The sequence below is a fragment of the Notothenia rossii genome (assembly GCF_949606895.1).
Source record: "Notothenia rossii genome assembly, chromosome: 9".
NCBI classification, from domain to species: Eukaryota; Metazoa; Chordata; class Actinopteri; order Perciformes; family Nototheniidae; genus Notothenia; species Notothenia rossii.
The window spans coordinates 16,028,067-16,100,155 of record NC_136907.1 but is presented as its reverse complement, the minus strand read 5'-3'; the positions used below and the strand labels follow the sequence as shown (position 1 = coordinate 16,100,155).

The 72,089-nt window shown below is 41.2% G+C and overlaps 4 protein-coding genes across 9 annotated transcripts in view; 2 read left to right on the top strand and 2 right to left on the bottom strand.

Moving 5' to 3' along the window:
• LOC307020395 (sodium- and chloride-dependent GABA transporter 2-like) overlaps nt 1-133 on the bottom strand; it is a 25,090-nt gene extending 24,957 nt beyond the window's left edge. The window contains exon 1 of the mRNA XM_079651724.1: nt 1-133. This exon is cut by the window's left edge and continues 249 nt beyond it. The gene's annotated coding sequence lies outside the window, so the exon portion shown is untranslated.
• A 2,379-nt stretch (nt 134-2,512) lies between these two features.
• On the bottom strand, nt 2,513-10,298 carry LOC307018712 (uncharacterized protein). 4 transcript variants are annotated; one of them, XM_079649086.1, is made up of 8 exons: nt 9,737-10,298; nt 9,422-9,594; nt 9,198-9,284; nt 4,056-4,213; nt 3,894-3,969; nt 3,633-3,798; nt 3,368-3,495; nt 2,513-3,245 (listed from the first exon to the last, which is right to left on the bottom strand). In XM_079649086.1, the coding sequence occupies exons 5-8, from the start codon at nt 3,918-3,920 to the stop codon at nt 2,994-2,996; spliced, it is 573 nt and encodes a 190-aa protein (XP_079505212.1). In that variant the 5' UTR covers nt 3,921-3,969; nt 4,056-4,213; nt 9,198-9,284; nt 9,422-9,594; nt 9,737-10,298; the 3' UTR covers nt 2,513-2,993. The 4 variants fall into 4 exon arrangements, with proteins under 4 accessions (XP_079505212.1, XP_079505211.1, XP_079505209.1 ...); XM_079649085.1 differs by having other exon boundaries at nt 3,894-4,239; nt 9,737-10,294; XM_079649083.1 differs by having other exon boundaries at nt 3,894-4,213; nt 9,737-10,294.
• A 16,280-nt stretch (nt 10,299-26,578) lies between these two features.
• Nucleotides 26,579-58,089, top strand: jakmip2 (janus kinase and microtubule interacting protein 2). 2 transcript variants are annotated; one of them, XM_079651203.1, is made up of 24 exons: nt 26,579-26,817; nt 36,985-37,232; nt 40,285-40,539; nt 41,329-41,571; nt 42,290-42,499; nt 45,093-45,191; nt 45,354-45,500; nt 46,541-46,681; nt 47,128-47,184; nt 47,665-47,787; nt 47,974-48,102; nt 49,712-49,795; nt 50,208-50,270; nt 50,532-50,630; nt 52,043-52,144; nt 52,381-52,434; nt 52,528-52,593; nt 52,689-52,757; nt 53,021-53,098; nt 53,413-53,463; nt 53,956-54,108; nt 54,277-54,342; nt 54,688-54,764; nt 55,811-55,948. In XM_079651203.1, exons 2-23 carry the CDS (start codon nt 37,104-37,106, stop codon nt 54,736-54,738), a joined length of 2,469 nt encoding a protein of 822 aa, XP_079507329.1. In that variant the 5' UTR covers nt 26,579-26,817; nt 36,985-37,103; the 3' UTR covers nt 54,739-54,764; nt 55,811-55,948. The 2 variants fall into 2 exon arrangements, with proteins under 2 accessions (XP_079507329.1, XP_079507328.1); XM_079651202.1 differs by lacking the exon at nt 54,688-54,764 and having other exon boundaries at nt 55,811-58,089.
• A 12,068-nt stretch (nt 58,090-70,157) lies between these two features.
• Nucleotides 70,158-72,089, top strand: part of dpysl3 (dihydropyrimidinase like 3) — a 28,573-nt gene continuing 26,641 nt past the window's right edge. Inside the window, exon 1 of one of the 2 annotated variants that reach the window (XM_079649767.1) lies at nt 70,158-70,330. In XM_079649767.1, coding sequence (XP_079505893.1) covers nt 70,292-70,330 — 39 coding nt within the window. In that variant the 5' untranslated portion in view covers nt 70,158-70,291. The remainder of the gene's footprint in view (nt 70,331-72,089) is intronic. The other variant, XM_079649768.1, reaches the window with a different exon arrangement.

Here is a 72,089-nt window from a genome sequence, read left to right as displayed (position 1 = left end):
ACACCTAAACCCACATGCGAGTTTGGGCGTAGGCCTACTTGCCAAATGTTTCCGCCTAAACTCCGTGTAGTGATGTAATGCTCATGTAAAGTTGAAGATGTGTTGTGGAACGATCTGTCCTGTTACTGAGAGTGCTGTTGGCTGACACTCAAACTATTTATGCTGCAGATGCGTAGATGTAGATGTAGATGGGAGGGGGGGGGGGGGGGGGGGGGGGGGGGGGTGGGGCAAAGAGAAAAGGAAATAGAAGCCAAACAGTGAAACAATGAGACGGGGGAAAGCAGTCATTCCGGATTATGCATGTGTTCTCATCAATTTCAACAGGTCGATGAGATGGCGAAATTGGTCACATCCCATACTCATTGCAAAGCATCAATTTTGCAAAACTATGGGTTTTGCAATAAAATGTAAGATTAAACGTATTCAGTGTTTTGCCTTACTTTGATCTTCAAGTCAGATACACTGTACTGTATTGTACTGGATACAAATGTGATTAGAATAACCTTGCAGAAAACACTCTTCAAGGCTGAGAAGGAATAATGAAGCCTGAGTCTGCAAGTAGCTATAATATATATTTGCTTCAGACGTTTTATGTACTAGTATTTATGAATGGCTTTCTTATTTGTGTAGAGAACTCAACAAATAAACCAGCAAACAATTCAGTGATCGAACATTAGGGGGCACTATCTCTCACTCAGTGAGACAGTATAGATCAGTGGTTCCCAACCGGTGTGCCGCGGCACACTGGGGTGCCGCGAGCACTGTCCAAGTGTGCCGCAAAAAACCGTATTTTTATGTTCCACATTTTTTTCTCACTTAATAAACTTCACTTCATATACACTTTATTTTATTACATGTACAATGGAGTTCATAAGCTAATAAAACATATATTGCTCAGATTTAGAAATATTAAACAGCTTAAATTCTCATGATTTACGTCAGCCGTCATTGTTTACGGTGTGCAGAGCAGCTTTTTATCCTCGCGCCCAATAATTTCAAGATGGATCGTTACGTAGTGACAATAAATAAAGAAGCACCCCAGCCCTCAACAACACAGGCAGGGATGACAGAACATGATGGAACAGCAGTGCGAAAGAAGTCTAAGATAACATTAATATCAGCCACAAGTTTAAACAGCAGAGCTCAGGATGAACTCGCAGAGCTATCTATGGACCGCTCCCTGAAACTGAAGCACGGGGAACTACGTCTGGATATATTTTGGCTGCTTGTGGGACACGAGTATCCATCCCTCTCAGAGAGTGCCATCAAGGTGCTTTTACAGTTTCCAACCTCCTACTTGTGCGAGCTGGCGTTTTCCTCACTCGCATATGTCAAAAACAAGACCCGGACCCGGCTGTCAGTTGAGCAGGACCTCCGCGTTGCGCTGTCCACTATCCCCCCACGCATCAAGAGACTCTGCTCACAAAAGCAGGCACAAGTGTCGCACTAGCACCGTGTAACGGTCTGAGAAATGTTTATGTTTGGATGTTAATTTGTGTGCCTTTCTTATAAATTTATGATTTATGATTTTGTCAATCAGTATTATCTGGATAGCGAAATGCAGAATGTTTCATATTTGGGATGTGGTTGATGAGTCACATGGCCACAGTCAGGTCAGAGGGCATTGTTTCATCCCTCCAATTCTATTAAGTTATTATTTAATCTAAGTGATCATAGGCCTGCCTCTTTTGAAATCCAAATGTAAAATAATAACTGTATTGATATGTATTCGTGTTTTTACACAGGTAGGCCTACTATTTTCAGCCAAAACAAAAGAGCTTACTTAGTAGGCCTTTTTATAATATTGAATTCATCATAGAAATGGTGTTGACATTTTTAGTCTGGTTCTTGTTATTATGTTTGAATACATTATTTGTTCTATAAAATGTTCTATTCAATTAAATACACATTTGAAAACCAATTTATGGTGTATTTATGGTTTTTAGTTTAAGGTCTGAAGTGGTTTTTAAATCTACAAAAAGTTGGGGTGCCTTGGGGTCGAGAAATATTTTCAGGGGTGCCTTGGTAAAAAAAAGTTTGGGAACATATAGATGATTTAAATGTTTTATTTTATTTTTCAGAATAAGTCTTTGTAAGTGCTAATTTAATTCTTATAGAGTCAAATACAACACTTTTAAAGTGTCTATATTGGTCCACACTGTTTTGAGTTAAAACTACACTTTTGAAAGTGTTAAAAAGTTTACACTAAGACAGAGTTCCAGCAACTCTCTATAGTTAAAATGTAACTCTGGTCAACACCGGTCAGTGTTACATTTACGCAACACTAGCTTGCAGTCAAAAGTTAACACCACAAGTGTATTTTTTTAACACTAAATAGAGTTAAAGTCATATTAACACTATTAAGGATATACAATGTAACTCAATATTTAACTCTTTAGAGTTGATTCATAAACACTGTAGGGTGTCAATTTATAATTTCACCTACACACAATGCAACATTATTAATAAAAACGATATAAAAGAAAGACACAAGTCAAGTTTCAAAGTTTGCAGTTAACATAACTGTATTTTGTGTAAAAACAACACATACAACATAGGCTTACATTAACATTCCACAGTAGTACGTCCATTCAGTCCTTAACAGCACAGGTTACACAATATGACAATGTGGCACTATGTATGTTTTTCCATCCATCTCATTAGAAAACTGTGAAAACCTGTCATAGGGTCTATAATAACGTAAATCATCAATAGAAATAACAGAAAATGAACCAATCGTCTCCTCGATACAGTATGAACTATAGTGTTCATCAAAATACAGTGTGTCCAGTTTGCAAATCAAAATGAAAGCTCGATCTTCATTTAGAATGATATTATTGATTTTTCCAAAAACAGGAGTTTCTTTATCAGTTCTTATTAAAACAAACATTCCAATTTGATAATCAGTTCCATACTTCTTTAGTTGACACGTCGCAGTATGCATTCACCTTAAATGCAGCACTTAAAGCCTCACCACCCTCCCAAACTGTCAATCATTTCTTTCCTGACTCTACCAAACTCGAACCTCTGAAAATTAAAATTCTCCCAGTGAAGAGACTGAAGATGAAGTGAGCTTTGAAGAGTTCATCGAAGGCTGCCATGGATTTCTGCCCCTTGCAAGTGATGGCCTTGTGGTCAACGATGACGTAGAACCGTTTAATGTTGTTCTTCTGTTCACCAACACACAGCAGGAAGGGCTGCCCTGGTTCCAAACTCGAAAGGAAGGTCTCAACACGGGCTCCAATCTGCAAAAACATAGAGACAGAGAAGTTTTAATGGCAGACTAAGCTACTTAAAACAAAATTGTCCCAACTCAAGGAGTGTCAGTGATATAACAACTGCATACAAAAACTAAAATAATGCCTACCTTAAGATATGTCACAACATGGCTGACAGCTTGATACGAGCTAATTTTAGCACTCTTCTTATGGCCTTTTGAGGTTGGGGGGAGTAGATGAACCAAGAGTAGAAGGCTTGACAGGTCACTGTCCCATCCTAGGGGCAAAAAAGATGCAAATATAACAGTCAGTCGTTTAAAGCTGAAAATAGTCTTAAATCAAGGTTATGCAACCGATAACATTGAAAGGTCTCAAGATTTTCAGTAAACAAAATCTGCAAGAGAAAATACTTGCCTGACTCATTTGAGTTTTGTTGTGCAGACAAGAGGTCATCAACATGAACATTAGAGTGTAGATTCTTGCAGTCTGCCAAGATCCTAGGTTTGAAGAAAGTGGGCCATCTCGCCAACATTTTGCCAGAAATCTCTTCTCCAAACATCATTGTGAAATCTTGGTCAACCTACAGGAGAAACCACATGAACCCCTCAGACCATCCAAATAATTTAATTTAATTTTTACAAATAAGAAACTAAATATATGACATGTTGTTCTTACCAAGCCAGGGATGTCGAGGAAACACATCCAGGACTGTTGAAGAGGCTTGCTGGTCCCGAATCATTGCTTGCCGACACTGAAATGTTGCCTTCATCATCTCTTTGACAACTGATTCGTCAGCTCAATGCTTCATGAAGGATATTGCCTCTATGCATTCCTCACCAGTCAGTTGCTCACAAGTCAAGAGAAAATCCCTCTTGCTCTTTGGACCATCTTGTGCTGGGGTAGTACCTCCGGGACTGAACTGCAGTGTTCCGCTGAACCGTCTTTATCCTCCATGCCAAGTAGCCAGATCCACCATCCGCATCATAGTAGTGTTCCTGTAACATCCAAAAAGAAATCAAAACTGAGAACACAGAAGTGATAGCATTACAGGAAGGTTGTTCAAAAAGTTAAGAATGAACACTTCCTTTTCACAAAATCGAATACAGGTCATTCATTCATAGACTTACGTATCCATTCTTTGAGTATGGATCTCTTAGACATGGAAATAGAGTTATGATGCCAAGAGCACACTTTTCTCGCACATACAGTGAGGCAAAAAAGTATTTAGTCAGCCACCGCAAGTTCTCCCACTTAAAAAGAGGAGAGAGGCCTGTAATTTTTATCCTAGGTATACCTAAGCTATGAGAGACAAAAGGAGAAAAAAAAAAAAATCCAGAAAAAATCACATTGTCTAATTTTTAAAGACTTTATTTGCAAATTATGGGGGAAAATAAGTATTTGGACAATCTCATCGGATCCAAATATGGTCATTTCTTTTGTATCAGCAACCAATCGTGAAAGTACAAAAGGGTCTTAAACCAAGAAACGAAATCTCATTGGCTGGTGTCAACTTCTGACAACGTGATTCGTTCAGATGCGTCACGTGGTGTGCTAAAACACTTCCTGGTTAGCTTTCCGCTAGAAATTTAAATCTCCAAATGGCAAAAGAATGGCGAAAAAAACATTCACAGAGAAGACAACAACAATTGTCACTTGCACGAAGCAAGAGTATACAACAAAACAAATGCCCCCGAACATGAAATACCTTCACGGAGTGCGTCGAGGCGAAAGCTGTCATCCAAAGAACAGGAGGGTTTAGTTAGCGCCACACTGCAATCTTTAAAGGTCGTTTTCTCAAAATGGTTTTTTTCTCCTACTCTTGAGTCCGGAATGTCCACTTCAGTTGCACTTACATACACCAAACCTTCCAGTTATATTCCTATCAATATTATGAAGGCAAGAAGGGTTTGTTCATATGTCATTCATAGCCTGAATTATATAAGATTGTATACCTAGAAATAGGCTTGGGCGGTATCATTTTTTTCATACCGTCATACCTTGCTGACATCATACCGTGGTATACGGTATATGACGGTATGACTTGGGTCGACTTGAGCGAGGTGGCGTTCGGCGGCAAATAGATGTTTCGAACGGTATATTATATGTTCGGTGTAAAATGCAGCCCGAGCCGGTAGACGCTCGCAAAGTGCCGCGACATGCGCGCAAGTGCAAAACAAGGGCTGCATACATGACACATTGTGCAAATGGCACATTTTGAGATCGGATACAGGACGCGTTTGTAGATGTCCGACGTTGTTTCCATTGTGAGCTAAGTTAACAATATATCATCATACATAAACATTTTCCGGGAGTAAATACTTGACTTATTGAATAAAGTTTGCTATATTCACTAACTAGTTTGGCAATATTATTCCGTGCATGTGTTAAAAACCTTATTTCCATTTGATTCATTGGATTACTCACGTGAATGTTTAGCACGTTAATGCTTTCGTTTTTAAAACCGTCCGACCTCCACTACAAAACCATCAACAAGTTGCATAGGATTAAAAAATGTCAACACTCACTCACCCCGTCTTAAACATTCCCAAAGAAGTGCGTCTGTCTCTCGTTGTGCTGGATGAAGTCACTGGCGACGAGTAAACCCAAAATAGTCCCAAACAGGCGCAGAGGCATTTTTCTTTTTTACTAGTTGTCCGAGTTCGGGGCCGGCAAATGCTGCCGCCATCTTGCTCAGATCAGCTCTGTGCTGAGCTCTGAGAGCGGGAAAGACGGACTGCCCTCCCCTGCCCTCTGCTGTGCATTACAACCAATGTCGTCCCTATCAAAACTCCGTGTCAGTGTAATAGAATGAAACGCATCTGTGATTTGGCGCACAGTCTGTGACGTCACGGTATTGAAAATCATACCGACGGTATTTCGAAATACCCTGGTATACCGTAATGCCGTCATACCGCCCAAGCCTACCTAGAAACATGGCGAAAATTGATATTTTAGGGCTGTTGACAGTATTTTCTGATTTATGGAGTGATAAAAAAAGATGTCCAAAATCCCTTCTGTAAAAGCCTTGGATGATAATATGACTACAAAATGAAATGAGAATTTTTAACCTAGCTTTACCCAAAGTTCAGATTTCGGTTCCTGAAATGAGTTAAAAATATGCGCAAATGAGATAATGGATCATTTGCATATTCAGAAAACTTGTAATACAAGACACAATTGCCTTATTGTAGGTAATTAACTGGAGAAATTTCTAGCTGATATCTTTAAGTAAAAAAAAATTACCCTATTCACCTGGGGTGTCTCGCCTTAACTGTTAGGCTTAATAAACCATTATAGACCTACATCACTTAGCAACAGCTGCACATGCCCACAAGCTAACTATGGGCCTTACAAACCTACATAACATTACAAATAGTCAGAAAATACTATTTACAATATTAATAAAACTATGAATTCAATTTTAACTGATTGACAAGGCAAAACACTGCACAGCGGCAGCAGCATTAAAGGAAAAATATCGTCTTACCTTGTGTTGGGGCTTCACAAAACTCCAAATGTAGCCTGGGGTGGCACTAATGAAGACCCTCATTAGAGCAGATACATCCACATTGTCCAAAATGTTACTATGGACATGCATCAAAGTCAGAGGGATGGGTATCGTTAGGATTTTATCGATACCGGTACCGGTATTGCTTATCGTTATCGGTATTTTTCGATACTTTTCAATAATTTGGTGTTAATAAACTAAAAAAAGACAAGTAGATGTGCCTGCAAGACTGCATCCAGGTAAACCAAACATATTACCCGTGCGCAGCAGCTAACCTGCCTGCGAGCCTTCGCTCAGGTCACATTTACACACGGCGCGGCTGAAGCCCGCTAGCACTATTAGCACTATTAGCACTAGCAGTATCGCTAGCACCGTTTTAGATTCAATGAGTGTCTCGGTTGCAAATGCTTCATTAAGTTGCTTGTGTCACCCCCTTTACAAGCAACTAATTAAGTACATAGATTGCACCTTGCACTATCGCCACTACATTTTTTTAAAGTGCACCCAGACCTTGGATCGCTTCGCTCTGTCCGCCATGCCTGCGGGAGTCTCACAACAATAATAAGAGCGCTGTTGAGAGAGATGAGGAGTGGCATTTACAGTGGCCAATCAGAGGGGTCTCAAACCGGATACATCATACAGGATGAGGGTTCCCAACCAACCAGAATGGTTTAAAGTTAAACTAAGGAAGTAGACGTAACAGATAGCAGCACCGTTTGTCCAGCGGCTTAACGGTATACCGATACCGTCCAATCAGGTACTGGTATTGACTTAGTACCGGTTCTCGGTACCCATCCTTCTGTGTCATATTACTCTAGTTGCAGAGGTGGTGGGCTAAGGAGTAGCTGGTGGTCCACTCTTTTTATTGGGTTTTTTGTTGGAGAAAAAAAATCCAAAATCCTTTTTTGCGCCATTCTAGAAAGTTGTCACTCTGCAGTGTGTGTCACGTCAATTACGTCACTCTCTCACGACCTACGACCTAGATGACTTGGATTGTATTTATTTGGAAAATAAATTCAAGCCAACTGACTGATACAAATATGTACTATGACTATTATATGCTACTGTACACCAGTGACGTGCAGTGAGGTTCATGGCTGGTGAGGCACTGACTCTTTCAGAGTCAGATTTACAAATATTATATTTTGACCTTAATCAAAATATTCAGCTATTTTCAAAAGCTTTTTTAGTCTGATGCTTCAATTCATTTTAAACAGACCGTTCAACAAAAGGATACCCAACATCTAAATATTGGATTGTTCTTTCTTAGTAAGATCCCATTTTCATTACAATTGTGGTCTTACCTTGAATTGAAGATGAAGTCCATGCTATCCTTCTGGACAACAATCTCTATTACTTTTTTGTAAAAGTCCTCCTTATCTTCCTGTAATTTGAAAAGTCTAGCTTGTTGTTTGTGTCTACCGTCTCTGCGTAGAATAACAGTAGCAACAAGAACCTGTGGGCTCATGTGCGCCCCCTTCAGTGCGGCAGAGGTTATGGCTGCCTCCCCTGGTGCTTTTTTCATTGCCGTTGTATGATGAGACCAGCGAGCCTAAATATCATATACGTGAAATAAGTTATTTAGAGACTATGGATGGCGGGGATAAATGTAATAAAGGGATCGACAAACATTACATTGGTGACATACAGTGAGATGGTAACAGGCATGCGCTTAGTGCCCGCGCTCCAGCCAGTTTCTGTGGGGTGACGCATTCTGAGGTGAGGCAGAGCTCATCTGTGCCTCACCTCACCCCACAGTAACTGGCTTGAGCGCGCTCACAAAATAAGTGCCCGCGTTAAAGTAGTGCTCGCGCTCCAGCAAATTACTATGGGCTTACGAGAGGCAGAGCTCGTCCCTGCCTCACTTCTCATCGCTACCCGTAGTTATAGCGGAGCTCGGCAAATTTGCTGATTTTGACTTTAAAAAGCGATTGGAATCATACATAAAGCACATTTACAACACAGATCAGTGGAGACATTTTATTATTATTACTATTTAGTTTTTCTTTATTTGTTTTTCCGTTACATTGGAGTATGACAGGTGAGGCTCTGCCTCCCCTGCCTCCCCTGACCGCACATTGCTGCTGTATACAGCACATTTTATTTTAAGTAAAATCATAACTATTTTATGTAGTTTAATCATTGTTATTTAGGTGGTAACTCAGTTTTTCAAATGTACACCACTCGCCAACAGGGGGTGCTGCAGCACCCCCAGCACCCCTACTTCCCGCGGCTATGGCTGACTAAATACTTTTTTGCCCCACTGTATGTTGGCGGGATCCTCCTTTAAAAAAAATATATATATTTTATCTTAAAAGTATAAATGCCTTACAGCTTTAGATTGTATTAACATGTGAGCAGCTGTTTCCAAAATGTACATTACTTAGCACTATCTGTGAAAACATGATCAACACCAAAGGGAATATGCAGTCCTTATGAACTTTGATCATGTCAGCCACCAGTAGGTTTACCATCTGTCGTTGTGTAACATCCGTTGTTGCATACTCTTGCAAGATGTTTTCTCCCCCTAGCTTAGACTGGAGAACATCTCTGACCATCTAGGATAAAGAAGAATCATATGGGAAGTCATTATCTTGGGCATTCCTGCATACAAATCATAGCTTATCTGCACAATATATCCATGTTTAATGATTAATAAAGAACTGAGTAAATTGCAAAGTGTAGGCCCCTGTACCTCTTTGGCTGATTCCCGATCAGCGTGGACTCTTTTCACTCCACTGTCTCTCTCAAGAACTATTCTTGTATCTGATGAATCAGACACCGCAGAGGATGAAGCATTGGTCACGGAGAATGAGGTGTCTGAAACGTCCGACTCCAGCAAAGTGTGCGATAGATTTTGAAGCACAACTGCAAGATAGATAAAATAATGACATACTCAATGAAAAAAAAAACCAACATACTTTCAGCCCTCCAAACGATGTTACAGGGTCATCTCAACAGCAACAACTCAGTATGATCCCTGATTTTTCATTGCAAGTCTGAATCTTACCTGAAGACTCTCCTGTGGACACTTTGACCGTAAGGTTGTCCCTGCTTGTAAAAGCTCCTCAAAGACATCTGCATCCACCTCTGTCCCTGATTCATCATTCAAGTGCAGCTCACTCTGTAGTGGTAAACCTCACTTTTTCTATGACTGAGAAAGAATATTAAAGGTGGGGTAGGTAAGTTTGAGAAACCGGCTCGAGATATACTTTTTGTTGTATTCCATGGAATGCTCTTAACATCCCGATAGCAATGAATATCTTAAGTGCTTTGACAAATAATCCATAAAAAAATTTCATCTGTGGAAACCGTAGTACTGTAAAAAGCACGACCAATAATTTTAGCCGGCCCGGCTAAAATAACTGGATGGCCTACCTGCCTGTCAGCCTTCCATCTGTGCACAAGACATTTAAGTGTTGTTGAAATAATTTAGCAAAAATGCTAACAGTGGAGCTCAACACCAGTGGCTAACAATAGCAGCTAGCATTACTGACATGTGGAGTTAAACACGTGGCAACCAATAACAGCTAGTATTGCTGTGGAGCTAAAAAACCTTTGGCTAACGATAGCAGCTAATATGACTGAGAAGTTTAGCTATTAGCTGCTATCGTTAGCCTCGGGTGTTTAGTTTCACATGTTAGTAATATATTGTAACATCTATAAGCCTCACATCTTATTAATATTACAGGAGAGCTATCGTTGGTCACGGGTGTTTACCTCCACGTGTTAGTAATATTAGCTAAGTATGTTTAGCTCCGCCTGGTAATATTAGCTGCTATCGTTAGCCGCAGGTGTTTAGCTTTAATTATAGCAGCTAAACTTACTAACACTTGAAGCTTAACACCCGCGGCTAACAATATCAGCTAATATTACTAACACATGGAGCTAAACGCCCCAATGACAGACTTTGTAATGATATTACAACAGGGCTGCTAACATTTGAGTTCAGCTTAGAGTGAGATTTTTTTTTTTGGTGATCCGAAAAAAGAAACGTTCATGTGTACAGTGTTACAGATGTATTGAACATGTACAAACTAGGGCTTCCCATTAATGTACTGGGCGCTCCAGTGGAATACACACACATACACCAACCCAGTCTCATGGCATTTCGTGTTCACCAACACGATTTTTAATCTATTGATTCGTGTTCACCAACACGATTTTCCCCTTTTTTTCGTGTTGCACAGCACGATTTTAAAAGCAATTTATTTCTACTGGTAATGTGTTTCGTGCCTGCAGCACGTCTTTTTCTCCGGTCGGGTCATGGAAGACCGGAAGCTGTTTGTCACGGTTTGTGAAAAAAGCAGGACCCAAATGCAGATATAAACTGAAACTTCCTTTATTTCAAGGCTATGATATATATAGACAATGACAAAACAGAACACTCACCGCAGAACTAGTCAGGGAACAAGACGAACCGACCAAGACAGACAGACAACCCAGAACTTAAATACACACAAGACTCAATCACACAACAAGACACAGGGGCCCAGGTGAACATAATCAGACAATTAGACACACCAGAGAAACTAATGACAAGAGGAAAACACAGGGAAAAGGACCAGACAATAACCCAAAGGAAAACATGACATGGAAAACAGCAAAAACACCCAAACCTACAAAACTATAAACGTGACATAACATGAGAATCGTGACATAACCCCCCCCTCAAGGGACGGATTCCAGACGTCCCAAAAAAACAAAAATCCAGCAGGGTGGGTGGAGGGGGTCTGGAGGACGGGTCTCGGGCGGACGGCCCGGGGGCAAGGCAGAGTTCAAAAAGGGGAATTCGGGCGGACGGCCCGGAGGCAAGGCAGAGTTCAAAAAGGGGAATTCGGGCGAACGGCCAGGGGGCAAGGCAGAGTTCGAGGAGGGGTGAAGACCAGACAGCTCCGGAGGCCGGTCAGGAGCCGGTGTCGGCAAGATCCCCCATGGAAGAGGACACAGGACCGGCAGGACCCCCGGCAGGAGAACAGTCGGCGGAATCCCCAACGCGACAGGACATGGAGTTGGCAGGACCCCCAGCGGAAGAGCAGTCGGCGGGACCTCCAACGTGACAAGACATGGAGTTGGCAGGACCCCTGGCAGAAAAGCAGTCTGCGGGACCTCCAACGGGACACGACATGGAGTTGGCAGGCCCCCCGGCAGAAGAGTAGTCTGCGGGACCTCCAACGGCTCAGGACATGGGGTTGGCAGGACCCCCGGCAGAAGAGTAGTCTGCGGGACCTCCAACGGGACCAGACATGGAATTGGCAGGACCCCCGGCAGAAGAGTAGTCTGCGGGACCTCCAACGGGACCAGACATGGAGTTGGCAGGACCCCCGGCAGAAAAGCAGTCTGCGGGACCTCCAACGGGACACGACATGGAGTTGGCAGGCCCCCCGGCAGAAGAGTAGTCTGCGGGACCTCCAACGGCTCAGGACATGGGGTTGGCAGGACCCCCGGCAGAAGAGTAGTCTGCGGGACCTCCAACGGGACCAGACATGGAGTTGGCAGGACCCCCGGCAGAAGAGTAGTCTGCGGGACCTCCAACGTGACAAGACATGGAGTTGGCAGGACCCCCGGCAGAAGAGTAGTCTGCGGGACCTCCAACGGCACAGGACATGGGGTTGGCAGGACCCCCGGCAGAAGAGTAGTCTGCGGGACCTCCAACGGGACCAGACATGGAGTTGGCAGGACCCCCGGCAGAAGAGTAGTCTGCGGGACCTCCAACGGCACAGGACATGGGGTTGGCAGGACCCCCGGCAGAAGAGCAGTCTGCGGGACCTCCAACGGCACAGGACATGGGGTTGGCAGGACCCCCGGCAGAAGAGCAGTCTGCGGGACCTCCAACGACACTTGAGTGGGTTGGTTCGCCAACAGAACCCGGGGAGCTGGCGTCGGACGGACAGCCAACAGGAGACGAGGTGCTGGAGTCGGCCGGTATGCCGACAAGACACGGGGAGCTGGCGTCGGACGGACAGCCATCAGGACACGGGGCGCTGGTGTCGGACGGACAGCCAACCGGAGACGAGGTGCTGGAGTCGGCTGGTATGCCGAAAAGACACGGGGAGCTGGTGCCGGACGGACAGCCATCAGGACACGGGGAGCTGGAGTCGGCCGGTACGCCGACAGGACTCGAGGAGCTGGCGTCGGCCGATGAGTCAGCAGATGACGAGGAGCCGGAGTCGGGACCATGGTTACTGGAGCCGGCACTGAAGCCGGGACCATGGCTGTAAGGTCCGGTTCTGGAGCCGGAAACATGGCTGTAAGGTCCGGTTCTGGAGCCGGAAACATGGCTGTAAGGTCCGGTTCTGGGGGCGGAACCATGGCTCTTGGGGCTTGAGCTGCTAGCTTGGCCTTGCGACTCCTCCTCTTAGCAGCCGCCCGAATACTCCGTGGACCTCCATAAGCCAGACGAGTTCCAGAATATGACTCCTCGACAGGAGCAGGAACTGGGGCAGAAGCACGGGTTGACTTCAGACGGAACCCACCAAGGCGTATGGTGCCAGGTTGGGAATTGGGAGACATGGAGCTAGCATGCCTGGGGCTAGCAGGCCGGGAATCACACACTGAGAGGAAGTCCAAAATCCAGCCAGGTAAGAATTTAACTAAACCTGGTTTCTCCATTGCCCTCTGGTGTGCCTCAGCCCGAACAGCCTCTCGCTGCTGACCCCTGGACGCTCCCAACCATCGACTAGAGCAGACAGCCAAAGCAACGGTTAACTCCAATATCTCCTGCTCGAAAGGATCTGCTGGGCCCATATTTCAGGTCGGTTCGTACTGTCACGGTTTGTGAAACAAGCAGGACCCAAATGCAGATATAAACTGAAACTTCCTTTATTTCAAGGCTATGATATATATGTACAATGACAAAACAGAACACTCACCGCAGAACTAGTCAGGGAACAAGACGAACCGACCAAGACAGACAGACAACCCAGAACTTAAATACACACAAGACTCAATCACACAACAAGACACAGGTGAGGAGGGAGGAGAAAACACAGGGGCCCAGGTGAACATAATCAGACAATTAGACACACCAGGGAAACTAATGACAAGAGGAAAACACAGGGAAAAGGACCAGACAATAACCCAAAGGAAAACATGACATGGAAAACAGCAAAAACACCCAAACCTACAAAACTATAAACGTGACATAACATGAGAATCGTGACACTGGTTGGTTCATAAAAACATGTTCTTACCCAATATCAAGCCACAATTATTGCTTTTATTTTAAATCGTATAATTTCGGACTTTTATATAAATAAATGGGGCTCAGAGCCTCAGAACACTGAAATCTGTAATTTTTAAATCTTTTTTTCTTCTAATTTGTTATTCTTTTCAAAATAACACACTGTTATTTACTCACCAATAACACACAATTATCCTTGCTTTTATTTATTGGTTTAATTCCATAATCTCGGGCTTTTTTGGCGTCCTTCAGGAACTGAATTTCAAAATAAAAATAACCGGAAACAGACGTAGGCATTTCGAGCGATTACCCAAGATCCTCAGCTATGGTTTAAGCTCGCTATTTGGATGGTTTAGCCGCAATGCATGCTGGGATTTGGTGTTTATATCATATGAAATCCGGAAAACATTTTAAAAGAATAAAATAATACTTAATTCCGAGTATTCTTGCTTTTCTCTTTGAAAGTCATCACATAACGGCATTGTAATACACGGTTCGGCTGCATTACATATTACAGATCTGCTGTAGTTCTTTATTTATAGAGCCCTGATGAGAAGACCTTTGCAAAAACTGGATGAAATGCCGCCGAAACTGAATACTTAACGTGGATCATAAATATATCAACATCTTTAATTTCTCTTCAAACAATACGTCTCCTTGCAGTATCAACCTTAATTCGGCTGACTTTTATATTTGATCTAATTCGTAGATAGGTTATATTTACACCATAACGGTGCACAGCTGATATAAAAGGACTTTGATTTTCTTTGAATATAAGAATGTAAATACTGAGTCTGAAATAGTATAGCAATATGCTATAAAATTATGTGAAAACATGAATAAAACTACACATCTTCAGATGTTGTACATACATAAGTGTCCTACACTAATAATACAAAGTTATTATAGCTGTGTGTACCTTGTGTGCACCGCCTAGTGGTTAAAGCACGTTATTTAATTATTGTTTTTATGTGTTATATTTGATTACAAAAATATTAAGAGTACATACTTTCATCGGGGGAAAGTAGAAGGTCTGTGATAGAAACATAGAATATAAAAAATCAAGAAGATACTGTAAGTGATCTCTACAATAAAACAGTTTAGAGCAGGATGTACAAAGATATTAATAGGAGGAGGTGCAAAACAGAAATACGAATTAACCTTTATTTAAACATTAAATAATACTTTAGATTAACGTCCTCTTTTAAATAAGAAAAAAGCTTTGGGGGTATCTACAGATAAATATTAAGCATGACAAAGTACTTAACGTCTAATATATTGCTTTCCTGCAATGTTAACTATGTTGAAGCACTTATTTTATCTGATATTATACATATGAATTATACTCTTATGTATGTAGATAGTATAAGAAATGTGCAGAATATGACAGTTTAATGGTGGAGGTACAAACACATATTGATAGATGTCTTGTAATGTGCTGTTGAGGAACCTGTGACCCAAGATTTTCATTCATTGCATACACCGTAGTTGTGTATATGATAAGTCAATAACCTTTGAAAATCTTGAAATCTTGAAAGGGATGTGCAAAATAGCCATTATACAGTCTTTAATTAACTATTAGTAGAGAGTAACGAGTAATGAATATACTTTATTACTCGTTTCCATTCAATTGCAGATAAATGTTTAGTCTTCTCAAGCACCAACTATCAAATATCTCTCCTGATTGTTGGCACTTGGCAATCAGGTTAACCTCTGTATTGTGGAGTAGAATTACAAAGTAACAATGATCTGTCACGTGGGTATATATTAATGCTGCGCATTATGGACACAAGCGATTTTCACCCATTTATTAATTATATGTTTTACTTTTGATAACACCAATGTGTTTAATACTGGCAACTTCTAATTGTGGGAAAAATGAAAACGTTCAGTAGAGACGTCCCATGGAAAATTTTGCAAAACACAATAGCCAGCATGTGTAGTTCTGGGGGGGGGGGGCGTTCGATTCCAGTTTTGGATAGTCTGGCGTGGTTTTGTTCCATTTCAAACAGCTGTTTGACGCTCGGCGTAACCTTGGCGCACTGCCACTCCAACATCCAATCCCAGCGCTTGAAGATTAATCACGAGGACTGTAGTCCTAAACGATAGCTGGGGATTATGGGTAGTGTAGTGTCTTCGGCCATCCTAAACTCCTAGAGGCCTACGTCTGTTTCCGGTTATTTTTATTTTGAAATTCAGTTCCTGACGGACGCCAAAAAAGCCAGAGATTATGGAATTAAACCAATAAATAAAAGCAAGGATAATTGTGTGTTATTGGCAAGTAAATAACAGTGTGTTATTTTGAAAAGAATAACAAATTAGAAGGAAAGATTTAAAAATACAGATTTCAGTATTCTGAGGCTCTGAGCCCCATTTATTTTCCTCACAGACGGCAACAAGGGGTCCTCAACTCCGGGGGGTCCTTGGGCATGCTCCGCCAGGAAGATCTTTTTTTTTTTAAATATTGAAGTTAAATGCATCAACCTGGTGCACTTTGAGAGCAAAATGAATTTAAGGATACAGCTCTCAACATATGAAACAGAACTGTAAACAGATTTTCTTTTTCTTTCTGGATGTTTTAAAAATAACTCATTTAAACTTTATTCTTGTTTTACTGTCATAGTATTTCATAACTGTTTTTCATTTATTCTCATAAATGGTGACCAAAACGTTTGAGAACCACTGAGATAACTAGACTAAAGTTAACTATCTAAACAGAGTCCCTGACCTCACTGAGCTCTCCCTCTCATTGTTTGAGAAACAGCTTCTAATATCCGTTAGCGCAGCTAGCTACCCAGATGCTAACAACAACAATGCAAATAGTGAGTTTGGTAGAAATATACTGTATAATAGTAAAGTTATTTAAGATGATGCCATATTTATTGAAGATTTACATCATAAATATTCCCCAAAATTATTCAAAAGCATATTCTTCAAAACTCTCTGCTGTAGTATGACCAACAGAAGATTATTGATGTGTGTGTAGTGAGTTTGGCAGTAATAAGCTGTATAATAGTGATTGAATATTATTGTATTCTCTTTTCTCGGAATTGCACTTTGCAGACGGTCCCTGAGCACTCGTTTCTTCTCTGGCTGCAGATAGAGACCAATTTAATGTGTCCAGCTCGGAGGGCGGCGCGTATTGGCTTTTTTTTTGATCAAAATGTGATTGTAGTTCGTTTTCAACCTCACCACGGTACTTAGGAGACGTCATTTGTGTCTGAATAACGTTTTGTTAATGAGTTATTGATCCGTGAAATCAGAATCTCCCAATATCGTTCCAACTTTACTGAAGCCAAAAGGAGAGACAGCAAGCGCATTTCGTGGCATCTGCGGGCAGTGCCAAGTACTTCCGGCATCTGCCACGGAGGCCGCTACTCCGTGGTATCTGTGGCAAGTATATGCCACAGATGCCACAACTTGCCGTGGCAAGTATATGCCACAACTTATATATGCCACAACTTGCCGTGACAAGTATATGCCACAACTTGCCGTGGCAAGTAAATGCCACAAGTTAAGAGTTAAGAGAAGGTTTACGGTAGCTGCCACTCGCCTTCCGTGGCAAATGCTGATATTTAAACCCGTATTTATCGCGTAAAATGTCGCTGTTTTGGCATGACTTTATCGGACTGATCTGTACACAAGACTGATGATCTGTTACTGATGGTCCGATCATATTTTTCAAAAAGATTAAACATTATATGTTCTATAGATTTTACTTGGAGAACGTGGTTTGTTAAAAATAAATAAACGTGCTATTTTTATGATAATACTCAAGATATATTATTAGTAAGTTGACATAAAGACCTAACATTGTTGACCAGAGGTGGGAAATAGGCCAACTTGTATACTCTAGGACTGTACTTGTGATTTAGAAATAGCCTACTTGTACTTTAGTTGAGTATGTAAATGGTATATTACGTAGTAGGTTACTTACCCCACTACAATTCAGAGGTAAATTGTGTAATTGTAGCCTACTCCCCTACATTTATTTAATACGCTACCTTTAGTTACTTACTACAGATTCTGATTAATGATGATACATATAATCAAGTCTTAAATCAGACTTTATAGTTTCTCCTGGAGTAAATTCACAAGATACCCTACTACAGTATACAAAGTCATTAAAACTAGCTGCACCTTTACCAGCTTTGAGAACACTTTCATGATCAATCATTATAATGAAAACATGTAATATGCACTTTAAGTATATTGTTATGCTAATCATTTTGCGCTTTTACTTTAGTAACATTTTAATGCATGACTTTTACTTGTAACAGAGTATTCCAACATTTAGGTTGGCTACTTCTACTTTTACTTCACACTAGAACCGCCAGGGGTCGCTGTATAGCCTACCTAAAACCACCAACGTGTCAAATGAACGAATGCATTGGTTTTCAAGGTACAATATTATTTTATTTATCATACTAGAACACAATGAGTGTTGCCACTACTCGCCGTGGCAAGCATATGCCACAACTTGCCGTGGCAAGTATATGCCACAACTTGCCGTGGCATTTGCGCATGCTGAATGGGAGTTGCCACAAGATGCCAGAGTTAAGAGAAGTTTTACGGTAGCTGCCACTCGCCTTCCGTGGCAAATGCTGATATTTAAACTCGTATTTATTGTGTAAAATGTCGCTGGACTATCACAGGACTGATGTGCGATCTCTATTTTTCAAAAAGAAAATAAATTATCATTTATATTCAATTTTACTTGGAATAGCCTACTTGGTTTGCTAAAATAAACAAACGTGCTATATCTATGATAGTAGGCTAAACATAGGCCTATATTGTAATAAAAAAAGAAATATTGGCAAGTGAGCGTTGCAACGCAAGCCCTTGGCAATTGTCGCTTCTTGAGGGGAGTTTCCACTGCTTGCTACGATAACCAGGTGTATTGTTACTAGTAAAGACAAATAATTAAAAAATAAATATCTGTATTGACACAGCAACGTGTACAATGGTGTTATTAGACTTGGCTACAGACTTAGGGCAGCTGTAACTGATTGGATTTGCCACTTCTAGTGAGATGCTAAGATTTATATTTTATAAATGAGGCAAAGGACAGTTATATTTGATTGTACACATGTATAAATGTGTTATTTTAAATCCAGGCATATGTACTTAATTTGTATTATTTTCGTTGTTAATAAACAGATTAATGTCATTGTATCTGTTTTGTTGTTTAATATTTTAATTCTGGTTGAACATTTTTATTTAAATGCTTCAGATTATTCTTATTAGATATTGATATCAGTGAATCTAAACAAACCATGTTATTCCGTTAAGACAATCATGACAGTATATTAAAAATCGAGACACAATGCATGCTTTTTTATCCACCCTTTTATTGCGTTTTGAAACTGGCGAACAATTTATATTGTTCGAGTTCTTGACAGAATGCTGAGTCATGCTCATCCGTCTCCCCTTGCCAGCTTTTTAGTGCTTGTAGGCTTTGCGCTTGGTTGTCCTTATCCTTATAGCACAAGTAGGCTATTTCTAAATCACAAGTACAGTAGGCTACTTGAGTATACAAGTTAGCCTATTTCCCACCTCTGGTCAAAAATGTTAGATCTTTATGTCAATTTACTAATAATATATCTTGAGTATTATCATAAAAATAGCACGTTTATTTATTTTAACAAACCACGTTCTCCAAGTAAAATCTATAAAACATATAATGTTTAATCTTTTTGAAAAATAGAGATCGGACCATCAGTAACAGATCATCAGTCTTGTGTACAGATCAGTCCGATAAAGTCATGCCAAAACAGCGACATTTTACGCGGTAAATACGGGTTTAAATATCAGCATTTGCCCCGGAAGGCGAGTGGCAGCTACCATAAACCTTCTCTTAACTTGTGGCATTTACTTGCCACGGCAAGTTGTGGCATATACTTGCCACGGCAAGTTGTGGCATGGTTGTGGCATATAGTTGCCACGGCAAGTTGTGGCATATACTTGCCACAGATACCACATCTGTGGCATATACTTGCCACAGATACCACGGAGTAGCGGCCTCTGTGGCAGATGCCGGAAGTACTTGCCACTGCCTGCAGATGCCACGAAATGAGCCAGGCCCTACTGGCCAAAAGACCGTCTCATTTCGTAGACCGCTCGGTTTGCTGTTCCTTCACTTTATTTTTATATTTATATACATTTATTTTGGACGAAAACTTAGCGTGAGAAAAGGCAAGTGTGGCGTGAGTGCGTGAGATATGGGTTAATAGCGTGACTCTCACGCTCAATGCGTGAGTGTTGGCACTGGCAGCCCTGATTACAAAGAGGTTAGGCTAAAAAACCCTGGCTAATGATATCAGCAAATATTACTAGCACGTGGAGCGAAGACAGCAGCCGTAAAAGCATTAGTATTTATGTAGCTGGAGGTAAGCTCTGGTTTATTAATCAGCTAAATAAATAAATAAATACCTGTACTAGGCTACTGGTTCGAAACATTGACTGAAGTACTTTCTCAGTACATTTTTTCAGTTTATCCTCCACAGAATGTGGTGGTATGCCTCCGACTTGGTCTCCCGCCTCGATTGCGCACAGTCAAAGCCACACCCAACTGAGCAACAGCCAGTGAGTGATCCACAGAAAGAGAGATTGTAACACTGGCTTTGTAATTAAATCAACACTCTAGAGTTGTCTGGAGAATTCAACAATTGACTCCCTGTTTCAACACCAACTGTTTTTGAATAATAACTATCTTGGAGTTAAATTACACTTACAATTAGTTGAAACAACTCTATATTTAAATTCCCAACTCCCAACACTGAAAATATAACACTTTTGATTTTGCTGTGGGTTAACCTTGATAATGGGAAACAAGATGATCCATTATTTTTGAAGAGTACACTTTATTTAATTAATTATTAATAAATCCTTACTGAGATAGACATACCATATATAGGATGTTATTTCGGATTTACAGTAACTTCCATACTGTTAAAAGTTTGCAATTGCCTGCCTTAAAAGGACGATTCACCATCAAAAGAGTCAGATGCTTGAGAGTACTGGTCTTTATTTTTTAATTGTCTTTCATACATTCAGTGCAAAGTTTTCTTTGCAGATAATATTGTAACGTTCACAGATGGAGTCGGAAACAGGCTTCTAGTTATTAGGCTTTAATAACTTTTCTTAGGATCACAGATTCAGGAACAGCTTGTGGATTCAATCTCACACACTCTGACGCTAACTCCCACACATACCCATATATATATATATAACAGTGTCTATGTCACAACTTCCCCGCCCTCCCCCGTCTGCTCCCCCAACCACAGGACCGTACCTAGACCAGCATCACTGTGCAGCTATGTGATTGGCAGAGAGACGGGGGATGCCTGAGTGACACCCTCAGCATCCTATCAGGGTCGCTACAATACCCCCCCCACTACAAAGTTCCTCGCCCACGAGGAACAAACAAAACTCAGCACAAACACCACTACCCCCACCCTCTCCAGTACTCTGCAGGGACCAACACACTGGCTCTCCAGTTTTGGGCACCGGCCTTCCTTCCGTTGTGGACTGTAGACCCAGACCAGTTCCCCGGCCCGGAAATGCTGCCCTCTTGTCCTGGTGTCATAGTTCCGCTTCTGTCCACCTCGTCCAGTCTCAGCTCCATCTCCTTCAGTTCGCCTCCGCGTCTGAACCTCATAGAGTCCCGGGTCTGCTCTGCCTCTGCCTTCCTCGAGGCCTCTCTGTGTTGGGCGTTCTGCTCCATGGTACTCATCTCCGCTATAGCTACACTTGCCTGCTTATGGGCCTCCTCCAGCTGAGATTTACCGGTATCCAACTCTGCTTCTGTCCTTTTCAGGTCTTCTAAAGTTTTTGAAGTCTCCAGTTGGGATTGTTCCAGCTTATTCTGGAGCTCGTTGTAACCTTGCTGCAGCGCCTTAGCATCTCTCCCATCTCGCTGATCCTCTCCTGGTACTTGATGCAGTCCCTCTGCAGCTGCCGGACCTCCAGCTGCTTCTCCATCGGCAGCTCCTCCAGCTGCCGCTCTCTGCTCTGACTGCTCTCCCTGACCTTCTGAGCGGACCTCAGCTGCTGCTCCAGCTCCCTCTGCTTACCAGACTCTGCTTCAGCTCTCTCTCTCTCTCTGTTCTTGCCTCATGTCCTCCTCCAGCCTGGCGGCCCGGTCGCTCTCGCTCTGCGCCTCGGCCTCCAACTCGGCCCGCTCCCTCGCCAACTGCTCCACCTCCCGCTGCAGCTCGGTCAAATGCTCCCGGTTGTCCTCTGCCTCCTGCTGGTAGTCTGCGATGATGCCGTTGATGATGCCAGCTGGTTCATCGGACGCTCCTCCAGGTGGTCCTTCTCGGCTTCCAGGCTCCTGAGCAGCTCTTTGGACTGCGCCTCCCTCTTGGCACCCTCCTCCACCAGGCTCCTTTCTCTCTCTTTACCCTCTTGGAGGCACTTCTCCAGAGAGGCCACAAGGTTCTCCTTCTCTTTACTCTCCTGGAGATCTCGCTCAAGAGAGGCCATCTCCGCTTTGAGTCTAGCCTCCTTTTGCTGTCACAGTTCCCTCTCTGCATTGACAGCTGCTTCCATCTCCCTCATTTTCTCCTCTAATAAAACTGGAACACTTTCAGTCACCTTGGTAACCCATACAGGCTTCTCCTCCTCTCTGCAGCTCCTCACAGCCGGTGTTACCGGCCCTCCGCTGCTCCTCGCTGCCACACTCCACACAATCTCTCTCTCCACAGCCATCTCCAAGGCCGCCTGCAAGGACTGTGGATGCTGCAGCTGTACCCCAACCCTCAAGTCCGCAGGGAGGAGAGCCCTGATGAACTGATCACGTGCCAGCTCACTCTGCACTCCGGGTGGCATGTGTGCATATGCCCGCCGCGTGAGGCTCTCCACGTCGTTAGCCAACGCCCGCAGCGTCTCTCCAGACTTCCGACAGCGGTTACTCAATTTGTTCCGGAGCAGCTCTGGTGGGAAACACTGTCTAAACCGCCTCTTCAAAGCCCCCGCTAAGGCCTCATAGCTGTGTCTATCCTCAGGGCTAAGCAGCAGCAGACATGACAGAGCCTCGTCCGTGAGGCACAAAGCTAGCTGTAGTGCTTTAGTCTCTACTGACCACCCCCCGGCATGTGCAAGCAGTTCAAATTGGGCATGGGAAGCCTCCCAGTCAGCCTTACCCGAGTACTTGGGTGTCTTCACGGACGCGGCGGCTGCTACCGGTTGATGGGCGCTGCCATTGTTGTTTACATCCCGCTTGGTTTTGGCGCGAAACACAGCTGAAGATGGCAACATTCCCGCGTCTCTAGCCATCATCACCCCCGACTCCCTCAGGCGCTCTCTCGCCTCCCGTGCCTTCACAAACTCCCCACTCATGTCCTTCGACCACCCGCATGCTACTTCTTCCTCTCCATCACTACTTTCCTGCTTCACTCCCATCTTGCTGAACTTTTCCATCTCCGCTAGCTTACCTGCTAGCTCCGTGACGCAGTTACGAATACCCGTCAGGATAGACATCCTCCGTTCGAAAAGTCACTTCTGACACCAATGTAACGTTCACAGATGGAGTCGGAAACAGGCTTCTAGTTATTAGGCTTTAATAACTCTTATTTTCTTAGGATCACAGATTCGGGAACAACTTGTGGATTCAACCTCACACACTCTGACGCTAATAATAATAATAATAATAATACATTTTATTTGTATTGCACTTTACATTTGAAACAAACCTCAAAGTGCTACAGTACATAATAAAAAAAGATAAAGAAAACCATTTGCAAGAGTCAAAATGTATAAACAGGTTAAAAAACAAGTTTAAAAACACGTTTTAAAAAGGAGAGGCAGGGTTATTAAAACCGGCTTAAAAAGCTAACCAAATGCTTTGTTAAAATGGTAGGTTTTTAGTGCTCTCTTAAAAGTGTTCACAGGTTGAGGAGATCTGAGATGGTCTGGGAGTGAGTTCCACAGCCGGGGGGCAGCTGCACAGAAAGCTCGATCTCCCATAGTGCGGAGGTTGGTGTGTCGTTCCTTCAGCTTGTTAGTATTTCCCGAGCGGAGGCTGCGGGTGGCGGTTTGTGGTTCAATCAATTCCTTGAGGTAGGGGGGGGCATTTCCGTGGATACACTGGTGTGTTAACAGGGTGATTTTGAATTCTGTCCGGGAGGTGATGGGAAGCCAGTGCAGTGATGTGAGAATGGGGGTGATGTGCTCGTATTTGCGCACTCTCGTCAGGATCCTAGCAGCGCTGTTCTGTATGTATTGGAGATTTTGAAGGCTCTTGCTAGGGATCCCGACGAGAAGTGCATTACAGTAGTCCAACCTGGAGGAGACAAAGGCGTGGACCAACTTTTCGGCGTCAGGAAGAGTGAGGGTGGGGCGGAGTTTAGCTATATTTCTAAGGTGGAAGAAGGATGTTTTGCAGAGGTGTTTGATGTGGGTCTCATAGTTGAGGCAGGGGTCCATTTTGACGCCCAGGTTGGTGACAACTGATGAGAGGGGAAGGTCCTGGTCGGAGAAGGTGATGCTTGTTATGGGGGATGATTTAACTTGGTGTGGGGTGCCGATGAGAATGGCCAAGGTTTTGGAGCTGTTGAGTTGTAGAAAGTTTTGTTTCATCCACGCCTTTATCTCCTCCAGGCAGATGGTGATTGTGGATGAAGGTGATGGTGACGGGGATTGCAGTGGGATTGCAGAGCGGGGGGGACAGGGGGGGTCCATTTTTATGTAGAGCTGTGTGTCATCAGCATAGCAATGGAATGATAGTCCATGCCTGCTGATGACACGGCCGAGGGGGAGCATATACAGGGTGAATAGGGTGGGGCCAAGCACGGATCCTTGGGGTACACCACAAGTGACGGGTTGGGTGGGGGAATGAGCACCTCCCATGGAGACACACTCAATCCTTCCGGTGAGGTAGGACCGGAACCAGTCCAGGGAGGTGTCACAGAGTCCGATGGTGGAGTGGAGACGATTGAGGAGGATGGTGTGATCAACAGTGTCAAAAGCTGCAGTGAGGTCCAGGAGGATGAGGAGGGAGGGGGAGCCATTGTCAGAAGCAGTGAGGATGTCGTTGGTGACCCTGACCAGTGCTGTTTCAGTACTGTGAGCGGAGCGGAAACCAGACTGGAATTTTTCGGAGATGTTGTTGTTGTTGAGGTGGTGTTGCAGTTGGGTGGCGACTATTTTTTCCAACACTTTGGAGAGGAATGGTAGGTTAGAGATGGGCCTGTAATTTGCGAGAACGTCCGGGTTTAAGGTAGGTTTTTTGAGGAGGGGAGTGATAATGGCCGTTTTTAGAGCTGATGGAACGTGACCGGACTGTAGAGAATAACTAATATAATAACTAACTCCCACACATACCCATATATATAACAGTGTCTACGTCACAACTTCCCCGCCCTCCCCCGTCTGCTCCCCCAACCACAGGACCGCACCTAGACCAGCATCACTGTGCAGCTCTGTGATTGACAGAGAGATGGGGGATGCCTGAGTGACACCCTCAGCATCCTATCAGGGTCGCTACAATATGTTGTATGGATTAAAAAAAAAATGTCATGTTTTGTACATGGAAAACAATACACTGCACACTGGGTCAACCATGTTGAAAATTGAAAAGGCAGAAACCAACAGAGATACCTCTGAGAAACAGTTAAATAACAATAGAAGAAATCACCAGTCATTTGTTTAAAAAACTTAAAGCTTAGCATCAACATGAATGCAGATTTTAAGGTTCCCCTCCTCGTGTTTTGTGCAGATGTAAACATTGACAATGAGAAAGGAACAGTTACGGTTTCAGTGTCAATGATATAATGCCAATAACAACCTGAAACAAACAGGCATATTGCTTCAGCAAAGTCCTTCTTCAAACTTCACAGTATAAATAGGTTAGTAGAGGGTGAGCATTGTTAGAATAATATAACGAAATATCCGTTGATTATAAGATTGATTGACAAATGACTGTTTAAACATATTCAATCCAACCACTGATTAACAATTATATTAGCATTTATACGCTCCTTTTACAGAACAAGATGAGATTAATACAAACTAAAATAAAACAGATAGTTTGTTCACAATACATTAAAACATGTTTTACAATTCCAAGAGAGCTTGCTGTTCTTAGATCCAAGGGGAGAATGTTTCATATTTAAGGGCCATAAAAAACAGGGTCAGAAATAGGCCCATGATAAGTAAGGTCACCGATGTTCGATTATTAAAATAATCGAACATCGGTGACCTTACTTACTTACTTATGTTGTTGCTATTATTATTATTTGTATTGTATTTCCAGTTTATGCTACTTTATAGCCTACTTCTTCTCCATTTAACATAGCCTAACTGAAGCTGTCAGACGAATGTAGTGCACTACATTCGTCTGACAGGCTATGTTAAAGATTCAGATGATCAGCTATTAAAAACTATGAATAAACTAATACACTATGACATAATATAGGTTAAGATATTCAGCAGCAGTATACAAAGTAATCAAAATAGCTCCACATTCACCAGCTGTTATGAAAACATTCATGCATCAATACTCATAATCCAGTAATGTATACTGTATATTAGTGAAATTAGCTACTGCACAATAAGTAGGCTACTTATGTTACGTGGGAAGTAAGATGCCAATCTAGCAATGATACTTTTACGCAAGTATAAAGTCGTCTACTTCTTCCACCACAGGGTGTGTTTGTGGGTCTACTCTGTGCGGCGGCACTGGAGCCTGCGGAGCTGGAAACAAGTGAGCTCATCGCGGCTGCATGGAGAGGAGGGCGGGGCTCCCAGCATCATCACCACCGGCCATCGCTGCTTCATTGTGGGGCTGCTGCTGATGCTGAGACTTTAGCGCACTCGATAGCGATTTTTCCCCCCTAAAAACAAAATGCCATGGACACGGTTTCACGCAGATTAGGACTCCTCACATGATGAAAATCGATTGCGAGGTAAGGTATGGAAAGCTGTCTGTAAATACTGCCGTTGTTGGGTTTAAAACCGTCGGAACTGGGAGCTACTGGGACTAGCAGGCCTGTTGGATCGAGTCAGGTTGATCATCTCAGCAGCGGTGTAAATAGTATACGTTATTTTAATTTCACGCAGCCAAAAATGGACCACAGTGCACCAATAAATACCAGAATCGGGTAAAAAATATAAATGTCTTATTCGTGCATGTAGCTTCAGCTCAGCCTGCATGTCGGAAGTGGCATAGCTTGGCCTACACTAAGCAAACCCTCGAAGATGACGAGGATGGAGCTTGTGTGGGATTTTCACCGCCATGTAGGGCCATCTAGCATACACACGACGGATGCCTTATCTCTGTTTGTGTGTGGAGCCCATTTCCGCGGCCGTTAGTCTTCTGGTAGCCGTACTTGTTGTGCACTAAAGCCCCCAGCTGATGGGAATTTTGCCTCAGGTTAAGCCAGATGCGCATTGGCTCTTATGGTTTGCATGATGTGCATTTCTATGCTTGACAGGCCATCACACATTACTGGCCATGATTTGAAAGGATGCTGCAGTGATTTTGTAAGAGGATGCTATAGTCCAGAGTGGGCTGGCAGGGCCTCCAGACTGAGGGACCGGGTCTGCAGCCTGCAACTGCCTGAGGGTGTCACACTGGCCTGATTTAATACACACATCACCCCTGCTGGGAATTTGCATTTGTCACACTATTTATTTTGGGTCAGCACAGATGGAGGCTGGTGACTGCCCACATGCTAATAGTTTATAGATTGACTTGCAAAAGGGGGTCGTTCAATAGTACACATTGATGGAGCAAAATAAAGCGAGAAGATACAATAAACATAACCAGAACAAAGTTAGATGAATCTCTTATTAAAGGGTCGCAATGTTTGGTACGAAAATGAACCTTACGGACAGGAAGTATGATTCATATGTGGCGATGATCTCTCTGCCAATTGGTCAGAGCTGTCGTAGTAACTTTGCCCTATTAATGTGCACCCACACTGGCTTTAGATTTTGGAATTTGACATTCAACTTCAAGTGGTTCTCTGTGATGCTCAGGGCCAGACGAGGAATTTCTTTATTCCTGAAAATGAATATATTCACATAGTGTAACTGCTCATCTTCCATCAGTGGATAATCGCATCCATGTCAAGATGTTACATGACAGACATTTGCTCTTTCCTGCTCTTTTTCCTGTATGAGTACAGCTCTGTTCGTACTTGGTGTTGATATGTTGACCTCATGCAGTCAAACATAATCCAAAAACAAGCAGATATCTGCTGCTTTGATACTTTGAACCAACGTATGTCACTACCGGAATCCAGACACATTACACTTGAGTTGCTCATTGACAATGTACATAAACACAAATGGTGTCAAATAGAACATCCCAGTTGTTCTGTGAGGTCAAAACAATATAAAGCTTGTGGTTATACAAAGTATATTCAACTTTCATACCATTTATTGTGACCTATCAAGCACATGTATGTAGACTATTTTTCGGAAATAGGAGAGCTCTGTTCATGTACTGTATTGCGATTTTGACTTCAGTAACATGGATTAGATTAGAGAACATTTTTGGTTGAACTAAGAAGCAGACAAACATTATCCAGAAACGAACAGGAAAGTGATGATTGAGCTGTGTGTCACTTTGTCAGACTCCTGGCTAAATCGTTTTACATTTACATTGGAGCATTGGCACTTTGGCCTCTCGACCTGAATATTTTAGATTTCTGCCCCACTTGCAAATAATCTATAGTGTGCTCCTTCTTTACGATCATAAACCCAAATGTTAACTGCATTATGTATTGTCCTTTATCAAATACTGTAAGATTGAAGTATCTATCTAACCATCATCTATTGATGTTGTCTGTCAGAGTTTTTAATTTTAATGTAATAAATCAAATGCATCAATACCAACCCTCACCCAAGGCTAATTATGGCTTGTACAATAGCATGAGTGGGTAGTGGATGACATATGGTAGGTCCTGATTTAAAATACATTTGGTTATATAAAAACTACACAACCCAACAGCCTTTGTTTATGATCAGAACAGAGGACATCCACTTATGTCCAGTCTAGTAAGTTAAACATGTTTTTCTACATTTCAATACCCTACTATTAATGAAAATTGATACTTGGTGGAATACAGAAGCCAGCTCTTTAATTGTTTTAATGAAATGTGTAAATGGAATATTAGTGAGCAAGCCAAACCTAACAAAAATTATATGATGTTATGTTAGCATTGTAGCAGACCAACTTTTCATGAACAATTTAAATCTTTAAAAAAGAATTCATTTTTTTATTTTTTAAAACCCAACAAAAAAGTCTTAATGGCTTTTACCCTAAGACCCCGGAGGGCCATTAGACTTTAGCTGACAGTCAACAGCAGCAGCGTTTGAATTTCTGCGATCCATTCCTGGTACTCTGTGTCTGGAAAATCCAGCGCCTACCCCCAAAATTGACGTCTGAGGAGTCAAAAGTGGGTCATGGTGCCAGTGTGCTGCATGAGAGAGAGAATTATCATTCAACTCTGCAGCTCCTTCGTGCTTTTCCATTTCTTTTTCAGTAGCTAATGGATTTGATTTTACAGACTGGAATTACACTGTATGTATCAGTCTCACTGCACTTATCAACCTCCTCTGAAGCAGCAGCAGGCATTTGTTTTCAGTTAGAAGTTCTAATGTACCACCCTGCTCAGCACCAAATGGCAGACAGAGTGTTTCTGACTAGCTGGCAAGGAATGTCAAATATCTAAACAGCTAAAGACACAAATATTTATTTATTATGTTAATGGAGAATCAAACAAAGCAATGAGTATTTGACTTGCATTTTTCAGTTGGCCATAATTTAAAGCAATAAAGAGTATTCGTCAAAAATAGGTTTACACAAATACACAGTGTGTATGTTGTGTGCCATCCTGCCATCTTACTATATGCACCAATTGTATCAACTTTCAATCTTTTCAATTAATTCTCATAATGTTGGATTTAATTAATGTATTATTTTGCACGTTTCCTTTTAGGGTAATTTGAGTTATACTTCAATAAATGACATTGTGATGCATTATTGAGTTGACTTACACTCTTTTTCTCAGAAAAATATTATAATCAGCTTTAGCAAGATTCAGCTTTTTAAAACCTTTCTGGCATGGCGCTAGCAATTTATTTGACTCGTGTCCATATTTATTGGTCTTCAGTTCTGTCAGATGGTGCCATTCCTTGTGGGATAAGCTAGTACTGCACTCTTTAGCTGCTGGGTGTTTAGACATCTACAGGGCGTGTTGTGTAAGGGAACACAAATCTTCTTTTTTATATAGTTTGTCATTTCGTGATGTTCACAGATTATGTTAGTTTTGGAAAGGTGCTGTATATGGTGATGGTTTTCTATGAAATACTGTATGTTGAGTACTGTAATGCCAGTCTGTTTCCCATAATGAAATCAGTGCAATCAACAGTTCACAATAACACATTTATAAATAGAAATGAAAATGAAAATTGGTTAGACAGTTGAGGCAACATCCGGTGCATGACCCTGTATTTCCCATGATGCCTGTCTGCGGCTCTGTTATGCTCATTTGACCAGCCAGCGGATTATTTCTCTGTGTAGTCTGAAAATGAAATATGACAGTAATCAGATTGGCTCACAGCAGATTCATATTTAGTCTTCCCCTTCAGGACAAACCACGCTGCTGTGGATGGTTTCTAGGTTAATACTGTCTTAGTGTTCATGCTGAGTTGTGATTGGCTTCACATGGTGGTGGTGTATTAATGGCTAGTCCAAGGTGGTTGAAGATGAATCAGTGAATCAAAACTTTTACACCATACTCTTAAAACAATTTGCTGTAAATATTGTTGCATGACCAGCAGAATGAAAATACAATACATACAACAAAATATAATAATTTAGGAAAACGGAAACAAAATTGTAAGGATAAATATCAACAAAAGAGATTTTAAACATCCTGGCAACCTAAATGTTTATCTATAAAGCATAGCTAAATGAATAATCAACCATTAAGAAACCATTAGTTATATCTTTAATTCGCCTTACATTATTAGGAAGTGGCAACAAAAGTCTGGGCTTCTTCAAAAACAACTACAATATTAATTGAAGTTACTACGAAAAAGAAACAGATCTGTTCAATGGCGACTGTTTGCCTATGCCAGTTATTATTATCCTTTATGCAAATGTAAACATAATTTCTGCGGAATAGGGAGAATAATTAATGTTGAAGTCTTTGAGTCCGATGGTTTAATGCGGACAAACTGTACCTGTTATGTTATTTCAAAAGTTAATTAAAACTATTTTCTAGGCTAAATCATAGTACATTTGAATCCCAAACTATAATCCTATACTGTACAGCAGGCCTATTCAACTGGCGGCCCGCGGGCCAGATGCGGCCCAGAACCAACTCCCGAGTGGCCCAGCCTCCCGTAGCCAAATTCCTACACTAGTAAAGACCTTGAACGCAACACTCCGCGTTTCATAGAAACCACCAAACCACAACGTAGCACGTTTTTTGAAAGTGCATCTAGTGGTGCTAGTAACGGTGGTACTATGATAGCAACTCAAAAACATGTCTGTCTCAACTCTGAAGCGTAAACAGAGACAAAACGGTCATTGATCTTGTGGAGCACATCCAAGTCAAGCTGGACCTTTTCGCGACCGACTTGAGCACGGGTCGGATCCTGCATTTTCCGACGCTCCCCAAACACATCACATCTCCGGCACAAATCACGGATGTGATGAAAGATTTCATTGCGAGGTTGAAAGAGAACTTTGCCGGTCGATTGGATGGACTTGCTCTGCCCACAGAGGTGATGATGGGCTTTGCCAGAGACCCCTTCACTGTTGCAATAGAGGGGGACGTATCAACCCGAGCAAAGGAAGTGGTCCCCTGCATCGACAAGGGGAAATATACACTGGAATTTATTGACATGCAGCGCACTAACGGGCCAGCGAAGTTTTGGAGTGATGTCAAAAAACAGCAGTTCCCTAACGTTCAGAAAGTAGCGATCTGTGTGCTCAGTATGTTTGGATCAACATACACATGTGAATCAAGCTTTTCACACATGAACTCAATCAAAAGTAGCGCTCGCTGCTCCCTGACTGACAGCACTCTTCACCAATGTCTTAGGATTGCATTGACATCCTATGAGCCAAAAATCACTGCTCTTGTTCAAAACAAAAAATGTCCCTTCTCCCATTGAGAAAGTCAGCGATGACAAATCACAAATGAGGTGATAGTAAGCACCTAGTTTACTATAGTAGGCGTGTTGTGTAGTATTAATTCATATAGTTACCCGTATCCCTTGTTATGGGTTTGTGCACTGAAGGGTTTGACAGTTCTTTCTGTATTCATTTAAATGCACTTTGTAATGTGTCTGGGTCAAATGTGACCAAAACGTATGATTTTTTTGCTATTACTTGAAAAGTAAAAAAAAAAGTATTGCTACCTCTTTGTGTTGCATTGGAGCTCTTTAGCTGTGTTTTTTGTATGTGAGGACATTTATTAAGACTGCTATTATTGTATTCAGTAAATGCACTTTGGGATGTGCCTGGTTCAAAAAACATAACCTGAATATTTGACTTCTAAAGCAAACAAATGTAATGCTACAACTGTGCACTTTTTTTCAGATTCTGTTAAATTAATGCTAATTTGTTAAGTTTTTATGCACTTTTTGACCTACCTTTTGTTAGATGAACAATGAATAAAAATTGCATGTTTTTCATCGCAGTAATATTTGTTGGTTTAAAATGTGTCACTACCCGCTTTTTACAGGCCGCTGAATATCTGGCCCAGCCGAATTTTGTAGTTATAAAATCTGGCCCAACTGAATATTTAGTTGAATAGCCCTGCTGTACAGGATATGATCTTAGAGCGACACACTTTCAAAAACTGACCTTTTAATTAATAAACAGTAGGCTAAATTACTAATTAAATAATTTGGAAAAGTAGATACGAAATGCTTGGAAAAAATTATTGGTATTATAGCTATACTGTGCCCAAATGTTACGCCTACGTTTGAAAAAGAAACATTCAAGGTATAAGAAAGACAACACTGTAGGTGAAGTTAACCTGAAGCTTTATTTGGTTATTTATGTCATTAGTGTTATCCTGTCACATTGCCAAAGTGTTTGAACTGTCTTAACATTGTAAATCATTTCAAATGTTAAGAATACATATTATACCAACAAACAAATGAGCAACTGAGCACACACTGGTCTGTAAATACTTCAAACAAATGTCATGAACCCTGATAAATGACTGTTTTTACAGCATTAAAGCTTCAAAGTCATTGAGATACTGTAAAACTCTCCGAAAGCCTTCAAGCAGCACTCATAGCATCACTGTCTATAATGTGAATTAAATCAATTGAAATACACTTAAGCTCAATGCATCTCATTATGTGCAACGTGCCATATCGACAGTCTTAAAGTATTTATCTTAAGAAATATAGCGTATAAAGATAATATTTTAACTATGGAACTTTATTGTAGGGAAAATATGACACATTTAGGCAGTTCACATAGTAAGGATACGCTCACTAAGCTAGGTGTTTAGGAAGAACCGGGAAATCGTGCTATTTCTATAGCTGGGTGGAGTTTATAGAGTACGTGTTGATCACAAGATGAATTCCTTTGAAATAAATCTAAATTCAAACACTTTTTCCACAATAATTACTCAAAAAGTAAATGACACATTCCTGTCTAGGAACCCTCTTCTTTTGACTACAGTAACATATCACTTCCTTTCTTGGAAATGATTAGTAAACAATGGTGGATTCAAAATAAAATGATACCATGACATCTTATTTAGTCTAACTATTGGTAAGTTGTGCAGTGTTTGTTCTCTAAATCTGATTGCAGATCACAAAGGGAGTCACATCTTATAAGTCAGAGTTTCTTAATGATAATATACGCTAAATTGTACCCTACTGTAGGTATGGTAAAGCAGCAGTTACAGGAATAGTTTGTTTTGCCGTTTGGTAATTAATCAATAATACAGTCACACTGTGCCCAACCTCCTTATTGTAGCCAACCAGTAAGCACAGCGTTTGTGGTTCGATCCGTGACACTGATAGCAAATGAAAGTGCCTCTGCATGTATCTGTGCCAAGTGCCATTGATTGCTTCTATGTTATTTATGTGCTGGACACACACTGCTCTTTAAAAATAACATTACAAAATAAGCACTGAGGACAAATTGAAGCACTCTGTAGTCTAAACCTCGCCAAAAAGATCTAGAGTGACCTCCCTCTGTAGTCACACTCACTGCTGAATCTCCTTTAACGTTTAGTTTGTAAATACAGCAGCAATCTTCCGCTTGTCTAGTGAATGAGCGTCTAGGTATTTGTACAAATATTGTAAATATACAACACTGTACAATCACACGTCTACCGTTTTCTAGACTAGACACGGCTATAGTGGATCGTAAGTAAACAATTAAAAATACAATGTTAATCTTTAATTTCTTAACATCTGTGTAAGACAGTTTAACTTATTCTTGGTTTGCACAGTTTAGTAATAAATGGTGCTAAGGAACTATTTGTATACACAGCTCGTTTCATGACGTACACATGCAGCGTGACACGTTGTCAGAAACTGCATCTGGTTGAGAGGTGACCGATGCTGACTCTCTGTTGTAAGGTTTTATAACCTACTTCCACTCCCAGATAATTGATTTGGAACAGTGCTCAATGTTGAGGACCCTCCATGCGAAATTTGTAAACGGAGTAGAAGTGGGTAAGAAAAGGGTGAAGAGGCCGGATTGGAATTGGGTTTATGTGTAGGTCGGGGAGAGCTATGCTAAAAAGGCACCTACTTTTGAAGCATGTAAACGGCTCTTCCCTTGTGGGCCATGCCATAATGGCTCAAATACTGTATACAATGAGAGATATTACAACTCCCTCTCATATTAAGTATCAGCAGCAAGTTGAAGCTATGCACACTCCAACACTGTGGAAATGCAGGCTGATTTTTAAATGATGAGAGGCAATCTATGGATAATTGCAAGTGGTTCCCATACGAAGAACCTCCTTCCCATGACAACCAAAATGGTAACGGTCTAATACATTGTTTAAGGGTTTTATCCCCGAATCCTTAATTGTCAATCACAGTAGGTCCTTGGCTTTCAGCTGACCGCAAGCAGTGCAGGTAGAAAAGGCAAATACTAGGGAATGAAGGATTACCTCTAATTACATACCCAGACAACCATTTGTTTAAAAAAACATTCTCTTGGTATGTCACACATTCTGACCAAGTCCAAATGTTTAAAGTGTTTGGTTGGTTTATTCTGAGCTACGGTATGAACAAGGCATTGCAACATAGCAGAGTAGATTATTTGGTTCTTAACATTACCCTAATGGCCCTTCTTTAACTTTAAGCTAATTTATCCAAGGATTTTACTTTTGCCTTTGGATGTTTTCTCATACACAATTTGGTCTGCTACTATGTTTATAAGTGTTTATAGAAGTGCTAATCAAAGTTTATGTGTTATCTTTGTGTGTCTCTCCGAGATAATTCTTGCATACGGAAAATACATTTATCAGAATAAGACACATTCATATACTATTGACCTCATCTTTGTGGTGCCATGTAATGGCAGGATGTTGTGATATTGCTTAATGCTGTTGGAGAGAATTTATTTGAGGTCGCTTTTTAATATGCTTTTGTAATAATTTCTTGAAATTTTAAAGACGCCATGCTACTGTATAACAGATTAATAGAAACCGAATGATTTGACAATAATTTATAGAATTTAATCTAGGAAACTAGGTGATGCTGTTTGTGCCAACCTTTCCCTTGATTACCGTTCAGCTGAGCATTTTGAGCCTAAGGTGTTTTTTTGGGCTGTCAGTCGATTAAAATATTGAATTGCGATTAATCGCATGATGTCCATAGTTAATCGCGATTAATCGCAAATGAATCGCACATTTTTTATCTGTTCCAAATGTACCTTAGAGGAATACTTTTCAAGTTTTTAATACTCTTATCAACATATGAGTGGACAAATATGCTTTATGCAAATGTTTGTTTATTATCATTGGAACAATGACAAATATTCTCCTGAAAATGTTCAACACAACAACCTGGAACCTCTCTCTCTCTCTCTGTTACAGTCTCTCCCAACCCTGTGTACTTCTTTGCACTGAGCCAGTTGCTCAAACAGACAAGCCTGTTTACAGTTGTCGGCAAAATGCCGCTCTTCTGTCTTCTTCTTCAGTCAAAGCATGAGACGTTCCCACTGTGGGTCAAAATAATGCGCTGTGATGTGCAGTCGACACATTGGATGCGATCCATACTCCACAATGTTAAGCTGTAGCCACCCATTTAGCTATCGCTGTTAAAAGCTTGCTGCTCATAGAAGTGTCCAGGCATCTCCCCGACAAACTTTCAAGCGTGGTCTGCCACAAGCGAGCGGCAGGAGCGGGGCTGTCAGCATCAGCTGTGTGCTTGGCTTGCTGTTTAAAACACCTTTCTTTGTATCCATATCTCTCGCTAGAATCTCCCACCATTCAACTAACAACAACAACAACAACAACAACAACAACAACAACGTCAAGCCTTTGGGCTCTGAAACTACGGGGCGGGCCGAAGACAAATACACATGCGTTAATCGCACGTTAAAATAATTAGTGGCTTTAAAAAAAAAAACTTGACAGCCTTAGTTTTTTTGTTTATACATTGACGAGGTTTCCTTCATCTGATCAAATCTTGTGATCCCCTGACATTCATTTTCCCCACAGGATAAATTCTTATTACGTTGATGATCCCTTCAAAAAAATGTGCATTGTACTTATATAACAGATCTAAGAGGGAGATTGTATTTTGTATTACATGCATTTTTCTTCCTCAAAAAAACTTGCACCTACAATACCCAAAATGCAACTAGTCTGCCAACAGTTCAGTCAGAGGTTTGGATGGCCAATGTTGCCTTAAATTGCTGGCCTTTAGCAGAAATTAGAAGCATGCTAAGTAGGTGATCATATTGAATATTATACCATCTAAAAACCTAACAGAAAACATCCAAATACTATCAATTTCAGCATGTTAGCATGCTGTTATCCGCATATAGCTCAAAGCAACACTGTGCCAAGTAAATCTGTCTCATTCTGTCTCTCCTTGTGTCTCCTCCAACCCCCAAGCCTTTTTTTCTCATAGGAGAATGAGGAAGAGGAGGAACTGGAAACCATTGGAGCGCCTTGGAAAGTTTCTGTGAAGTCTCAATGAAAGCTTTAGAAGAGCCCCTCTAGTATTTGACTCAATGGCCAAGAAAGGGCGTACGAAGAGCGAGAAGCCTGAAGCGCTCATCTCTGCTCTACAGGCAGCCAATGAAGACCTCAGGTCCAAGCTGACTGACATTCAGATAGAACTACACCAAGAAAAATGCAAGGTACTGTTAATCATCTAAATACATACATTTCCTCTGAATGTTTCAACGATTGTAGATTTGAAACCTTAACTTTTTTTTGAAAGCCAGACAATAACTTCAGGTCCAAAAAAAGCTAAGATTTAGGTTTAAGGTAAAGTAAATGTTGTGACTGGCATGCCTATGTCTCGACATCCTGCATGTATGGTACTGCATGCATGTTATGTTGAGTTAATGCACAGCCTCTCTAAATAACATGCTTGAAATGTAATGTCCCTCTTTAGCCCTTTACAGTAGGCAGATCAGGTTGAATAAGGTTGAATATTGACGTTATACAAAATGGTAATTTTGTACTCGATGTACTGTGTTTTGCATGTAGAAAACTAGTAACACATAAATGAGGACAAGTGGATGATTTACCTTAAGTTAGAACAAGACACTCTTACATTTGGTACATTGAAACCATCTTAACAATCATTATGTTGTCCTTAAGAATAAGAAAGAAGAAGACGATATACTTTATTCATTCCTTACAGGGACATTTCAGGAGGACAAAGTGCAGGAGGAACATCCCTCCTCTTCATGATTTATGGCCTTTTTTCCCCTTGTTTATATATTAAGCTGAATATATATTTGCCTCATCGGTGCTCTCAGCCCTCCCTTCCTCTGACTCGTTCCAACTCCTGCCTCCAAACACTGCTGCAAAAACTCTCCTCTCGACTCTCTCATCCTCTCTGGACTTTCTCTGTCCTCTCACATCGCGGCCGGCTCGTCAGTCCCCTCCTGCTCCCTGGCTAAATGATGCACGCTAATAGAACCATCCTTCGGGCAGCAGAGCGGAAATGGTGGAAATCCAAACACCATGACGACCTCCTAACCTATCAGGCTCTCCTCTCCTCTTTCTCTGCTTCCATCTCTCAGGCAAAAAGCACTTTCTTTCAAGATAAGATCCAATCTTCCTATTCCAATCCCAAAAAACTATTTTCTATCTTCTCCACCCTCTTGGACCCCCCCAAAGCACCTCCCCCCTCCTCCCTTCTGTCAAGCGACTTTGTTAACCATTTTGAAAAAAAGGTTGATGATATTCGCTCTTCTTTTTCTGACTCACCTTTACTCACCGCTGGGTCACCAGACCCTCCCTTCACCCACACACTGACCTCCTTCTCCCCTCTCTCTCCAAGTGAGGTTCTTACCCTCGTTACCTCTGCCCGTCCTACCACCTGTTCTCTGGACCCTATCCCCTCAAACCTCCTTCAGACTATCGCTCCTGATATTCTACCATTTCTCACCCATTTCATCAACACTTCTCTAACTTCTGGTCACTTTCCAAACAGTCTCAAGGAGGCAAGAGTAAACCCTCTCCTAAAGAAACCCACTCTCAACCCGTCTGATGTTATTAACTACAGACCCGTCTCTCTCCTCCCGTTCCTGTCTAAAACACTTGAACGCGCTGTCTTTAAACAACTCTCCTTTTATCTCCATCAGAACAACCTTCTGGATCCGCACCAGTCTGGTTTCAAGGCAGGTCACTCAACAGAAACTGCTCTCCTTGCTGTCTCTGACAAACTGCACACTGCTAAAGCAGCCTCCCTCTCCTCTGTCATCATCCTTCTGGACCTGTCTGCTGCATTCGACACGGTGAACCATCGGATCCTCCTTCGCACTGTCCAAGAACTTGGAGTTTCAGGCACTGCACTTTCCCTCCTCACCTCATACCTCAACGACCGCACCTACAGGGTTACTTGGAGAGGGTCCGAGTCCGACCCTTGTCAATTAACTACAGGGGTCCCTCAGGGCTCGGTTCTTGGTCCCCTCCTCTTCTCCCTGTACACAAACTCGCTCGGGTCTGTCATTAGCCCGCATGGTTTTTCATACCACTGCTACGCTGACGACACCCAACTAATTCTGTCCTTTCCCCGCTCAGAGACCCAGGTCGTCGCACGCATCTCTGCTTGCCTAGCAGACATCTCTCGGTGGATGTCTGCTCATCACCTCAAGCTCAACCTTGACAAGACTGAACTGCTCTTCCTTCCGGGAAAAGATTGTCCCACTCTTGACCTAACAATCAACATCGGCACCTCTGTTGTTTCCCCGACTCAGACTGCAAGGAATCTGGGTGTGGTCCTAGATAACAAACTGTCCTTCACTGCAAACATCGCTGCTACAACCCGCTGCTGCAGATACACGCTTTACAACATCAGGAGGATACGTCCCCAGCTGACCCAGACATCAGCGCAGATTCTGGTCCAGGCTCTCGTCATCTCACGCCTAGACTACTGCAACTCCCTCCTGGCTGGTCTACCTGCATGTGCCATCCGACCTCTGCAGCTCATCCAGAATGCAGCGGCTCGTCTGGTCTTCAACCTTCCCAAATTCTCCCACACCACACCGCTCCTCCGCTCCCTTCACTGGCTTCCAGTAACTGCTAGAATCCACTTCAAGACACTGGTACTTGCGTACCATGCTGCGAATGGATCTGGCCCTTCCTACATCCAGGACATGGTTAAACCGTACACCCCAGCACGTGCACTCCGCTCTGCATCAGCCAAACAGCTCGCTGCACCCGCACTGCGAGGGGGACCCAAGTTCCCGTCAGCAAAAACACGTGGGTTTGCTATCCTGGCTCCAAAATGGTGGAATGAGCTCCCCATTGAAATCAGGACAGCAGATAGCTTACACATCTTCCGACGCAAACTGAAAACTCATCTCTTTAGACTCCACTTCGAGCGATAGAATTACTAACAAAGCACTTATATACTAATAAAGGGCTGGCTTTCTAAATGCCAGTTGAGTAGCACTTGAAATGTTTGGCTCTATGAAACCTGATGTACTTATATGATTCTGTTTTCTTAAAGGTTGTATCTTCCTGGTCGAATGCACTTATTGTAAGTCGCTTTGGATAAAAGCGTCAGCTAAATGCAATGTAATGTAATGTAATGTAATGTAAAAATATTGCTGAGGGCAGTCAAAATGCACAAGTCATCAAGTCCACAACGGGTAAATCACAGAGCGTGATTTCTACTATAAAACAGAAACCTAATTCCTCTCTTCTCTTCCTCTGTTGCTCCTCTCAAAGGTAAGCAAACTAGAGCGCGACAAGCTCCAGGAGGTGAAGCGGGTGCGGGAGCAGGAGCAGCACCGGCACACTGCCATGATGACGGAGCAGCGGGCCAAGTGGCACGAAGAGAAGTTAAAAGAGCTCCAGGCTCTCAGGGAAAACCTGACACGGCAACATGAGCTGGAGCTGGCCCGCCACGCCAAAATCAAAGATCAGGAGAACCAGAGGCTCAAAGCAGCTCTGAACGCCATGCGCGATGGCAGCGGAGAGAAGGTGAGACTATGAAAAGGGAGTGAAGATAGTGATTGATTTTGCCGTTGTGAAACATATGTGGGTCTAAACCAGAGGTGGGAAGCAGTGAAGTACAAATACTTTGTTACTGTACTTAGCTAAATGTTACTTTACTCCACTACTTATTTTTCTGACGACTTTTAACTTTTACTTCTTACATTTTGAACACAAATACCTGTACTTTCTACTTCTTACATTTTCAAAACAGGTTTGTTACTTTAGTTTTAATCTGTGTTTGGTGGCGTGATCATAATTATTTAGAGTCATTGCGTGCCTATTGATTTGAACACGATCCGTGTATCCATCATTTCCTGGTCTTCTCTAAAGAAGAGGGACCAATGAAAACGTTGTCATTTTGCCGTTGTTCAGCATCGACACATTCATCAGCTAACAATGACATTATTGTTCTATTAATATAAAGGGTGGTTAGTTACTCTTTAAAACAGTTGGTAGTTATGGGTACTTTTTACTTAAGTACATTTCAAAGTCTATACTTCTTTACTTTTACTTGAGTAAAGAAGTTTAGTCAGTACTTCTACCTTTACCAGAGTATTTTTAAAAAGCGTGTTTCTGTACTTCTACTTGAGTAAAGGATGTGTGTACTTTTGCCATCTCTGGGCTAAACCCAGGAAAGATGGGATTGGCTCAGGATAACCAGCCTCCCTTCTGAAGAACAGTTCCGCTATAAATAAATAACCATTACTCATATTTCCTTTCTGTGGAAATCCCCGCACATGGAAACCTTTCTTTTTGCCCCCCTACTTCTTCCAGGTGCGGACAGCCCTGACTATGGAAGCCAAGGAGGATGCTCGCCGCTTCTTCGACGTGGAGAGGGTGAAGCTCCTGCAGGAGATATTGGAGCTGAAGTCTCTGAAGAAGCAGACGGACGAGGCTCTCAGCAACATGATCCAGTCCGACAAGATGAAGGCTGGCGACCTGCGGGTGGAGCACCAGCAGCACCAGGAGCAGATCTCTAAGATCAAGTGGGACTCTGAGAAGGACATCCGCAGACTGGTAGGCACTGTCACCGCGACCAAATGATTAAATACTGAACCGATATGTGTCCATTGGCCAAAATATGAATTAGGACCACTGTGCTTGTTGAATATTCATGCAGGGATTGAGCATAGTGTAGTAGATTTTATTTTCTGCTTCATTTCTATTTCATGTGTACTGAGGTATAATCTTAAAGCTTGTCTATTTTCATTCAGTCAGTATTATTTATTTATTATTTAAATGTATTCTGCAAATAATTTTCTAGTAAATCCTAAAATCACAAATGTACGAGAAAGCAATTTGATACATATTATGTAATATTTATTTATTTGGAAGGACATTGATTACTTTTGGATTAAATTCATCACACCACAGTCTCTGTATATTGTGCCTGTAGTGTCTACCTACTAGTCATACATACTGCTGTCCTAATATGGTGTTGCAAAACATTTTGAATAATGTTTAATTTGCTTATTTTGTCTCACTTTAAGTAGAAAAACTATCCTGATAATAAACATTTGTCAGCTTGTACTTACAATTACCAATAACAAGAAACTGACAACTTTACATATTTATATTCTTTTGAGTACTTTCATTGTCAACATATTCACTGTCTTTTTTTAAATGTTTAAATGATAACATTTAGCTATAGCAGCGTAACACCGGAAATAAGAAACACTGTTCAACAGAACCAATTTACGTCAGAACTTAATGATGTCCTTCTTCCTCACTATAGGTGGATGAAATCAAATCTAAAGATCGCTGTATCTTTGCTTTGGAGAAGGAACTGGATTCAACGGCGGGTTTCTTGCAGAAGCTGCAGCTCCAGAAGGAAGCTCTGGACGACCAGCTGTTCCTGGTGAAGGAGGCTGAGTGCGGCCTGGGAAGCCCCAAAAGAGAGATTCCCGGCAGAGCTGGAGACGGAGCTGAGCACTGTGGTAGCCCAGTAAGTAGAGAGGAAGAGCAGGGAGAAGTTCCATGCTCCACGTAATCATATCAAATATTTAGATAATATGAGAGAACTGGAAGCCTTCCTACTTTTTAAACCCTATTCTTTCCCCTTTGTTTTAGCTCTTGAATATCAATTTGTAGCTAAGTTGCAATGTGCCGTGGTTTTGTAACAAATTATTTGAGCATGCATGACATTTTGTGTAACTCCATTTGACAAAGAAATGCTATAAGCTCAATCTTGGGCTCAAACTGAAAGCTCTTTGCCCTTTAAAGGGGCCCTATTATTCTTTTTGGGGTTTACGCTTTCCTTTAGTGTGTTATACAGGTTTTTGTGCATGTAAATGGTCTGCAAAGGCTAAAATCCCAGTTCATGCCAGAGGGAGTTTCTCTCACAAACAATGCCGTAACACAGTGACATCACTATTGAACACTTGCGCTTCTATTGGTTAGTGCTCCAACACATTGGACGTGATAGGCTAAGGGGCATAACATCTCCAGGCGGTTGACCAATCATAATAAACTGGGCTCTGGTTTCAGACAAAGGCTAAAAAGAGGTGCTGCAGCACAGCAATATGGGGAAAAAATTGCGCTTTTTGAATATTGAAGCATGGAAGCATGTCACAGTAAAGCACAAAATACAAATATGAAACCTGAAAATGAGCATAATAGGGCGCCTTTAAAAGTGATATTGTTGCCAATTGGACCCGAAAGAGATATATATTATAATCCGACATCTTTGCCATATGGGATTTTGACATTAGAAAAGATGCTTTGACATCAGGATGTGGCTGCGTCCTTTCTTAGCTTAGGTTATACAGTAAAGTCAGACAGTTATGATGATATAAGTGCTCAGAAGATGCAAGTTAAGAGAGCAGTGCTCACATGATAGAGTGGAAAGGTTCACGTACAGACTGAGTGGCGCACAGGATTAGTTTTGATCACCCTCAAATTTGCCAGAAGCATGAGATACGTGAGCAGCGTTTAATCAATGATTTGTCGAAGTCCCATGATCACCTCAGTATCAAAATAATGTTTCAGTCAATTGCCACATTGAAAGCGTGTCAACTCATGACTGTTAGTGTGAACATTCATCTAGAATAGAATAGAATAGAATAGAATAGTTTAATGTCATTATACATGTACAATGAGATAAATGCTTCTCCCTTTCAAGGGTGCCATCAAAACAAAAACAAAACAACACAACATAAGACAACAAAATACACGCAGCATACATACTTAGGAATAAGGGATAAAGGAATAAAGAATAAAGTGCTGTAACTATTTCCAGGAGTATACAAATAAAATCTGTAATGTAATAAATAATAATAATAATAGTGTGTATTTATAATAATAATAATAATAGTAATGATATATATGTATATGTACAGAGTCACATTGATTCACATGATTTCAGGTGTTAAGAGCAATGATGGCTCTTGGGAAAAAACTGTCTATGAGTCAGTTTGTTTTGGATGTGATACACCTGTAGCGCCTGCCGGAGGGCAGCAGGTTGAACAGGTGAAAGCCGGGGTGTGAGCTGTCCTTGATAATGTTTTTGGCTCTACTGAGGCAGCGGGAGGTGTAAATGTCCATCAGGGAGGGGAGAGGGCAGCCGATGATCCTCTGTGCTGCTTTTACGACTCTCTGGAGCCTCATCCTGTCGGCCTCAGTGCAGCTGGCGTACCACACTGTGATGCAGTATGTCAGTAGGCTCTCGATGGTCGAGCGGTAGAAGATCACCAGCAACTTAGTGGCCAAGTTGTTCTTCCTGAGCACCCTCAGGAAGTGCAGATGCTGCTGGGCCTTCTTGATGACAGCTGTGGTGTTGTCCTTCCAGGAAAGGTTGTTGGTGATGAGGACGCCAAGGAACTTGAAGGTGAGGACCCTCCCCACACACTCGCCTTTAATGTCGAGGGGAGCGAGGTCGGTAGTATTCCTCCTGAAGTCTACGATGATCTCTTTGGTTTTCGTGGGGTTCAGTGCCAGGTTGTTCACTGAACACCACGCTGAGAGTTTCAGTACCTCACTCCTGTAGGCCGGCTCGTCTCCTCCTGAGATGAGCCCCACCACAGTGGTGTCGTCAGCAAACTTGACGATGATGTTCTCTGGGTGGGCTGGACTGCAGTCGTGGGTGTAGAGCGAGTACAGGAGAGGGCTCAGCACACAGCCCTGAGGAGAGCCGGTGCTGAGATTGCGGGTGGAGGAGTGATGGGGGCCAAGTCTCACACGCTGGGGGCGGTTAGTGAGGAAATCTTTGATCCAGAAACAGGTGGGTGGGGGAAAGCCTAGGTTTGACATTTTGCAAACTAGAATGTCCGGGATGATTGTGTTGAACGCTGAGCTGTAGTCAATGAAGAGCAATCTGACATAGCTCCCACGATGCTCCAGGTGGCTCAGTGCAGAGTGGAGAGCTATGGCTATGGCGTCTTCAGTGGATCTATTTGCTCTGTAGGCAAACTGGTGTGGGTCGAGGGTGGGGGGAAGGCATCTGATTTCGATGTAATATTCATGAGATTTAAGCAATTAAAAGTTTACAGATATGGCAATTTTCCAGATAAGTAAAATAATAAATGGTTTGTTTGTTTCAGGACTTAAGGAGAAACCAAAGGCGTCTTGCTGATCTCAACTCGACAGTACGCAAATTAGAGGACCGCAACTCACTGCTGGTGGATGAGAGGAATGAGCTGGTATGACCAGATGATTCACTTAAAGAATATGAACCTTATGCATTCTCTTTCTTCCCTCGTTTATCTTCATATTTCTGCATTTCCTTCAAATCTCCAAGCTTTTACCTTTCACATGTCAGTCCAGATTTACTGTATATTCATAAGCCCCTTTCTCACCACCAGCTGAAGCGAGTTCGAGAGTCAGAGAAACAGTCCAAGCCACTGCTGGAGAGGAACAAGCTGATGAGTAAGAGGAACGATGATTTGACTCTGACAATCCAGAAGCTAGAGGACAAACACAAGATCCTGTCCAGGGAGAACAATGAGATGGTCAGCACAAAGTAACATCTGCATCACATATAGGGATGGGTATCGTTAAGGTTTTAACGGGACTACTACTTTTATCGATACCGCTTATCGATCCGGTCTTTTAACGGCACTTTTATCGGTTCTTTTGGAGAAAAAAACGAGGTAAACTAACTAAACAAATTGTGAACAAAACGAACATTGCTTTTTATTTAAATGAAATACATATACATATAGAAACAACAATGTTTTAACAAATCGTATATCTGATGACAGAACTGTAAACAGAATAGCTGAAACTTTGACAAAATAAATAACTCAGTTACCTCTAATCACTAACCCATGTTTGTATAATGTAGTTAACTCCGTGTGTTGCTGCTAGCATACCTAACACCTGACGTGGAAACGTTACTCGTGGATGGGGCTACAGAGCTACTAGAAAGACAGTCGAACCCGGTGCATTCCTCCGTCTGTATGTGGTGCACTTTTGCTAAATGTTTAAACAAATTGCTCGTGTTACCGCCCTTATATGCTAAACTCTTTTTGCACTTTTGGTAACGAGCATTGTCCACATCGAGACGGGTAAAGTTTAACCACACCTCGGAGCGCGTTCTCTCCGCCATCTCCTCCATGTTTGTCTGTTGCTGCATGTAGCAGATGCGTGTGTGTAAACTGCCCCGCCCCCTCGCACACAGACGGGAGAGAGAGATCTCTCTTCTGGATTGGAAAGATCGAAAATACTAAAAATAATCATAGACGCATTTTGCAGTCTTTTTGCATATTACAAACGGAGTTGGCGACACTAAAACTGCAATATTATTTTGTTTGTTTTTTTGTGTAGCAATAATACATATGACATATATTTTTAAATGTCTCCAGTGCCGATAAAAAGACCGATAACGTCGGAGCTTAACGGTACCACGGTCTTTAATAATTCAGCCCCGGGGCCGTTTAATACGGTACCCATCCCTAATCACATATGTACTTATAAGTATTTGGTTTGTCAGCATGGACAGTCTGATTTAGACAGGGTTATGGTAAATATGCGTGCTGTGTGTCTGCAGAAGGAGAAGATCAGCTCCCATCCTCCACTGAAGAAGCTAAAGTCTCTGAATGACCTGGACCAAGCACACGATGACCAGGAAATAGCCTTCTTCAAGCTCCAAGTCCTGGAGCAACAAAACATAATTGATGATCTGACAAGAGTAAGTTTACACTGATTTAATGAGGACGGCGTTTAGCAGGGTCCCACAGTATTTGTATAGTTGGCAGTTAGGGTCAAGGGGGTTAATCCTGAGCTTCTGTTGAAATGTGATGCTACTTTACCCTTATGTTTAAAAAAAAACTCAAAAAGTAGAATGAATAATTCACAGTATAGTGAGACACCTTGTTTTCTTCTCGTATGTTTTGCATAAATTAATATGTCTAAAAGTGTGAGAATCTAAGATTTCTGTGTCATCAATAATTCAAATAATTACGTGTAAGGATGTTTCTGCATAAAATCCATGTTTTATTCAGCAGAAATGAACAGATTCTGGAGTATATTGAGTCATTGGTGTCATTGAGTTGGTTTTCTTTGTATTTATTTTTGAAAGAGAAGAGAGAAAAACTCTTCTTACAGTGTTGTTTTATCCTGTTTCTTTTTTCCCAGGACCGGGAAAAACTACTAAGAAAGAAAAGGCATAAAAGAAGTTCAAGGCCAATAAAGGTAGAACCATTTGTCGTGTCTTGCTTTTAATCTTAAAATGTAATTATTTTGGTTAAAACTTTCGTGAAAGAGTATTTTTTGGAAGCAGAATGAATGTTATCATCACTTAAGGAGCATTTCAGTCATGATTATTTGTGGTATAAGCGTATATTATTTGTCCGGCTTTTTAATTGTCAATCTCATGTCTCGGCTCTACATGTATTAAAGTGAGTCTTGTATAACATGTAGGACCTATGTGTATGAGTCATGTATTAACAGTTACACAAAACTCAAAATGTAAACTTCTTCCTCTGACACTTAAGTAAAACCTGCATTGATATGTTTTGATTCAGTAAGGGATAGTCCCATAGGGGTGTTGTTGAATTCAGTTGAATACCACATTGAAAAAGGAAAAGAAAAAGACTTCTGGGATACCCAAGAGTGAGGACTTTGGTCAGAGATGGTTTAGATCTGTAAATATCTCAACTTCCTTCTCTGCAGAGGCACATCGTAGTAGACACCTTCTTCGGGTATGATGAAGAGTCGATGGACTCAGAGACGTCCTCAGTGGCTTCCTTCAGGATGGACAGAACTCCTGCGACTCCCGATGAAGACCTGGAGGAGGTGAGATTTAGCCTAATGTTCGCCAAGTCACCAAGATAAAACGTACTTAAGTGACTTAATACTCAAAATCCTGAATTTACTCCGATATCATTCACGATCATGTCCATTCAGACACATTCGAATAGGCATATGCTGTATCCAAATTCGCTTATACACTTTGACCTCTTGCCTGGTGTGTCACAAAAGGGTCTCGCCAATGAGGAGTCGGAGCTGCGTTTCCGTCAGCTCACCAGAGAGTATCAGGCCTTACAGCGAGCCTACGCCCTGCTGCAGGAACAGAAAGGAGGCATTCTGGATGCTGAGATGGAAGCCAAGGTAAAACACAGTCAGAAAATCACTGTTTTTCACTCCCATCTACGTATGCTACTTACTTACTGTAATAATTTCCCTTTTTTTAATTCATTCTATCTAAATATCACTATTCACCCACAGGCAATGTTTTGTTTATTTGCTTATTTTTAACAAAAAGCTCTTTACACAGATTTCCTTATATAGGACAGGCATATTATCATTATTATGCAGAAGGCCTTTTTCTGTTGTAAAGGCACAGGTGTGATTTGATTGATATTCATTTTGTGTTTCTCTAGGTAAATGTTTTTAAATTGTTTTGTGGTTGAGAAATGGTTCTTAGTGTTCTTCACCACCAGCTGAAACTGAGGGAATCGCCACAAATAGAGTTGCTAACAGTTTGAAACTGTAAACATACCATTGTTGTATGATCAATTCCTCTCAGTTTAGCAATCTAGTGAAAGGAAAAAACTCTTGTGTTTCGGGGTAGGTTGGTGATAAAGTTGAGGAATTTAAGGATTCTTTGGAGATTAAGACGTAGAGAAGTAGTACACTTTTGGGTGGTGGAGATGCCGTAAGTAGTATAGGATCCCCTGATGGAGTCCAGAACATTTAGCAGGGTTGCATACATTTCACACTGAACTGGAATGTGATTGGCTCACAGAGAAAATATTGGTTTAATTAGAAGTAAATGGCCACAGTCAGCTGAATAAGTTGTAGGATAGAAAGAGAGAGAGAGAATCAATGAGAATCATAAAAGGCTTCTTAAATTATTTTGCTTTGCTTTATTTTTCTCATGGCTTCTAAAAGACTGTGGGAGTTTCACACCATTGTAATATATTTACTGGCCAACATACCTTACTGTGGGTTAGTAGTATAAGTTGTGCAGTGGCACGTACTGTAGCCTTTTTATTGAGTACTGAAGCCTGTAAGCCTGTTGTACATTTGTGACTGCACATTTACATAAAACAGCACAATACAAAGCTAAGCCCGTTTTGGTTCTTCCTGTAACAGAGTGCTGAGAGGGTAGAGGAGTTAATGATTTATCTGATGTGAAGGAGAGAAGTGGCGATGTAGTTCAGTAATAAGTGGTATTTGCCACAAAAAATAACAAAGAGATACCACAAGAGCTTCCCGTTTACTTTACGGAGACTTAACAGAGACAATGCACAGCCCAAACACAATAAGGCTGCTTATACAAAGGTCAGGTAATGGCCCCCCCTTTACTAAGCATCCTCTTAGGCTTTCTAACAATGCATCTGATGTTATCTGCACGTACCAAATTGAATGGGCCCTGCATCACCAATCTGTCGATCGAGAATAGATTTCATTCATATAGCGCCTTTCAAGAAACCCAATGCCGATTTACATAAGGTAAATCCTTAGAGGGTGTCTCGTAATATTAATTCAAATGTGAATGCAATAAATCTTCTTAAAGGCTATCTTCATTGATATGAGGGAAGAAAAGGAATATGTTGTCATGTGGGAATGGTTCTTTTAAAAATAACTATATAAGTGTGTGTCTGGTTTTGATGAGCATTATAATAATAAATAAATAATCCCTTTCCTGCATGGACCCACACTTGAGAAACAGTGATTTTGTTACTAATGAAAGTCTGTTTTGCTGATGTTTCAGGCTCAGGAGCAGATCCAGGCAGAGGTTCTCAGGTATAAAGCCAAAATAGAGGACTTGGAGAAGGAACTGAACCTAAAGGGACAGGTAGGAGACACAAGCACACACATGGATACCTGTGGATCATTGTGTTGATGTACGGTGAAGGAAAAATAAATCCTGAAAACAGATATTTGAAGGCAGCTTACTGTGTAAACACACATGCATGCAAGGTCTGTGTGATGTTTACTCCCTGGTGCAATACCACACCGAAGGCTGTAATAACAATGTCGTTTTTTAAATTGATACATAGCAAATGGTATAAGATATATATTGCTAATGCTTTATTTTATTTCAAGAAGTCTTATGTATATCTCTTTAAGAGACAAATATACAGCAAAATATATTGAATCAAATGTAACGAATACAAATTTAGTTAATAAAGTTAGTTATTTAATGATATTTCGACTGTCTTTAAATAGCTTGGATGTAATGCATCAAGTGTTTCTGTCCTCAACAGGACTCCAAATGGGTGGAGGAGAAGCAGCTCTTCTTACGAAGGAATCAGGAGCTATATGACAAGGTTGGACTTCAATGTAGTTTTCCTGATAAATACACATCTTTAGTGTTTCTCAGTGTTTGTGATTGTGTGAATTGCAGTTTAAAAGGTATCTGATATGTCAAAGGAGTATTTTATGTTGGGGCATTAGTCATTTTTGTCTTGTGTGCACAGCACTATTATTCTTCAATACCATTATAAATGCCTGAAATATTACGATTATCAGTTTAGAGTTGTGGACAACTGCCTTTTCCTGTCTGGTAATTCTACCTTTATGGTGTCCAGCTGGAAAAGGTGGATTCAGAGAGCAGCCGGGCGCAGCAGGAACTACAAGACTCCAGAGATCAGAACGAACTGTTGGAGTTTAGGATCCTGGAGCTAGAGGTGAGTCTCCTGTCATGAATAACGTGGCAATCTTTTATTTCAATCATGGTTAAAATAGTGACACCATATTCACTGGTGGTAACAGAAACTGTGGTTTAATACTGTACAGTAGGTATATACGGGGACAGCAAAACAAACCATTTTATTAAAGGAATCAGTAAGGAGGAGTTCAGCTATTTATCTATCATATCACTATAGCTTCCCCTTCCATTATTCCTGTAATATCTCAAACTCATCCAATGACAAAAACGGCCCAAAATCCATTGTTGTCTCGTTTTGTTGGCACATTTTTAAATAAACGATGGCGCTCATTGTCACATTGCATTGACTGTGACTACTTCATAAAATAAAACTTATTTGGCCTTTTAATGTCAAGCTGCAGTATTAAAACAAAGGTTTGGTTTGCAATGTTATTGTTATTGTTTTCGAGGTGCATTGCCACAGACAGTCAGAAGTTCCTTCTCAATGAGGCTTCAGGAAAACACATTTGAAGAAATATGGAAAAAGTTGAGAATTTACATATCCCAAAGACATATCTACACCGATTGAATGTACTGTATATGTATAGATGTGTATGTATGGTCACATGTATGTGTATTGAATGTATATATGTTGATATGTATGCATATGTACATGTGTAAACATTAGCTATTTCAAACAACTCCTGTGTACTTTTTCGTTTTTATTTTATTTTGACTAATTTTGTTTGCTATTTCATTTGTCACTTTCGGGTCTCTAAAAATATATGATTTGAAAAACTGTACTTGTATTATAATGTGACCCCAAATATAAAGAATAAAAAATAAAATTAAAAAAAGTTCCTAATCCTACACATATTAATATTGCAATACTTCTATCAATGATCCATTGGCTCAATCAAAATTGTTTTACCATGCTTGGCGACATAGTGACTAACTCACTAATTTGTACATAAAAACGTAAAAAAGGACTACAAAAAGTAGCTATGTTAATATCCTATCAAGTTAGACACTCATGTAATCAGACGACCCAACAGTCTATCAGTGTGTGGTTTTTGTGTTACATTGTGTGCTGCAGTGCAGATACCGGCGGGAGCTTTTGAGGGCCTCATCTGCCACCTAGTGAGCAGAGAGGGGAAGAGCTCAGTACAGTGTGAGAATACGATGATCACACCTTAACAGTAATTAAAGGCTTTCTCCATAAGGTGTTTTTCTAATGCTTCTAAAGATGGAAGAAGGGGTAGCAATTTTACTTGAATAAGTTACATTTTCATGACTAAACAAGGCCAATTTCCCCACCTGCTGTTCTGAAACTTTAATATCAGTACCGAAAAATGGAAACAAGGATTGATTCAGGGACTTTAGTTCAGCTCTGAATGACCACATTGATTTGGATCTATTTGAAAAATGCTGTCTGTTCTGCTGTTTTCATAGGAGCGTGAGAGGAAGTCCCCTCCATTCAACCACCTGAGGATGCATCCCTTCTCTGAGGGTGTCAGCGCTCTGCAGATCTACTGTATGAAGGAGGGGGTCAAGGTACAAAGGAGAAGGACTCCTCTGCATTATCTATAGTAACTGATTACAAAGTATAAGAGCAAGAGAGCCCATGAATGTTATGGCTGTACAAACCACAAGCTGTTTGGTGCCATATTTGTAACCCTATAAACATCAATAGAAATGTTTTGTGGAAAGAAGTTTGGATTAAAAGTCTAAATGAATGGTTAATGCCTTTTTTGTGTATAATTCTGATCTTTATTCTGTTTTCATTACAGGACGTGTGCATACCAGATCTCATCAAACTTCTTGATATCCTGGGAGACAACGGGGTAATCATTATGTAATTTAACTTTTCATAATGTATGACACTATATACTGTAGGTAGATTATTAACAGAATTCTTCATTTCTCCTGTTTTGTAGAACTTAAGAAATGAGGAGCAAGTGGCCATTATTCAGGCTAGCACTGTTTTGTCACTTGCAGAAAAGGTACGTTTTGAAACTATAATGGTTCTATTAAATAATGAAAAAATAAATCACAGAATAGTTGTGCTAACTCATTTTTGCCATTTGTTGCCCTCTAGTGGATTCAACAGATTGAGGGGACGGAGGCATCGCTGCACCAGAAGATGATGGACCTGGAGATAGAGATGGTCGGTTCAAACAACCCAGAACAATTTAATAATTTATTTAATATGACTTTTCCTTTCATATACATGTTTTCTTACTTGCAATGGATCATAGCAGCTTTAGTTCAGTGTGATATGAAGTTGGTTATCCTCCATAACGCCTCATACACAGCACACATGGAGGATTGGTTTATATAAAGTCACGGTACAAATGAGTTGCAAAAAGGAAACAAATAATACTTTGATGCCCCCCTAACACTGTGTCTGATTGACTTTCTACTGCACAGGAGATGTTCTGTAAACAGAAGGGATATCTAGAAGAGGAGCTGGACTACAGAAAGCAGGCCCTGGACCAGGCCTACATGGTACGTGTGGGTTTGAGTGTGATGTATCACTTTGTGGGGCCCAAATATGTTTAGTCACTGGGACTCATTCATTATATGGGGAAGAATATTCAGGCCCCTTAATGTACTTAATTTACTTAAATGTTTGTTCCTGGTGTAAGAGTTATGGTTAGATTCATGAAAAGTATAGGTGAAGGATTTATGGTTATGTATACAGTATATGTGGTTAACAGTAGGACTGCAGGTAATATACATTAGGTAGGTTAATACAAAGTTTAATTCTTGCACCTTTGACATCAAAAGTAACAAACACCTTGTTTTTCTTTTCCCGACAGCAAATCCAGGAGTTGGAAGCAACGTTATACAACGCCCTGCAGCAGGACAAGGTGCTTCATGTCTCAATTTGCAGCTGAATTGAAATGAAAACTACTCTACATATTTGATATAATCAGTATATATCTGGAAACCTCTTGTTAACCTGAAGTAATGCTGACATTCAGGTCTTTTAATATACTCAATTATGTGATGTTTGTCGAATGAAGACATCAGTTTTAATGTCAAGAATGGTGTCGCAACATTATAGGTTTTCTTATAGCACACATTCTGACATCTGCGCTATCTACGGTACGTCCTCATGATCGACGTACAACGTTACTGCAAAGGGATACATTTGTGACTATGGAGACTTTGCAATTAGCAACACACGTCAAGAAAACGTGGGTTTCCTACAGTTTTGAGATTACTTTTACGTCTTAGCTACTGCCGACACGAGAAGTGTTCGAGAAAGAACAGCTGGACCAAAGTGTTGAGAAGTGTCTTTAAGAAATACAACTCCATTATGGTATCCACTGTGCCTGATGCCCGTTTTGCTCCTGCAGGTGATAAAGTACGGCGAGCCTCTGGACGAGCTTCAGAAGGACGAGCTGCGGACAGCGGTGGAGAAGCTGAGGAGGCAGATGCTGAGGAAAAGTCGAGAGTATGACTGCCAGATCCTCCAGGAGAGGATGGAGCTGCTGCACCAGGCACACCAGGTCTGTAGACGTCTGTGTGATGAAGAGGGATTTGTGTGTGTGATGATAACGCTGTGTGGAAATAGCTTTGTACGTTTTATTTGTTTGTGGGAAATCTCACTTGGCTAGCCTTCCCTTTTCCCCTTGAAGAAACGCATTCCTTACAGTTTTCTCTCTGAATATTTGCAGAGAATTCGTGACCTTGAAGACAAGACGGAAATCCAGAGGAGGCAGATTAAAGACCTGGAGGAAAAGGTAACATATGTTTCATTTTCACACGCAAAAATTTGACTTTGATGAAAACAAAGAAGCAATAGCTTAAATATCTCTGCTCTCAAGCCTGTGAAATCAATTAAAAATTACGCCTTGAGTGTATTCATTTTTCTACATTGTTTGTAGTGAAAACAATCCTTTTTAAAAAGCTCAAAAACACGTCACATTACATTCTTACATACATATTATTAAGACAAATATTTCATATATATCAGTGTCAAGTTTCCCTGTACATTAAACCTTTGTGTCTGTCTCTTCTGATACTAATATAACTTACCTATGTGTTCTCCTTTTAACTTCTTTGTCTCTTCTTTTTCTCTTCTCCAGTTTTTGTTTCTGTTCTTGTTCTTTTCTCTTGCCTTTATCCTATGGCCTTGAAGTCTTTGGCGTGTCCTGTAGCAGAGGTGAGTCCTGAGGGCTTTGAGTAGAAACTACAGACTTCCGCCGCCTCTTCTTTGGACCTCGGTCAAATAATTTTCCGTTCAAGCAGAACCTGCACAGCAAGTGTTTGGCTCTGCGCAGCCTCCAAAGTAAACGCTGGGAATGATCTGACTACGGAGCCTAAATTGTCTTTGACAAGCGCTTAGCAAGTTGCATTTCTGTAGTAATATAAGTACTTCCTATATAGGCTCCTGACCTTCAGAATAAAAGCACAGGAGTGATTCATCTATGGAATTTACTCATCATACCCAAATGTAAACAACAAAGGGTCCTATTTGAACTGTAGATGGTGCTCATGGTTAAATGAAAATAAGATAGTAAGAGCACAGAAATGTTATGCAATCAACACAAATGATGCATCAACACTTATTTTATTATGTAATTAATCATTTTATCAACAATTAATCGTTGTTTTAAAAAAGGAAATAACAAACTGAACAATAGTAATATTTTGTACATGGGGATCTTTTTGTTAGCGCACTGTGACCATTGGGTGGCTCAGTGCTTTAAAGAAACAAAAACGATTTGACCCTGGCCGGCTCACTTTCCCTCCTACACACGTACCTGCTACACCTTGCCTTCAACATTCATCCGTCATTTCTTCTTCATCTTTGCACCTTTAATGTCTTTGAATTTAACAGTTACATTTTATTTTCTTCCATTTGACATCAGCATAAGATATTTACTTCACATCAACATCACCATATCTTGTGTTTGTTTGTTTGTTGTGTCCTCTTTGATTTCAACCCGTGTTTCTACGTGATCTTTTCTCATTACCCAGACTTTGGGGTTTCTTAAATGGTTGAACAGGAACATTTATTTGCACTTTTAGGTTCATTTATTTTCAAGTGTGGATGGCTGACGGATTTGCTGAAACATGGCTTAACCCCAAAAAGAAGTAGAATATATACTGTCGTCTAAACATAATGAAATGTGCAGTTTATGTTCAATTTGCACATTACTTTTGACTCCTCTAATTCTTTGTGACTCCTCTCTCTTTGTCTCTCAGGTGGTGTGTCAGCTTGGGGATCTTGTTTGTGACTGCAGTGTTATTTATTTTCTGGACGACTGTGGAACAATGTGCGTAGCAGTGGCTGCTCGTGTCATAACATCAGTGACTGCTGTCAGTGTAGGTGGATGTGTCGTGTGTTGGCCATGGACGTTCGCAATTCAGATTTTATCCTTACATTTTTTTAAATGGGGGTGGGGCTCTCAGGATACTGCCCAGGGGGGACTTTTTTTTAGATCGGCATTGGACAATAAACTTCTGTAAATGCAGCTAGGAGTGCTGCAGCAGGCTGCAAGAATGACACACGTACAGTAGATACACTTGTTCAGACACACACACCTACATACACACAGTTAACGGACACGCATGCATATACAGACGCATGCAGATGCAAAAACACACTTACACACACACACACACATGCTTTGACAATTCCAAACCAAAGCCTGGGAAATGTTTTCTCTGCCATGCAGGGTCATATAGTGTCATTCATCACCATTTAGTCCCAGTATAATCAGACAGAAAAAACTCATAGACGAGGCAAACAAACCTCCGGACCACAACATATCTTCTTTCCTTTCAAAACCCAAAAGGATGTTCTTCACAAATGCAACTTCTTGGTGAATAAAAGCGAGCCAACTCAGGTCCCAGGAGTGTAGAGGCCAGTACTGGTGTCAGGTCAGGTTATAGTAAGGATCACTAAGGAATATGGTGTGTCATGGCTGATCCCAGAGTGGCACGAACACAGACTGCTTGGACTCTCCTGAGGTCAAAGACACTGCAGAGTGGTGTGCAAAGACACTAACATGGGGATACAGGACGCTCAGGTCGACACGTCTTCACGACTTTAAGCGATGAGAGTTAAAAAGAGAAAGACAAGATCACGAGGGAAACGACACTCTTCGATCCAGCTCCACTCAACCTGGATAACCACAGATTGTGAAACCGCTTCTAATTTATTTTCAAAAACCAGCAGACTGTAAGAGCTTTACTCTCTGGTTATCTTTCTTTTTTACAGCTCCCACCAGACAAATACTGTGTCACAAGATTTCCACTGAGAAAACATCCCTTCTCTGTACTATAATATATACATTTGTTGATATGTACATGTGACTGAATTATTTAATGTAGTCTCCCCTTTTTATTTCTGTGAATAGTTGCACCTTTTTTTTATTTTCTGAAGCAGCTTGAACAGTTGATGTAGTTTATAAATGACTCTGAAGGGTACAAATTGCTCTGTTTTATTGTAGTGAGAGCTGCAAAGAATAACTTTATTTCCTTGAAAATTATAAATGAAAAATCTTTGGAATATGAATGTGGAATAATCAAATATTTGCCTCCCTTTTCTTTTCCCTCCCTCTGTCACAATGTTCTTTATCAGTCAATCTGTTTCTCTCGGATTGACCAGCAGGGGGTGCTGGTTTCACCTGAGCTACTTTAAATGTTCCCTTTAACGTTACACATGATTTAACAAACTTGTAAATATATGTTCAGGCTTCGTTGCGAAATATCCTCATCAACTCTAGTCGGAAAATTGGGAGATTGATTTAAATTAAAAAATATATGTCATCAGTTTCTCCTTGACATACAAAAAATGGACAAAAGCTAAGCTAAAAAAACGAAGTTCAACTTTAAAGACAATATATACAATAAAATGTACACATTTCTCTGTCCAAAGATCACTGCAGTGTTTCTCTATCCTTGTTCTCTTACTAACAAAGATTTATTTGATACTAACGACCCTCTTTTACGTAACACTAATCGCCACTTCCCCAAAATGAAACGGGAGAAAGTGAACGCAACACTGCACCTGCTCCACTTCTCTCCTGTCAATTCAACTGCCCAGTCCCTGCAATATTCACTAGTTGACCGTGCTTGTTCCCTATGTACCTGAGCTAGTGTATCTGCTATCATACCCCTCCCCGCCTCCGGCTCCATTCACAGGTCTAGGGTATCGAGGCATCTCATTACATAGCGGACAGTAACACTGACTCTACCAAGGGGCATGACTGAGACTCTTTTTGTGCAAACTCAGCTAACTAGCAGTTGCCTTAAATGCACCTTTCCCCCTTGTATGTTCCACTTAAATGACTATTCTTTCCGGCGGTTGATATCATGTAATGTATTTATATATTTTTTATTTGACAGAGTAATTTTCAAACTTTACCCCGTCTGTCTTCCAACGAGAATCTAACCCCTCCTTCTACTTTCGTCTAGATTATTACATAAAAAGATAAAAGGAGTAATGCTGTAAAAAATAAAAAAAACATGGCCTTTGACCTTTAAAGAATTGTCTTTTTTTTTTACATCATTATTACATGATTTATTTTTACAATATGCACTACTCAGTTGTTTGTGTTGCAGCGTAGTGCTGTCTCCTGTCAGTCTCTATTGGTAGCTGTCACCAGTCGTCTCTGCTAATGAGGTTCTGCTCTGTTCTTGCAGGAAGAAGGAAATGGGCTGAGCTGTGGCTGGTATTGATTATTCTTCCATATGATGCATGTTACTCTGAAAATACATGTAGCATACTGACTGCAAGTACATGTTTTGCAGGTCAAAAAGTACTTTTCAACACCAAGGTCCTATTGTGTTTCATGAATTCATTCATAAAAACACTGCTCAGTGTAAGGAAATGGTTGCGGTGAAGACTTGTGGTATGTGATGAGTCATAAAACCTTGCTACATTGAAGCAGTAACGCCTTCAGGTTTTTTCTTTTAGGTTTTGCAGGACACAGGGTTAGTCCAGGATAACAGGCTGTCTTTTCACTTTAGTCCTGCCTGTCCTTGCCAAGCCAGAGGAAACCAGCGGTTGAGCAAGGTTTAGTATTGTAGACCTCTCCTGCCGGAGGATGTCTGTCATAATTTTTTTTTTATATCTGTCCTCCTCTCAGCACTCACACAGAGGTCACTCTCAGAGGTCACAGTGTGCATTAGACTGACTAACAGCATTCTCAAAACTATTTAGAAAGATACAAAATGAAGTGTGAGAGAAACATGAAAAGAGCAAGTTTCCACGTTTCATTCAGCCTTTTTCTCAGATATTGAACAACTTAAACATGTCCTAAAAGAACAATAGAGCAAAGATTGCAAATCGAAACAGCTTTCTCTGCAAAACGTCTACTATAGATGCTTTTCCAGCACATGGCTTCAACTAAATCACTTTTGACATGACTCTTTTTGTTTAAATGATGCGTCATTCTAGAGGAAATAAAAACGATTGTGTCACTGTGTGTTAGAAAGCCTGCCTGGCTGCAAGGGATATACAATGCTGAAATGTCTAATAGCACATCCTCAGAGGCTCTTTAACCTTATTTGAGCAGCAGCTGGTCAGCAGCCCAACCATCGGAGGCGGATGCAGCTGCAGGGTCTGCTTTGTTCAGATGCTTAGCAACACTGAAATCATGTAAGATCTCTATTTAACATGTGAGACCAGTTGCTTTTCATCTTTATAACTACAGTGAACATGTACAGATTGATTTCCATCATTCGGAGGAGAGTGCAAAGCAGCTGAAGTGTATTTTCTCAAGCAGCCAAAAAAAAGAATGAAATGCTAGCCTTTGTCTTGCTCTCTCCTGTTAATCCTGTGGATGTGTGCGGCCAAATGTTCACTGCTGCTCAGGACTGTCTGCTACTGCTCTAACAGCTCTACCACTATGCTGTTCTGAATAATGAAGGGAAAAATATAGTAACTGTTTGCTCAGTGTCTAAAAATATATAATAATAAATAAATGTCCGGGACCAGAACAAAAGGTCCGGATAAGACGAGACAACCAGACAAACTGAAGGTGTTAGGGCATGTTATCCTATACTGTAGATCAGCTGGTAGACTACAGTAGCTGAGATGGAAATCAATACAGGTGTGCTGTGAAACTAACTAAATATTTGGTAAGTGGTTGTTGTGAAAATAAATGTTGCTGTGTAAATGTTAGCAAGTCCTAGGAATTACATTTTTAGAGGTAGAACAATTTATTTTGGATTGACAAACAGTTACATATCCTGCTTACATTGAAACTGTCGAAGTGCATGGTTGGGACACATTCTTACCATCTTAGGAAATGTATTATTCAGATTTTTTGATATTGTTTGTTGAATGAAGGTAGGCCAATGCAGAACACACTTGTAACTTGTCCAACCTTCATATATTGATTAACTCCCATTGACTTGCCTTTGGAACAGCGGCCCACTTACCCACTTCTTCCAGCGTCTTACTAGGCCTTTTCTGGCAAATCCGTAAGGGCCACTGAGGGTGAATGCATCAAACTCTGTCCTATCTGCCGTCATTACATCATGCCTGAGTGAACACGCCAGTGGCAACATGAGAGCTGTTATCTTAGAGGGACATTCATTTTGACTAGCCAGCCTATCTTACATCCATTTTTAATATGAGGATGGGGGATAGTCTCCTGCTTTGTTCCAGGATTGCTGCCGCTGTGCCTTTAAAAGCCCCCTAAGTCTGAGCTGTATCCTGTAAGCAAGCTTCTTGAACCAGCGCCAAACAGCCTTATCACACAGGATGTCATGTATAAGGATCAATGCCAATACTGAGATCATTATTAGTTGAAAACACCAGCCGTTGTTTATTTTGACATCCAACCACAAAATGAAACAAACAACTGACTAAATGTTTGGTTTTAATGGTTTGCAGCTATCATGACATCACTGACATTGAAATCCTGAGCATGAGCTGCCTCAGTCTGCTCTGTCCACCAAATAAAAAAAGTTTGAGACAAACATGTGACTAGGCTTTGAGCACTTTCCTTGTTCTCTCACATAATATCTAGTTATTTTCAAGTCATCTAAACAGGTTGGTTTCACGTGTAGCCAGCCAAAACGAAAAGTTGATGCATGAGTGAACATGTAAATAAAGCTGTCAGTCACTTTAATTTTGTCTCCCTTCTCTCAGCCTTATTTACTGTCTAAACATGAGAAACACACCAGAGGCACAGAGGAAATGACAGACAAGCCATAAAACACATAGCCTCAGTGCTAACCAGAGAATTGCAGAGGCAGGAACATCAGTGGGCTCTCGGCTTATCCACAAACCTTGATGCTTTAATCACATTCATGTGATGGGAAGATTCTGCTGGCTGGACAAGTATCTGATTCCAACAGAGCCATAGGAACTGTGACAGTGATACAGTCCCCTAAAAAAAAACACTAAGCCATCTTTTCAGAAATAGTGCTTCATCATTAATATTTTTTCCATTCTAGGCATGTGGGTTTTCTTTATGTGAGGTAAATATTGTTACGATGTCAGCCACCATGAAACAAAAATGATGTATAGTAAAGGTTGTGTAAATAGTGATGCCCACATTTGGGCCAAAGGGAAAATGGTGGTTGAACTGTATTTATTTCTAACTTATATTTCCATACTTTTCTGCCAGTTAGATGTTTGTTTGTAGACGTTGTTTAGACGTTCTTATGCATGAGTTTGTTTCTCCTGTAAGAGCATATTAGGAAAACACTGATGGTGGGTTCCCTCGATAAAGTGCCCCCCTGCCTGAAAAACAACAACGGCCTCTTTCAGCTGCTGACAACCTGTTAGATGAGACCTGTGGATGTGGCCTGTTTGATCTCACTGTAGCCTACAGTGTGACTGACCTTGACGCTTTTTCCAATGTCTGTGGGAAATGAAAGACACACACAGACACACACTCTTCTGAAATCTAGAACTTGTTATCGTTAATCCATCTGAAATGTTCCACCAGGCCTCACAGTGAAACCAAAGCCATTCTCATCCAGGCTGAACTGCATTATGCTTTTAACCTATAATCCATAGCACAATTCTAAGTGTGTTTTTGTATGAGTACAAAAAGGCAATGATTTCGAATCATAATGTGAATATTAAAAGCTAATTCATGTCATACTTGATAACATGAGGCACATGTATAATGTAGTCATTTTATGTCTTTATAGCTGGTTTGTATTGGAGCAACATCCAGAGAAATGCCATACCTCTTCTCTTGTCCTCACCTTAATTACTACTATCTGGAAACAGTGTATTTTCTGGAGCACAAAGAAAAGACAAAGAAAGACTGAGGCTGTTTTGACTAAAAACTCAGCCATTAAGAAGCCATTATAATGGACAATAAATTAACCTTAATCTGAATATGGCTGTTCCATAATTGCATCCCAGTTAACAGAGTGATGCTGTTGAGTTTTTTTTCCTCCTCTCTCAGTTTGAGATCAGGGGCCTTATTTATAAAGGGATATACGCCTTAAAAAATGGCGTACGCCAGTTTCTACGCAATGTTTGCGATTTATAAAATACTAACTTGACGGGAAAACGTGCGGTCCTCCACTCAAACTCTAACCCATGCGTACGCAATAAGCACAAAAACAGGAGAGACGAGAAACTGCGACACCGTTGGCAGAAGGAAGAATGGAGAGAAATATGTGAAAATAATACCATAAATAAAATGTTACCTCTCATTTATCATATATGAAGAATTCATTTGCAAACATTGATTAAAGCCAATCTTAAAATGATTTAACAAACGCCTGTTTGAGACTCCTCAGTGCACACAAAAACATAACTGGGAGAAATAAATAAATACGGATATGTTATTTAAAACCACCTCGAATATGTTGTGTTAATGTTATGAAAGGTTTTTTCATAAATGATGCGGTAAGCAGGAGGAAAGAATTACGTCTAAACTGACGCCGTTTTGCATTTCTATAGGTTGTAGATACGAGCAAGGTTGTATATACTATCACGTTTAATCGTGTTTTATGCCGCTTGCCAATACTTCATAAGTCGCTCGTAAAACACAGGAGGTATGGAAACTAAGAACACCATATGTGGGGTCCCTCAGGGCTCTGTTCTTGGTCCCCTCCTCTTCTCCTTGTACACAAATTAATTCTGTCCTTTCCCCGCTCAGAGACCCAGGTCGTCGCACGCATCTCTGCTTGTCTAGCTGACATCTCTCAGTGGATGTCTGCTCATCACCTCAGGCTCAACCTTGATAAGACTGAACTGCTCTTCCTTCCTGCAAAAGTTTGTCCCACTCTTGACCTAACAATCAACATCGGCACCTCTGTTCTTTCCCCGACTCAGACTGCAAGGAATCTGGGTGTGACCCTAGATAGCAAACTGTCCTTCACTGCAAACATAGCTGCTACAACCTGCAGATACAAGCTTTACAACATCAGGAGGATACGTCCCCAGCTGACCCAGAAAACAGCGCAGGTTCTGGTCCAGGCTCTCGTCATCTCACGCCTAGACTACTGAAACTCCCTCCTGGCTGGTCTGGCTGCATGTGCCATCCGACCTCTGCAGCTCATCCAGAATGCAGCGGCTCGTCTGGTCTTCAACCTTCCAAAATTCTCCCACACCACGCCGCTCCTCCGCTCCCTTCACTGGCTTCCAGTAACTGCTAGAATCCACTTCATGACACTGGTACTTGCGTACCATGCTGCGAATGGGTCTGGCCCTTCCTACATCCAGAACATGGTTAAACCATACACCCCAGCACGTGCACTCCGCTCTGCATCGGCCAAACAGCTCGCTGCACCCGCACTGCGAGGGGGACCCAAGTTCTAATCAGCAAAAACACGTGGGTTTGCTATCCTGGCTCCAAAATGGTGGAATGACCTCCCCATTGAAATCAGGACAGCAGATAGCTTGCACATCTTCCGGCGCAGACTGAAAACTCATCTCTTTCGACTCCACTTCGAGCGATAGAATTACTAACAAAGAACTGCTAACAGAACACTTATATACTAATAAAGGACTGGCTTATCTAGACACTGCGCACAGCTGATCGATAGCTGGGACACAAACCACCAAATACAAAACAATAATTCAGATCAAGTCGTCATGACTCCACTCCGGAGGGATTCCCCGATCATTTCTTAGAGTTTCTCATCAAGGGGGTGTCTCCTGTCCCCTGTCACATACACACTGCCTGAGGAAGGCCATGTGTATTTATTTTGTCATTAACCTTTTTCGGACCGCTTATTTATTTATTTTGGTTACGATCCGACCTCCATGCTGCTCTGGTTCAAACTGCATCCACCAAATAATATGATTTATCTCGACATCCCCAAAATAACCAAAATCTGACACGGTGTGAGATGTCTTTTTTAGCTTATAAAGGACGTTTGAAACCTCCTTTCCTATCATCTAGACAATTCGAACGGCACTTATCATGGCTGCCACTGAGGGACTTCCGGGTCATTTCACTCGGTTAGGAAGGTTCCTAAGCTAAATGGACTATTCGACTGCAGCCCTGCTGCCTGAAAACTGCTCTCCTCCCACTGCTGACAGCTTCCTGTATCATTCGTGCGTATCAGCCCGGGGAGCATGTCATCAATGAAAGCCCAGACTAGGACTTGCAGAAACGTCAGCTTTAGTTTACTTCATCTCTTTCGACTCCACTTCGAGCGATAGAATTACTAACAAAGCACTTATATACTAATAAAGGGCTGGCTTATCTAAAGCCAGTTGAGTAACACTTGAAATGTTTGGCTCTATGAAACCTGATGGACTTATATGATTCTGTTTTCTTCAAGGTTGTATCTTCCTGGTCGAATGCACTTATTGTAAGTCGCTTTGGATAAAAGCTTCAGATAAATGCAATGTAATGTAATGTAATACTTTGACTGCTTCATTTTCAGCTGAGAGGTTTGGCCGCAGGTATTGTTACACAGTGGTGCTGAAAGGACAGCGACCTAGAGTACAGCTCCGTCACCTTGGGAACCTGTGCTACCTGCACACCTGCATCCAATCAGTTGATTAGGATATTAGATTGCAGATGATTGGATCTGCTAAACATTGGCCACTTATTATAGTTGTATTGTTTAATTTCAAGTTGCAACACAAAATTGTATGTTACTAGGCTTTTTACTCGGTATTCTGACACGTTTTTCTTCAAAGAGTCAATCTACTCTCTTATTCTAAGGCCTTTGTGTTTTTGCTTGCTAATTAAATTACAGACAAAAACACAAGTTTATTTATGTCCACTTATTTTTAAATCTGACATAAACCATATGTTACCCTTGCATCCGGAACCACAGTGCCACTTTTGGCTTTGACTCAACTGCTGAGTACTTGTCTGCTCACGCTTACACACACACACACACACACACACACACACACACACACACACACACACACACACACACACACACACACACACGCACGCACGCACGCACGCACGCACGTACACGCACGCGCACACACGCACACACCTTACCACTTCAGCGCTAGTTTAACCGTCTTTCTCGGTCACTTGTGCAGGGCTCCACCATGGCAGAGCGTAGGGGAAACTGGGACAAGGCAGAGGAAGACCTGCCGGTTTACCTCGCCCGGCCTGGCACGGCTGACCAGGTGCCCCGGCAGAAATACGGAGGCTTGTTTTGCAATGTTGAGGGCGCATTTGAGAGTAAAACCATTGACTTTGATGCCCTGAGCGTCGGCCAGAGGGGGTCCCGCACCCCGAGGACCGCCCGACGGGAGCCCAGTCAGGAGGCGCGGAGCCTGGACAGTGACAGGAAGATCTCCCCTGTGGAGGAAAGCCCCGCAGCCAGCAAGCAGGGAGGGAAACACTCACCTCGGCTTGAGTTCAGTACCAGTGGCAGTAAAGAAGTGCTGCAGAACCTGGGGGATGAAAAGGTAAGAAAGTTTTGCCTGAATGGCAACAGACATGACGCAGCATGTGTCAATGACAGGAGTGGTTTGTAAAGTGTGTATCACTGTTATGCTTATTTTCTCATCCTGTACCCGTTTCTTCGTTGTTGCTGCAAAAGATATTCCATATGAATTATAAAACAATACTATGAAAGATAATATAAAATAGAGACTGTACAGTATGTATACTTAAAACATTTTTGAAATTGCAGCCCTAGCACATCCACCTTTTTAAAGCCTGTACCGTATAAGGCTAGACTTATACTTAATGCATTTTATGAACTGATTATTACTAAATTGTTATTTTTAAATTTGTCACAACTCACACACCGCCCCATCAATATATTACATCAAAATACTGATTGATACAAATAAATCTGTCACAACTCACACACCGCCCCATCAATATATTACATCAAAATACTGATTGATACAAATAAATCTGAAAAAACTCATTTTGGAATAAATTCAGCCCCTTAACAGTTCATCATCATACATGTATAATGTATATACATTGAAACCAAAAGAGTATGAACAAAAGATTCAAACAGCTATAAGTGGAGCTGAAGTGTGGTTCACACATTTTGGGATCTGTCACTATAGGCCAATTAAAGTAAGAAGCCAAAAATATGAACAAGTGATATCATCATAAGGTACTGAGAGAAATCATAGTAGTATACATTCTAATTAATAGTTTCTTGCAATGTGCACACTTAGTTAGCTAGTACTTATCCAAGGCAATAGGGAAATATGAACATTTCCTTTCTCTAAAACCTGCAGCAGTTAAAAAATATACACTTCTAAAATGCGTCTGGCGGCTAACAACTTAGAAACACCTGGTGCTGCCGAAGAAATCTATAAAAAGTTAAACCCATGCCACAACAACAATTAATTAGAAAGAGCACTACAATATTTGTATAATATGATGCATAAAACAAACTGTTTTTAAATGTTTTTGAACCATTTTGAAGGAAAAGTTGATAAAAAGATACTAAACTGATTTAGGGCAGCAAAGTTGGAAATGTTCATACACTTAATTATTTACATATAAAAAACCTATAACATATAACTTATTAGTATGCCACCTGTTTTGATTAATTATATTCACATCGGGATAAACTTTATTTTGCCTGAGGGTGAATTTGTCCTGAGCAGAGTGCTTGAGTCCCTTGCCTTACTTAAAAAACATCACTCAAACTGAACATTAAAGACATCGTGAATCTTTAAAAATAAACCTTGTGAATTTATTGCACTGGGATTTATAATTAAAGTTCAGCAGCTTGATGGAGACAGGAAGACATTTTTACTTTATGTCTTTGGTTTGGATGTTTTGGCACACTCAGTATTCCTCAAGATGGCAGAGGTTCATATTTGTTTCTGACCCAAAAGTGTGGTCACAGTTTTCGGCAAAAAATGTTTATAGAAGAAGAAAACGGGCTGATTTTATTTGTATATGTTGTCAAGCTGGCACACTAAATATTTACTACACCGGCTGTTAAATGATATTTGTGTTGAGCAGGAACGTTTTTTCTTCTAATGCCAGAGTGAGATCACTTTCTGGGCACAGAAAGATGATGATTCATGTCTCTCTTTCTCTCCCTCTGGCTCTGACACACACAAACACACTCACAGTTTTGGCTCAGAGAGCAAAGACGACATTAGACAAAGTGAGGATAATTACAAGTTAGTCATTGGGCTGGCCACACATTCATCCTGTACTCATTTTAACACATGAATGGATATATTTTTTATAAATAACAGGAAAGAGTTAAATATATTTTAAGTATCTGACGTAATACAGATTGTATTGATTTAAAGGCAGCTGAATCTATCATTTCTGAAAACCTACAAAAAGGTGAAACATTATATCAAATATATATACCATAATTATAACTTTATACTATAACTATAACACCCTATATTGCAAACCCCACTTTGTGTTTCTACAAGCTTTTGCTTCATCCAAGTTTAATATTAGAACAAAAATGTCTGCTGCTGTTTCTGCTGTCGACAAGATTTATTAGGAGACTGTATGAAAATAGTTGTTAATTTGTGCAAAATAAGCCTTAACTGGCACAGTCTATCATGATCTAAATTGTTTAAAATATATTTTTTAAGTATGTACTGTACTATAGACATCTTCAAAATGGCATGGAACAAATTACCCCCCTCATGTGGCCTGACAGTGAACTGTACAACTGTGACTGCTGACTTCTGAGGGACAGATGATTCAGCATAATCAACAGACAGTTTTTTTTTTGCTTTGTATTGAAAGTGTTTGAGAACATCAGACTGACAACAGAGTCAGGACATGCTTACTCTTCTGACTGTCTGGATGTTCGTCATGGCTAACCTCAAACAGTTTATGCAAACTAATCAAAAGCTGACAGATGTCTGACCCTCTAGTGTTCCAAGTTTCAAGACGATTTGAATGAATTCAAAATGATTTTACATCATAAGGCTGCAGTTTTTTTTATAGCCTGTTAATTGTTAGGGTTCATATGGGAATATTTATTGACTTTGTTATATCATAAAAATTGGTTTCCTGTCCGGTAAGGTAATTAGTGCAATCAGCCTCTCTAATGGTGTGAAGAATGGGGAGTGGGTAGCCAGATGTCCGGATGCCCCCACGCCCCCCCTCCTTTGTTATCCTGCGGAGTGGCGGTCAGACTGGGAGGAGCAGAAAAAACGATTATACTATCGTGAAATATTGGAAAAACCTGCGTTTAACCAGTAAAACAAGGAGTGGTTGTTGAGCTGCATTATGGGATATGTAGGCTACAGGGAAAAGGATATCTATGCTTCAGTGTTGAGTCCCCCAACATTAATTTTTTCTGGAAATGCTTGACTTTATTGCAGAAGGAACACTTTAATGCTTACCCATGTATGTTGCCTCTTTCAATTCAACCAGAGCAGAGAATGTAATTGCATAAAACTTCAAAAACATCCTATTGCTCGCTGTTCATGCTTACTGTATGTGATTAGTTAATGATGTAATTCAATGTGATCGCTGGTTATTTAAGGGAATGAGTACCTTTTCCTCTGGGGACACCAGGGTGCTGAGTGTGCTGGCGCAGTTATGATGACCTGACAGTGTTTTCTGCATCGTTGATCTGTCTGCGCCCTGTCTGTCTATCTGTGTCAGCTGCTTAATGTGGGCTGCAGCGGTAGCAGGTCTGCAATCTTGAAGTGTGTTGTTAATGCATTCTCAAAGTCCTGTGAATGCTGAGGTAATGCCTTGCTAACTCTCCGCCGTAAAAGGACATGTCAGTATGCAGTTGTCATCTTGCAGCCAAATGCAGGAGGAAAACACGGGTTATTAAGTCTTATTGAAAAATAATATTGAATATCCTCCTAGCATTTGTAGTTGATTATGCACATTGCCACAAGTACATATTTGATCAAACGACGGACAAATTATTATACGTTTCTGTTTTGATTTTAGGCCTTAGCCCTATATTGAATATACTGTATATCATAATGTTAAACTATAAGGTCAAATACTCTGCATCCTGAAAGTAACACAAATGTATTTAGTGTTTGTTGAATGTTTGTAACTGGTAATGATTTCTGAAATATATGCATCTGATAAATACGGTTGGTTTTTACTTAAAAATGTACAAAATAAATCATTAGCTTACACATAAATCAAATATACTTGCTAAACTTATGTTGTTTATATTTTGCTTAAAAACCTTGAAATGTATGAAATTAATTAGCATATTTAAGTGATGGTAGTAGTACACAAGACTAACATACACACCACACACACACACACACACACACACACACACACACACACACACACACACACACACACACACACACACACACACACACACACACACACACACACACACACACACACACACACACACACACACACACACACACACACACACACACACACACACACACACACACACACACACACACACACACAGACAGGCACGCCCTGAGTCACGTGCGTGTCTTGAACCTAATTATGTGTGCATTAGTGCTGAGAGAAGGAGTGGTGGGGCAAATGACCGGAGTGAAGGGGGGGTCCACTTTAGGTCCAAACAATAGAGACACATGGCTGGGTGGGGACATGCAGTGTGTGTGGTGAGTAGACATGTGGGGTGTGTAATGCGGTGGGCAGGCTCTGTGACAGCTGCTACACCATTTCTGCCCCTCCTTTATGTTCAGAAAAACTAAATCTGTAGGTAATCATTTGTAAAATGAATGTATTATACAATTGAATTATTGCAAACATTTTACAATTTCAAAATTTAGTCATTTATTGTCCGTCTTATTATACACAGCCCTATTCATTCAGTATTTTATAAATAATTCGATCTACTCAATAACTAGAATGATGATGGTGATTTACTGCAGAGTTTAGAGAGTCCTGCTTGTGGTACTTCCTATGAACATAGTGCAAATTCTCTTCTAACAAATCTTTATTGATTCTATTTTGATTAATTAACTCCTTAAGGGCTTTCACACTGATGAACTTATAAAGAATAGAGCACAAACTGGTTCATGTAAACCTTAGTTCAGATACAAAATTGCAGATGATGTCACATATATGTGCAAGAAAAATGTGTGACAGCCCAGTAATGCAGACAACTGGATGCAGACTGTTGAGCAGCTGCTCCACTGCGTCCTCCAGTGGAAAGATTGTGACACAGCTTCTCTCCAATTGATCATTTGAGGGAGGGGCCGGTGACTGAAGAACAGACGCTCCTATAGCACTCTGCGAGGCACTTTACATCGCACTAACACAGGGGCGACCATTCCCTGCAGCATCCGAAGAGGGGGAATACCGTTTTTCAAAGCTTGATTTTGAAGGTGGAATCGGACGAAACATGTCTTACCAAGGAAAAAAGAACATCCCAAAGATCACAGTGAGTAAAACCGCTTATTTATGCTTAATTGAATGGCAAACTTTAAACCCATCTTCTGCAAATCACTGCGTTTCAGTGTCTCGCGCTGCCGTTTCACAGCGATGTATCATAAACATAAATACAGCAACCAGCACGTCTCGGGTCTTGTCATTTTAATTTGTATTGTCAGACTTGACCGCATGAAGCCGCAGGAAAAAATACGCACCGTGAAATGGCACGAGTGGCTGCCATAGTGACAGGCAGGCGGAGAGATGAGGCGTTTCCTTAAAGGTGTCCTGCATCTTCTTTGTTGAGAGGATCCATGCGTGGGGCCGAGCCGGCTCGCCCATAAAAACCCTTGTAGTGTTTCCGCAGGGACTTCTGTGCATAGCTGTTAATTATGCAGTTGGGTAGCATGTTATTAATGTGCGTATTGCATTATTGTGGAATTAATTTAATTATATCCCACCTACATCCCAATTACATTTTCACAGAAAAAAGACAAGGTTGATATAAAGATGATCATTATGTATTAATCCTGCTTTAGCCTTTTTGACAAAAATGTGTTCAGCCCTGTGACATTTAAGGAGATTGTTTAGGGCCTCACATGCATGGGAGACAATTGATCAGTAATGGTAGCCTACTATCATTTTCAGCTTCTCTGCCATTCGGATGGTTTATGTTTTTAGTGATGTACTGAAGTATTCTTATAATAGACTTCATTAGCCTTATTATACTCTCCTGTAGCTATGAGCTGGCAAACAAAGACAGACAAAAGGGTTGTGCGAAATTACTTGGGCTTCAGATAACTGTTTCCACAAAGTGTCCTATTTATTTTAATGAAAATAACTAAACATGTTCCACCTACAGACAAGGCCTACTGTTCATATTGCACGCTGGTGCAGAGGAGAGTGAGAGGAGAAAAAAATACACGCCCAATTGCAATGAGCTGGCCTTGTGATGGGGCGCTTGTATTTCTGCATCATGGGAAGAAGGGATATTCAAACTGGAGGCAGAGCATCGGGGGTGGAGGTTGAATCTGGGGCAGGTTGGTGTAACACAGCCAGCCGGGAGCTGGTGTGTGTTACAACTGCGGAGAAACCTCTCCCTCTCTCCTCTCTATCTCTCCTCTCTCTCTCTCTCTCTCTCTCTCTCTCTCTCTCTCTCTCTCTCTCTCTCTCTCTCTCTCTCTCTCTCTCTCTCTCTCTCTCTCTCTCTCTCTCTCTCTCTCTCTCTCTCTCTCTGTGTGTGTGTGTGTGTGTGTGTGTCATGCATGCCTTCCAGTTCCATTGTTGCAGCACAGGCTGCAGTCAGGGGTGTGTTGCCTGGATGTGCAGACAGCCTTTGTCTCGCCTCCAAAGCTGATATTACACCAAAGGGGGTGTTTTTGGTAATACTTGGGTAGCTTGAGCCTGTAGAGGTCGTGCATCTATATTCTGAGAACAGTACCTGTATATTATTAGTCTTAAAGTAGGCCATGTCCCTATAATATGCTAAAGTGGGCCAGATTTTTCCATGGCAGGTTTTACACAGTCATTAGGGATGGACATTTTAACAACCCCCTACAGAGGTTGCCTTTTTTCTCAAGCCTTCCTTTATGGTAGAATCTAAGGATGGTTACATGCAAATGGCATGCAATTTAGGCCAAAACTCCCATATTCACAGAGTGAGGGATGCTGCAGCAGAAAGAAATAGGCTCACCACGAAAATATATGTGAACTCGCCATAGATATTTTGATATATACCTCTGTACTGTGGCAAAAACCAGAACAAAAACACT

Bases quoted from the DNA above. Each gene is read 5' to 3' on its own strand.
- LOC307018712 (XM_079649086.1), bottom strand. From the start codon at position 3,920: ATGTGTTTCCTCGACATCCCTGGCTTG. The intron at 3,799-3,893 runs GTAAGAACAACA...TTTCTCCTGTAG, and splicing joins TCCTCGACATCCCTGGCTTG to GTTGACCAAGATTTCACAAT. The intron at 3,496-3,632 runs GCAAGTATTTTC...TTTTGCCCCTAG, and splicing joins ACAAAACTCAAATGAGTCAG to GATGGGACAGTGACCTGTCA.
- jakmip2 (XM_079651202.1), top strand. From the start codon at position 37,104: ATGGCCAAGAAAGGGCGTACGAAGAGCGAGAAGCCTGAAGCGCTCATC. The intron at 50,631-52,042 runs GTGAGTCTCCTG...CTGTTTTCATAG, and splicing joins TTAGGATCCTGGAGCTAGAG to GAGCGTGAGAGGAAGTCCCC. The intron at 53,099-53,412 runs GTACGTGTGGGT...TTTTCCCGACAG, and splicing joins CCCTGGACCAGGCCTACATG to CAAATCCAGGAGTTGGAAGC.